The sequence below is a fragment of the Meriones unguiculatus genome, chromosome 11, assembly GCF_030254825.1.
Source record: "Meriones unguiculatus strain TT.TT164.6M chromosome 11, Bangor_MerUng_6.1, whole genome shotgun sequence".
Classification (NCBI taxonomy): domain Eukaryota; kingdom Metazoa; phylum Chordata; class Mammalia; order Rodentia; family Muridae; genus Meriones; species Meriones unguiculatus.
This window is the reverse complement of record NC_083359.1, coordinates 74,967,882-75,039,778: the sequence shown is the minus strand read 5'-3', so window position 1 is coordinate 75,039,778 and position 71,897 is coordinate 74,967,882. Positions and strand designations below refer to the sequence as shown.

Below are 71,897 nucleotides of genomic sequence, written 5' to 3'. Positions count from 1 at the left end.
CAGAGCACAAGCAAGAAATTAAAGCAAAAGCAGAGACTCAAATACACAATCTCATAAACAATCATCCTCCCTCCCCCACCCTTCGGAAAAGGTGACAGGAGAAAGTCTGGGTCGCATGGAGTTAACATCTGTCCAACAGTCACCACACACCGGTTCTTACTCAATTTCGCAGCAGGGTTATTACCACTGTCCTTTCAACGCTGACTTGTAGCTCCCAAGCACTCAGGCAGAAGTGCCGCCTTGTCAGTACCAGCATCCTTAATGTAGAAGCCAGTCCTTTTAACCACCAGTAAAATAATACAGCTCCTCAAGGTGAATGAATGCCAATATTTTTTTTCCACTCCTTAAAATGGTGTTTTCTATGCTGAAGTAGACAACCATTGATTAAACCCAGCAGCCCTCATTAATCAGTCCCTTGAGTGAAAAATAAAGCAGCAGGTTCCAGCCTTTTCCCTGGTAGATGCTTACTCGGAGGAAGGAAAAGAAAGCAGGAGAAGGGAAATGAGCCTACGACCCACGATGCAGGTTCAAGTCCAGCTTTCAGATTTCCTGGGCAGCTGCCCCTGAAACCACACCCACGTCGCCTGTCCTGGGAAGAAGCTGTGGAATGACAAGTACTTACTAGTTGAGTTTGGGTGGTCTTAGGCACCTGTAAAAACTGTAGGCTCTGCGGGGGCATGTGAATATGGTTTGGTTGCGTGAGAGCTCACCTGAGCACTAGACCACGCTGCCTGCTCTCCATATCTGGAAAAGATGGGGAAATTAAGCCATGCTTTCTAGAACACAAAGACAGTTGCTGTTTAGGAAGTTGTTCAAGGGCTAGAGGGATGGGTCAGTGGTTAAGAGAGGACCCTGCTCTCGCAAACGACCCAAGTCCAGTTCCCAGCACCCATGTGGGAAAGCTGACAACTTCCAGTAACTCCCAGCTCCAGGGGAACACCAGTTCCATGACATCCGATCCGTGCACCCCACTCCTGAGCCCAAGTAGGACTACCTTTCTCTGTAACTATTCATTCCTCCACGGGACGTGAAGGCTACAGAATTGTGCTACCTTTTTATTAGTGTGTTTTCCTCTACAGTCCCAGCTCCTGCTCTTACTTAGGAGAACGAATGGATCTCCAGTGCTAATCCTCATAACACCACACCCCAACCTTATACCCGGACACCCTTGCTGCTCCCCATGTCAGTGCTGAGATATGGTTCCTTTCACAGAACCATGGAAATACACGGGAATTCATTTACAACTGATACCCAAAACCTTACGACTGGCTGTTGCAGAGAAAAATCTGGAAGCCCTGAGAGTCATGACCTTTTCTCATTTTTCTTTTCTGGCTGGTACTGAGAAACAGTAGAAGAAGTAGCACACCATCTATCATCTTGTTGCTTTGGTAACACCTCGTGCCGATACAGCTGCAAGCTGACTTCAACCATAATCTACTGGTCTCCACTTTCAAGAGCATTGCTTTGATGCTACATGCTGCACCTTCTCCAAGTCAAGTCCTCAAAGGAGGGCTTTCTGAGTCTCACATAAACTTGGGAGGCAGGAGGGGGCATGTAGTGAATTCTCTTTTCATTGGCAAAGGTATCTCAAAAATACCTTTAAAAACCCATGGACCTTGAGAGAAGATCATTTCAGCCAAACTCTAAGAACATGAGAGTTGTTGCAAATGCAAACAAATTTTGAGCCAAGCAATTGTTCCATTCCATCTTGATGTATTACATTTGTGTTTTCTGATAATATTCGCCAACTATTTCCACACTTTCTGAGATGCCGCTTGGATTACCAATAAGGCTAGTTGTTTGGGGTTTTTTGTTTTGTTTTGTTTTTGTTTTTTTCATAATTAATGGTGATCTAAATTTTTGAGACTCCCTCAATTTTTTACTGTTTTCATTTCTGCAAGACTATAAGACTGCCGGCTTTAAAAGCCTCCCATGGTGATTTCTGCTTGTAATTACATGAGGGAATTGCTGAGCGGTGGTGAGCTGCTGTCCCCTGGGCCTGATCAGATGAAACCACCCCAACTATTTCATTTGTATTTGTTCAGTGCTTAGACCAGTGGCCTTCAAATAGTTTACACATACACTCAGTCAACAGAAATATGTTAAGCATGCTTCCTGTGAGCTACAGTGGAGACAAAGAGCCCCAGGTGTATATACGAGCAGAAATAGAGAAGACTTCACTTCTTGCTCATGAAGTAGCATGAAGTGGCTGCTCCTGGTCCACGGGCATCTTGCCCCACCCACCACCCCACAACCAATGAATGTTTCAAGAATGAAGGTTCCTTCAGTCTTCAGTCCTCCAGGGTTGTCTTGTTGTTGTTTTGTTTCATTTTTTGTTTTGTTTTTTATAAGTCAATAAAAGGGACATGAGAAAAGTTGCTCGTGGCTAGGCAGAGCGGCAGCCTAAAACTGAGTGTTCTAGAAAAGACAGCTTTTGACAAACAGCTGAATATTACACTTCTCGGTTTATTCATTCCTTCCTGCTAGGTTCACTGCTACAGACACTGGAAAGTTCTAAAAGTTAGGGAATTTTCTTCTTCTTCTTCTTCTTCTTCTTCTTCTTCTTCTTCTTCTTCTTCTTCTTCTTCTTCGTTCCCCTTTGGGAGGGGTATACGGATTGAGACATGGTTTCACATCTCCTAGACTGGCTTTGGTCTCACTATGTAGCAGAAATAAACAAAAACAACTTTTTATTCAAATTTGTTATTTATCTTTATTTTACATATGTAAGTGTTCTCTCTGCACGTATGTCTATGCACCACTTATGTGCAATGCCCCCAGAAGGCAGAAGAGGATGTTAGATCCTCTGGAACTGGAGGTACAGATGGTTTGTAAGCCACCATGTGGTTGCTGAAAACTTAACCCAGGTTCTCTGCCAGAGCAAATGCTCTTACTGTCTGGGCCATCTCTCCAGCCCCCAAACCAACTTTCTTATATGTGCACACCTACATATATGTATGTGCAAGGTATACATGTTTTTGTATGTACATGCATGTACATACATAATATATGCATGCGTTGCAGTGGGTGTGTATATGCACACGTGTTTTGGGGCATGAGGCTAGGGGAAAATGTCGGTATCTTCCTTCATCTCCCTCTGTTTTTTTTTTTTCCCCTTGAGACAGAGTTTCTCTTTCCCACTTTTACGTGGGTTTTGGAGATTGAATTTAGGTCATCAGACTTACATGGTCATATGACAAACACCTTTGACCACAAACTATCTTGCTGGCCCTCTATGTCATTGTTCATGATTAAGAACAAGGTACTTACATTTTTTTTAGAAGGTAGACAAGGAAGGGAAGAAAAAGATAATGGGAAGAGAGAACAAGAAAAAAGGATGGAGGGAGGCTTTGGGGAGGGAGCAGGGAAAAGAGATGAAGAATATCTGTTTTCAGGAATGCTGCTTTAGTGGCCAGGTGTGGTTACTGTCTTCTTCTCCTCATTCAGACAGACTCTTGTTTGCTCTCTTGCTTTGCAAGAGATTTGCAGAAGAAAAGAGAGAAAAAAAAAATGTGTGTGTGTGTGTGTGTGTGTCTTTCTTTTCCCCCCAAAGCAAAACCACTAATGAGAATAGGGTTTGTGAGAACAAGGTGTGTCTCAGAGAAGAGGAAAGTGAGGAGATTTCTGTCAGAGAACAGAAGAACCTACGCAGGGAGAAAGACATACAATGCCTTGAAGGGAAAGGCCTCTTGCAGCCTCAGGAAGCTGGATGCTAGCCCTGGGCTCTAAGAGTCAAAGAGACCCTTGGGGAATGAGAGTGAATCACTGTCCAGCACATCACACCGGCCCTGCGAAAGACCCCAACCTTGGCCCAAGTTAGTGGCACATTCAGGAGACTAGCCCAGAACATGCTGGGGCTCAATTCCCTGCCAGACCTAAAGTCTGGGTACCCAAAACCAACATTAAGTTGATGGAGAGGGGAAAAAAAATATTTCTTAGTGTTTAGAATGTGCAAAGGATTAACACATCCATAAGTTAGTGCTGATTCACTGTCATTTCTCTAACGTGACCCCTAATACGGCATGCTTTCCTGGAGCAGTATGCAAGTGAAAGCGGCAGGATGGTAAGGCTGGTATGGTCCCGGGGAGAACCTCTCTGCACAAGGCTGAGGGACGGTGCTCTATGCCTGCTTCAGGCTGACTCCACTGCTGTTTGCTTGGCACCCCTACCTATGCCTCCTAAGAACATAGGAGATACATGTGGGTAGATACAGCAGCCAGAGCATGCTTAAGTGAAGACCGCCCAGGATGGGACTCTGGCTCTGTGAGCTGGGACAGGATTCCTCTCATGTGTTCTCTCACCTGGGGATTCCATCATTCACATACCACAGGGTCATGGTAAGGATTCAGCTGCGATTACTCAAAGATGCTTAGCACAGTGCCTGTAAGATCTCTGTTAAATATGAACCCTGTTACCACCTTTGTTACAATGGGCACTTGAAAAATGCTGATGAGTGAACGAATAACCCTCTAGTTCCTCAAGCACAGAAAAGTATGCAAGAAATGTTGAATTACAACTACATTTAGGTGCTATTCTAGGCTGAACTCTGCCATAGTTCGATTTTGCTACTGCCTTTTTTTTTGCATGTATTTTCCGGTTTGTCACATACCCCAAGGCAGTATCAGAAAGAGACACCTTATGTGGTCATAAACACTATCCCATTCAGTGACCATATAGCAAGAGTGGCAAGAGCTTCAACCACGATCAGAAATACACAGTGTGGTTGTGCCAAATAATGGTCTATTGCAAATGGTACTTTCTATGGAAATTCATCCCAGAACTTTGACCTCAGACTACACTCACTCAAATGAATTCCAGGAATCCGGATTAATCAACGGCATCATTGTCTTTCTTCTGGGGAAGTGCCAACAATCCAGCAGGAAGACTGGTTGGACAGTAGCCATTTGGAACCACTACAGTTATAAGAATTTGAGTTGACTCATCACTTTCCAAATATTCTCTTGGGGGTTAAAAAAAAAAAAAAACAACAACTCTCTGTGGCGGAAGGTGAACCATGCTTATATGATCAATGCCTCTATGTTGTCCTCCCACGGAAACGCCAACATCACAAGCATGCATTTTCTCACATCTTGGGCTCTTTGCCTTCCTTGTTGCCCCGGCCTGCTCTCCACCCCCACCCCACACCCTCACATAGTCACTGCAGGTCAGATTTGAAAGGTGCCAAGGTTAGGGTAGTGGTTAGGGCTGATGCTCAGCTGCTTCCCAGGCTGAGTGATACAGGGCCGGTTGTTTAAATTCTCCATGGTGTGGGTACCTACAGTGAGGGCTACAGGGTCTGGAGGGATGGAGGGACGGAGGAACAGAGGGAGAGGGAGGGCCGGCTTAGGGAAGTGGTATAGTTAGTAGCCTGCTTGCTGTACAGTCATGAGGACCTGAGTTCAGAGCTCTAGCACCCGCATAAAAATCTGTGTGCAGTAACACGCACCTGTACTTCCAGCAGTGGGGAGACAGAAACAGGCAGAGACTCCCCGGAACTCACTGTCAGGCAGCACAGCTGCTGAGTTGGTGAGCTCCGACTGCGGTGAGGCACCTGTCCCAAAAAAATAAGGTGGAGAGTGGCCGAGGGGGAGACCCAGCATGAACCTCTGGCCCTCACATGTATGCATACACATCCATGAGAACACACATCCATAGGGAGAGAGGGGAGGGGAGAGACAGAGAGAGAGAGAGATTCTTTGTTGGCCCTGTTAATGGGACAAATAAGCATTGCTCCTATGACAACAGAGTGTCTTGGACTAACAGGTGTCACTTACAGTGACAAACCTTAAAGTTTCCTTGAGCAGATGTCAAACACTGCATCTCTCCATCCTGGCTGGGTCTGAGGATGTCCTCAGACCCAGGAGAGACCTGTGAAGAATCAATCAGACTGAGTTGATCTTCGAGGGGAAAGGGACCTCTGTGGAAATATGATCCAAGGAGACACGGGACTGGGCTGGTAGTACATGCCTGTAATCTTAGCTACTCAGGAGGCCGAGGATGGAGAATTTCAAATTAACCAGACTGTGTAGTGAGCCTTCATCTCAAAAAAATAAAAAAAGTACAAAGCGACACTAAAGACAGCAAGTTCAGGAAAAGCCAAGAAACTTGACCTTGTGAATGTGAGACAGGGCTGATGAAATAAGAGCCTTCCCGGCAGTGAGAGAAGACATCCTGCCTGAGTTCCTGTCATAAAAGGGAAGGCTCTGACTGCCGTGGGAAGTGGCAAGAGCTCACCAGAATCACACCCTCCTTTCTCCTCCTTAGAGCAGAAAATCCATTGGAAACTACAAAGCACATGCAGATAAATGCAAGAAATCACCTGACATAGTCAAGGAAGGCCCTGTCACAAATCCTCAGAAAGGGCTTCCGTCCTATCAGGGTCTGTGTGTTCTCATCACCATCACCGCAGGGCTGAAAGAGCTGTCTTTTCTTTCTTTCCATTTACGTCAGCAAGCTTTAAAGAATCTGAAGAGGATGAAAAGCTTGGAGGCTTGCCGTGAAACATTTTGTATTAAGAAAGGACTGGAGAGGTAGCTCAGCAGCTGAGCGCTCTTAGCTCCTAGACAGGACTCAGTTCCCAGCACCCACACGGCAGCTTAAAACTGTCCATAACCTGAGTCCCAAGAGAGCCAGCACCCTCCTCCATTCTCTTCAGGCACAAGACACCCACGCCGTGCACTTACCTGGATGCAGGCATGACATTCATACACACAAAAATAAAGAAAACCTTTTTAATTGTAGTAAGAGTCAGCCGTTGGAGGCCACCACAGTTTTGAAGCATCTGAAAGTAAATGGTGTGACTCCTGCCTTGTGAATCTTTCTCAAGGCAGATGTTTACCCCCATAGACGAGTGCTACCATCAGGGAAGCTCCTTTTTGCAGTGGGCAGAGGCAACTGCAGAGACTCTCCTCTCTAGTTAGAGTGGAGAGAGAGCACTGAGTCCTACAAGCTTTCTCTCACCACCAAAGCATGCACTGTGAATTGTGTGCACACACACAAATGCATGCAATAGATAAGAAAAGGAGAGGCAGAGCTAGAAGGGAAGAGGAAGAGATCAGCAGAAGGGGAACAGGAGGATAAATATGATCAAAACACATTATATGCCTGTGTTCCATCATGGAACCCATTATCATGCAAAATTGACATATCCTAATAAATTGCATTCAATAAAAAAGACTCAAATGGCACATCCACCACAGGCATTGCAGTACTGGAACCTACAGCGGGCACTGAAGTGACACGAAGTGTCTCTCCCTCACTCCAAGCTCAATGACACCGTTTTGGTGACTCAAAACTGACCATGGTGGGAGTCTTGACACCATGGTAATTGACAAATGCTATTAATCAGCACGTCTCATTTTCTCTCCCATAGGGCTTACCAGCATACGGATGACTGAGTTCCAGAGGTCTGAGAATCCCTCCTGCCGTCATGACCCAATCTAATGCTACTAAAAGGAAGCAGTGGCCACACAATAAATACTACGTGAGAAACAATGCACCAAGTGGAGAGCGTGTGGATAAAGGAAGAAAAGAAATAAAACCAAAGGCTCTACTACGTCAGCTGCACATGCCTGACACATACAGATCTGGCAGTGAAATGTCTTGAGGTTTAAAAATAAATAAATAACTGAGAAACCTTGTAATACGCCAGAGAATTTTCACTCAGCCTTATCTGGATCCTCAAGTGAATACATTCAGAAGTTCTATTGCAGCTGAAATCCAAGCCTCTCAAATGTGCAGTGAGCATAATGATAATGGAACCATCAGCTAATCCATGCAGCTGATACAGACAGAGCGCAAACGTGCTGTTGGCCGTCATTTACCCCAGTGAACTAATGCAGGTTATGTTTATCAGCATTCACCACGCTCTGGCCAGATGGATGCATCCCTTCCTTGCTGTATTGGTTCTCTTACAGTTTAAATGCATGGTTCCTTTTCCTCTGGAACTCCCAACATTATGCAAAGCTCCCAACGCTCGTGCTTGTGATGGGAGAAGAGAATAATGAATTGTAGTGCTTAAGGTGTTTCCCAGAGGCCTTTTGGTGAACAATTCTCTTTTAATTCATATATATGTGTGAATGAATTAAAAGAGAACTGTTAATATGAATTAAAAGAGAATGTTAATATGAATTAAAAGAGAATATATATATATATATATATGCCAGGTGCAATGGCAGATGTCTGTAATCCCAGCACTCTGGGAGGCAGAGGGAGGTGGCTCTCTGTGAGTTTAAGGCCAGGCTGGTCAACAAAGGAAGTTCAGAACAGCCAAGGTTATACAGAGAAACCCTGTCTCAAAAAAACAAATCAATTAATCAATTAATTAATTAACTAACAATAGAAATAAATAAAAATGTGGGGAAATGCTTATTACGCTAAAAAGAGCTGCTGAACTCTTGAGCCCATTGTCATTAGTGCCATTGGACCTTGGACACTGACCACTATAACCATCGATATTCCTAAAATGACTGTCAAGCTGCCCTGTTTCTTTACATCACCTCAGAGCCACGGGATCAGGACAAGAACATCTATTATGTGGCCTTAGGTCTCATGTCTATATGCTAGCTGTTAAGATTTTAAATGAACCTGTATCTAGTCTTTTTGTTTTGTTTTGTCTTCATCTGCTGTGGGACAAAGATCCTCTACCTAACACCGGGAGGGAGATAGTAGCACACACCTTTAATCCCAACATTCCAGAGGCAGAGGCAGTTGAATCTCTGAGTTTGAGGCCAGTCTAGTCTACAGAACAAGTTCCAGGGCAGCCAGGGCTACAAAGAAAAAAAAAAAAACTGACTCAAAAAATAATAATAATAATAAAATAAAATTTAAAAAAGATCCTCTGTCTAGCAAGATTTATAAAATGGTGGATTTTCCAAATATAGGAAGGTTCATATTCTGAATAGTAGATGTTGTGTTGGTGCCATTTCTTGTTGTTGTCATTGAAGGCATTTATCCCTATTCGTGGCAGCCTATCATCTTCTGACTCTCCTCTCTATATTTGGATAATTTCTAAATTATGAGTAATCACTAAATTAGGAGTCAGAATGCTGATTTCCAGGCTCTCTTGCAGCTAGCATTTGGACCCATGAATTAGTTGCTGCCAGTTAAGGACATCTGTTTATTACAAGATTTTAACTGAGGAAAAAAAAAGTCTCAGCACAGACTTTCCATCTCTGCTGATGACAGGGAGGCAGAAGCATCTGGTTTTGAATGGGGGGTATTTGTCAGGGGGTACAGTAGAGTATTCCTGCCATAGAAGCTGCAGATTAGGGCAGAATTCTTCCATTAGATCTATGGCTCATTTTGGTTTGGGGTCTTTTCTTCTCCAGGTTTACGCACAGGCCAAATTTCCAGTCTACTAAACAATTGTCTGATCCACTTTTTTTTTAGTCTGATCCACTCAATACTTTTTTTTTTTTAACAAACTGCCTTTCTACTTACTTAAGAATTAGCTTTCTTTGTTTTGTCCAAAACTCTGACCTATATAAATGTATTTTCTATTTTGCAAACATAGAAACTGATGCTTTAAGAGGTTAATTTGCTAAAGGTCACAAAGGTAGCCAGTCACAGAGCACAGATTTGAATTTGAACTGTTATAACCCAAAGCTCACATCTTAAACTGCAAAGACCACATCACAATTCATAAAAGCAATGAGTTGGGGTTGGGCTTTTTGTTTCTAAATCAGAGTAAACTCCGGAAGTATATAGTCTAATCATAAGGTCTGAGTGGCTAAGTGTCAAAACAGAGACCATAACCCAAACTTTCTGATTTGTAATTTGATGTGTCTCCTATAATGCTGTTTGCCCTCATAGTATTGTCACATTTTGCTTTATATATTCTGAGATAGTCTAAGCATATTTGGGTTCAAGGGTCTTAGACAAAGAGAGAGTACCATCGTTTGTGTGTCCCAGACCTCTCTTTTTGAAGATTTAGTTTATTTTTAACTGTAAGCATGTATCTATGTGTGGGTATGTGCACATGAGTGCGGATGCCAGAGATACCAACCAGAGGCGTTATGTCCTCAGGAGCTACAAGTGGTCGAGAGAAGCCTGGCATGGACCCTGGGAATCTCGGGTCCTCTGTAAAAGCAGCTAGTGTTCTGAAGCGCTGAGCCCTCCTTCCAGCCACCCTTCCCCAACTTTCTGTATTTAAGTCCAACACAGAGCAATCCCATCTCCAAAAACCAGTAAGAATAATAATTCAGTGTCTGCGTGTGTGTGTGTGTGTGTGTGTGTGTGTGTGTGTGTGTGTGTAGGTGTGAATGCCACATATCCAGGGTACCTAAAGAAGCCAGAAAGGTTACCAGCTTCCTGGAGTGACAGCTGCTTGTGTCTGCCACCCAATGTGGGTGCTGCGAACCAAACTCTGGTTCATTAGAGGAGGAGCAGTTCTTACCCATAATCCATCTCCCTAGCCTCAGGACCTGCTTTTATTATAATGTCTCAGATTAAGACTTGATATCTCCCAGGTACTTCTATCTACTCCCAAATCTATATCTACTCATGGTAAGGCCTAAGGGACACTTACATGTCCCCACTCGCAACCTCAGAACAGGCTCTGCTTCTTCTCACTCTCCCGGAATTGTCAGTGTATTCCCCAGTTCTCTCTTCATAGCTGAGGCACACCTAGTGGTCAGACAAAACACAGGACAAAGCCATGTGTGGAAGCCATGTGTGCCTTTAACACTGGCACTCAGGAGACTAAGGAGGCAGAGACACAGAGGTCTGTACAAGCTTGAGGCCAGCCTGCTCTACAGGGTGAGCTCCAAGCTAGACAGGGCTACGTTGTGAGACTCATAAGATACATATATATAAATATGCACACACATTAAAGGTTTGGGCCACCACACTTGGTGACATTGTATACATACGTATGTGTATGTATATATGTATGTGTGTATATGATGTATATGTGTACTTATGTATATGTATGTATATTCATACATGTATATAATGTCACCAGGTGGTGGCCCAAGCCTTTCATTCCAGCACTCATGGAACAGAGGCATGTAAATTTCTATGAGTCCCAGCCAGGCCAGCATGGTCTACATAGTGAGTTCCTGGACAGCCAGGAATAACCAAATAAAGAAACAAATAAAGAAACATAAAAGAAAATAGGGCTGGAGAGATGGCTCAGAGGTTAAGAGCACTGGCTGATCTTCCAAAGGTTCAGAGTTCAATTCCCAGCAACCACACTGTGGCTTATAACCATCTATAATGAGATCTGGTGCCCTCTTCTGGTGTGCAGGCATACATACAGGCAGAATAATGTAAAAATAATAATAAAGAAAATAAAATGTAATATATATAATAAGAGATATTTTATATTATATATTATAAAAATATAAAAAGAAAGAAAAGAAAAAATAAAAAATCAAACCAAAAATAAAAAATAGAATACCTAGGGCTGGAGAGATAGCTCAGCGGATAACTGTACTGTCTGCTCTTCCCAGCAACCACATGGTGGCTCAAAACCATCAGTACTGGGATCTGACGCCCTCTTCTGGCAAGCAGGCACACATGCAGATAGGGTACTCATATAAAATAAATAAATAAAATCTTTCTTAAAAAGAAACAGAATACCTAATTAAATTTAAATTTCAAATAAACACTACAGCATTTATTTACATTAAAAAGTGTGCTGTCGATCTGAAATCCAGATTTAACCGATGTATTAGTTGCTTATTTCAATGCTGTGACCAAATGCCTGACAAGAAGCAATTTAAGCGAGGAAAGGTGCATTCTGGCTTACAGTTCAGGGGTCATTGTGTCCTTGTGGGGAATGCACAGAAACGCCTGGGGGGGACGTGGCACTGGGAATAGGAAGCTGCAATGTAGTGTCACAATGTGTCAAATTCCAGATGCAGGGAATGAGCAGGAAGTAGGGCCAGGCACTAAAGCCTCAAGGCTGGTCCCTCAGTGACCCACTTCCTCCAGGGATGCTTTGCCTCCTGAAGGTTCCACAATCTTACAAAACAACATCTCCAACTGGGGACTGAGTATGTGTAAGAAGGATGATTCACATTCAAACCACAACTGTGGTTTTCCTTGCTGAAGCTGCCATCCCTAGACAGGGTAGCCTTCCTACCTCTAACCGGCCTGGCCCTGTGTGGCCTCCTGCCTCTAGGTCCAAGGACTTATCACCACATCCATCATCACCAGCCTCATTTGCACACCTCGGAGCTTCCTGCCTACCTCCAGGAGAAAGCTTCCCTTGCTTTTGTCAAGAGGGGTTATATAGGAATACTTTAAATTGCCGCCACATTCTGTCAAGATGTTCAGTGTGGCCATGGTGAAGGACCTCTCGAGTGCGCTAGCCTGCCGTGTTCTCAGAGGCGCCTTGATTATGTTATCTAAGCCCCTTGTTCTCCAGATGAGCACTGCACTATGTCACTCCATGAAAATGCTGGCGTGCGCAGGGGTTACAGCTCACAAATTCATCAGAGGGCAGAGGAAATATCCAGGAGGTCCAATGAGCATTCCTGCTGCCCATCTCAGCAAAGGAGTTTTCAATGGTAGTGATGACCTGGGCCCCCACACACATACCAAGCAAGCACTCAACTGCTGGACTCCAATTCCAACAGGCTGGCCAAATGATGCAGGAGGAGAAAGTACTTGGTGATGAGCCAAGTTCCATCCCCAGAACCTATGGTGAAAGGAGAAATCTTATTCCTGAAGTAATCCTCTAGGATCTTCACCTCCCTCTTTCCCTCCCTTCCTGCCTCCCTCCCTCTCTCTCACACACGCACACAATAAAAATTAAATAAAATAATTTTCAAAGCTTAACTAAGAGAAGCAAGGGCTGGAGATGGCTAGTGTACAGAAAAGAGGTCCTCAAGTCAACCCCCAGCACTGATGTATGATATTACATGCCTGTAGTTCCAGCACTTGGGACATGAAGACAGTAGGCTCAGAAGGTCATTGTCCTCCTCAACAACATAGCAAGTTAATGCCAGCCTGGGCCACAAGAAATCTTAATTTTTTTTTTTTTTAGAAGAGGTGAACATGCGCCAGTGTTGACCAAAGTTAAGTCTTGAAGATTCCCTCTGTGTTTTCAGAGCACAAAGCTTTCTACCTGCTGTGTTGTGTTTTCACTGAGCCCATGTAAAAAAATGAAAAGTGAGATGGGGAGGCTAAAATAGAAAGTTATCAACTAGAAACGGTTGAAACGTGGATATTTTAAGACAGCGCATTAGTCAAAATCTAGGAAATGGAAGACACCGAGTCATAGGATGAGAAAGTGATGTGGGTTAGTGCTGGAATGTTCCAGAGAAAGGCTCCTTTCAGGACATCGCTATATAAAGCTCTCAGAAGAGAAAACCGCTTTGTTCTCATTTTAGAAATGGAAAATCCCCTGTACCCAAAATTCCCAAGTCCTCTCTACATGTTTTCTAACCACCCCCACCCCTGTAACACCATCCTGTACACAATTCTAGGCAAAGCCTAACCAGGCCCAGGTTGGGGTGATCCCCATCTCATCCTCAGGCCTTGGACATGATCTTACAATGAAGAGTTTCTTCCTTTTTCTCTTTATTGTTCGATTGTGATTAGATCCTGCTCTCATTCCTGTGTCAGTCAGGGGCCCTGTAGGAGACTGGGTGCTACTTTCATAGCAGACTACTTGGTAAAGAGACTTTGGGGTGGACACTGGGAGACTAGAAGACAGCCTAGGGTTGTTCTCCAGGGAACATCTGCCTGACTTTTGTGGATTCTGGGAACCGAATTCAGGTGCTCAGACAAGCAAGGAAAGCATCTCACCAACTGTGCCATCTCCCTACCTCATAAATGTTCTTTTCTGGTTGTATATTCTGAGTTAACAATAACAATTTGTCCAGTATAATCATTTAAAAAAAAAAATGTTACAATCAAAGCCAGGAGCGGTGGGGCATGCCTGTGGTCCCAGCACTCTGGAAGGCAGAGGCAGGCAGATCTCTGAGTTCCAGGCCAGCCTGGTCTACAAAGCGAGTCCAGGACAACCAAGGCTATGCAGAAAAACCTTATCAGGGGAGGAGTTACAATCTTTGAAACTCTTTTTCAGCACATCTCTGTTTGTTTGTTGTTTGAGACAGGGTTTTTACTGTGTAGCCCTGGTTGTACTGGAACTCACTCTACACCAGACTGGCCTCAAATTCACAGAGATCCATCTCCTCTACCTCCCAAGGGCTGGGATTAAAAGCATGTGCCACCACTTTCCAGCTCTCAATTAAAAAAAAAAAAAAAAAACTAGAAATCTTAAAAACTGATCCAGGCCTGGACATACTCTGCTACTGAAAATCACGTTGTCTAAGCCTTTGAGGAAGCTTCCCTCCCAAACAGCTCCTACAGGGATGTGAACCCTAGGAAAGAAGGCAGGCGTTCTGCTAATAGGAAGTATTTATAATTCAAAGGAGAAGGGGACAGTGCCTCTCATGACAACCTTGGGCTCAGAATTTATTGAACCCATGAGGTCTGTGGCTCTCAGCCACCCAGCTCTTCACTCTGATACCTTGATCCAGGACAGCCCATTCTAACAGCACTCACTAAATGGCAAGTCAATTTTGTTTTTGTTTTGTTTTGTTTGTTTTCCAGACAGGGTTTCTCTGTGTAGCCTTGGCTGTCCTGAAACTCACTCTATAGATGAGGCTCACAGAGATCCATCTGCTTCTGTCTCCTGCATGCTGGGATTAAAGATATGTTTTACTACACCGGGTCCAAGGCAAATTGTGACACCACCACCCCCAACTTTGAAAATAAGTAAGTTATGGAAACTGGATTTAGAGGTCTGCTGTAGTACAAAGTAAATTATGAAGTGTTGGAAAGATGGTTCATCAGTTAAGAGCACTGGTTGCTCTTCCAGAGGACAAGAGTTTGATTCCCAGTATCTACATGGTAGCTCAACAATCATAACTCCAGTCCTGCAGAATCTGATGCTCTCCTGGCATCTGTGGGCCCTGCATGCGTGTGGTGCACAGACATAAATGCAAGCAGAACACCCATACCAAAAAAAATAAAATAATATAAAATAAATAAGGCAAAAAAAACAAACAAACAGAGCAAATGAGTCTTGGAAAACACTTGGAAATTCCACATAGTATAATCTTACTACCTAGATACGCTACTACACATAAAATATGTTCCTAATAAAAATGGAATCATGTTCTACAAGATTTAGAAGTCATCTTCACGTCACTTTTTTTTTTTTTTTTTTTAGTATGGTAAACAGTTATCTACCTCATTAGTTCATACTCGCTATGTAGCCTGAGGACAACCTTGAACTCAGGTTCTTCTGCCTCCACACACAGTTGACATCACAGGCATGAACCATCACGCCTGGTTGTACGTACTGCTGAGGATCAAACCCAGGGCCTCTTGCATGCTGGGCAAGTACTCTACCAACTGAACCATATCCGCAGACCCGGTTACTGATTATATACTGTATGCTATAAACATGTGTCAGCTTATTTCAACAGTGTGGTCTATTTGGGGGCATTTCTATTGTCTCCAATTTCTGCTGACTGTGATAATTATCATTCTAGGAGAGCAGTTCCTGCAGTCAGCCATAATTATCACGTCTTCAGCACGAGTTCCCAGAAGTTGAAACTGATAAGCTGATGGTCGCACCCCTTGTCATGACAAAGGTCTATCAGTGCCACCAGTTCCCTAGGACAGCTCCTGCCCAAAACCTACCTCAAGGAATAAAAAAGAACCATTTCACTATTTGCCTCGACGCACCATGCAGGATCATAAGTTAGTAAACAACGTTGGTGCAAAAACAGTTTTGATTTATTGAAAGGGCTTCCAACATGGCTGCCTTAAACAATGACATCTCTGGGCACATTTGAGACGTTATTCAATTTTGAAGTCTGGCCTGTTGGGACATGCTTTTAATCCTAGCACTTGGAGGCAGAGGCAGATGAATCTCTGTGAATGTGAAACCAGCCTAGTCTATATATTTAAAAATTAAAATGGGTGACCGAAGAGATGGCTCAGTGGTTAAGAGCCCTCAAAGTTCTTGCAGAGGACTTGGGTTTAGTTCTTAGCACCCATGTACCATCTGTAAACTCTAATTCCATAGGAATCACCTTTTTCTGATCTCCACGGGCACCAGGCACAGGCATGGTTCACATACATACATGTAGGCGAAGCACTCATACACACAAAGTAAAACCTCAATATTTTTTAAAGGTCTTAATAAAGTAAAGAAATTATTAAAATATTATTGGGGGGTAGGGAAATTGTTCTGTTAGCAAAGAACCTGCCATTCAAGCAAAAGGACCTAAATTTGGATTCCCAGCAGCCACATAAAAAGCCAAGTACCTGGCCCATGCTTGTAACCCCAGCCCTAGGAAGGCAATGACAAGAGGCTCCCTAGGGCTTTCTGGTCAGCCAATGTAGCTGAATCAGCAAGACCCTGTCTCAAAAACTGAGATGGAGGGGCCCTGAGAATTAGCTCAGCTGTTAAGAGCACTGGCTGCTCTTCCAGAGGACCTGGGTTCAATCCCCGTAACCTACATGGACGTTCACAGCCATCATGTCACTCCAGTTTTGGGAAATCTGACATCCTCTTCTGGCTAGCTTCCTTGGGTACCAGGCACCCACATGGAGCACAGACATACCAATAGACAAAACGCTCATACACATAAAAATGATGAATGAGCAAAGATAAGCTGGAGAATGACGGAGGAAAACATTCAGTTTTGACCTTTCGCATCAATGTTTACGAACGTATACACACGTGAACATATATATATATACATATGCTACATATACATATGCAAAATAATAAAAAAGGGAAACTGTGATTTTAAGTCTCTGTGGAAATTTTCTGTAGTGTAACTAATATATAGGCAGTGTAGAAAATAAGGTTTCTCTGTATTTGATTTTTTTTTCATAGAAAATGCCAGCTCTCAAAGGATTCTCTTTCTGCCCTCTCTCGAGAGCTATGCCAGCCGCAGCACCATCCTCCTGAACTTAATCCATCTTCTATTTCATATTCCATTTCCCATCATGCCCTGGGTAAACACAGCAGCACTGACATGATGAGAACCTTCCCTGAAGACTGCAGCCCACACTCACCCATCCCTTCACCGAACTCCTATTATACTTATTGTCTGTACCACACAATTAGCGCTTTATTATATACTGTCTTGTTCTCTAATTGTCTGTACCACACAATTTAGCACTTTTATTACATTCTGTCAGATTCTGTAACTGTGTCATGTATTTCTGTCCCATCTCTCTGCCTGGATTACAAGCACGGGGTGGCAGGGTCCCTGTCTGGTTCCACTTCACCAATTCCCACAGCACAGTTCCTGGGCCAAGCACAGACCCCCAACAAGCCCTGGCCGGTGAAAAATGAGGAGGTTGAAAGACTGCTTGATTGACTTTAAGCGGACTGAGTTAACTAAGCCTGGAGTAGGAAACAAACGAGGCCTCGGGTGACAGAGGGCCACCATGCCTTCCTCTCCCTCTTGTCCCCTCTGCCCTGAAGCTTACAAGTCATTTAGATTCTGGTTTTCTGTGTCTGTAGAACAGGAACACCAAAACATATGACAGCATATGTGTTCCCACCACCAGTTCTCCAATACAGTGTTCTCCAGCTGGGGAGGTACCTACCGGAAATAGGAAAGAGGTTATGCTTGGGAAATAGAGAGAAGTTCGAGCCCACTGCGTGGTCTTCAGCTGGCTGTTTATTCTTTCTCCTGTCCCTCTGAAGCTAGACACTGACTCCTCATCTCTGAGATGATTCTGACGCCTGTGATTATGTGCAATGTTGCTGAGTGTCTGCGGCGTGCTGGAATATTCTTACTTTTCTCTGTTTATACTACGGTAATGCCTCGAAGCAAATACAAAGCCTTATTATAAACGTAATAAATATAACTAATTCCTCTGTTTGCCTTGCACACCCCTTGCACAGTGTCTGCCTTGGCTGTGATTCACAAGTTTGTCCCTCAGTAGGCATAGAAAATAAAGTCAGACAGAGTTACACAATTAATTTCTCTTCCTGGCTGAGGCTGTTTCTATTTAATGGTCTGCCACACCCGTCCTCCAGAACTCACCAGTCCCTGCCTTGTCTGTGATGCTCAGCTCTGCTAGAAACACTTAGGTGAATTGATCCTTGAGTTTACCATGTTTCTCTGACTTTGGAATGATTAAAAAAAAAAAAAAAAAAGGTTCTGTCCCTGAGTGCCACCTGCCTTTCCCTTTCTGATCAATATGTTTTGCCAGGCCACATCCTTTCAAGCTTTTGTTCTTGTTTTTGTTCAGCCGGTAGGCACACAATAAAACCCATCAAGTAGGACAGTTGTGCAAGTGTGACAGACTCCCTCAGGACTGGAGAACGAAGCCTGTCCAGGAAGTGACTTCACAAAGGGGCTTTCCCATCCCCGAGGCTCTATGTTGTCTTGTAAGACTTCGCAGTAAGAACTCTTTCCTCTGCCTGGGCTGCACAGCTTCCTTTTCGTGGAACTACCTGTGGCCTTTGCTGTCTACACCAGCTGTCTAGATTTGTTTGTCTAGATTTGTTTCAGGAGTGTTTACGTAGGTCAGCCATGTCACAGGCAGGGGATTGCCTATTGGATATAGAAGAATAGACACCACCCAGCCTGAAACTCATATTCCAGGAAGGTAATGGAAGCTAGTGGAAGCAGAGCTGGCAATAGATAGCTTCTACCCAAGAGTTCACTCTGAGAGTCTGGCCAGGCGGTGGTGGCACATACCTTTAATCCCAGGATGGGAGAGGCAGAGACAACCTTGTCTCAAACAAAACAAAAACCAAGAGAGAGAGAGAGACAGAGACAGAGAATGAATTAGATTGAAGGTGCCCTTTGACCCAAAGAGAAGGAGATTGCTTGAAAGTAACTTACGGTGGTCTCAGGCGGAGAAGAAAGCACAAGAAAGGCATCCCTGTGGATGAGATGCTTGTCTCCGGCCTTGATTCCCCGCCCTAGCTCTGTATCCCACCCTAGCTCTGTACCCCACCCTAGCTCTGTACGTTTGCACCTGGACTCAGCAGGAAGCCTGACAAAGAGAGATGATCAATTCGTATCAGCTGCTTCGGAATGCAGGTGATAAATGCTGGAACCAAAGTGACGCTTCTCACCCCAGGTTTAGAGGGAGGTGACTTTGACGGTCCTGAGGGCACAGGAGAGACACCTGGCCTGAGAGTGGCTGAAGTGAGACACTGCCCCCTAGTGGGAGGGGACGTCAGCCAAGAGCCCAAAGTTGAAGAACTGGAAAAGGGACAGCAGGGACCGTCACTCTGCATGTAACCACCGGAAACCAGGAGGGAAAGGTACAAGAGAGAGAAGCTCTGCCCTAGGCAGGTCTAGGCACCGCCAAAACAGTGTGAGCAGGGTGGGTTCCACCCAGACCGCACGGAGAAAACCCAACACACAAAGGTTCTGTGTACAGAACACTCACGTTCTGGCCAGGAGCTTAGGCCTTATTCCCTCGTAGTAATGAAATTGAAGCCTGGTAGTGGGGAAAAAAAAAAAAAAAAAAAAAAACAACTACAGGTTCCATATAAACACCAAAAGAGACGATCATGGGCCATAAATGATGAGAGGGACTCAACTCAGGTAGGCTTTTTGTTCCTGGAGAAAGAGAGGAGCTCAAGCGCCCAGTAGAGGCTGGAGCCTGACCAGGCTGACATCAGCTAACACAGAAAAGACCAGAACTAAATTCTGAAAAGAAAATAATAATAATAATATATCCCCTAAGCTGAACAAAATAAAACTCTACCTACATACACAAGGAACATTTCACACAATATTAAAAGCATACATTCTGCCTCTGGCCTCTCTCCCGGCATGCTCCTCCAGAAGCCGCCACGGTGACAAACACAGCTTGCCCTGCAGCTGTTTCAGGCCCCTGGAACGCTGCCCCCAGAACCTCCATCCTTGTTAAAGGGTCAAAGCACAGGTATCAAGGACCTCCAGGATCTCCCCTGCTCTCAGCACCCTCTGTTTGCTAATATGGGATATTTTGAAAGTTGCTCTTCCCCCCCCCCCCCCCAGAGGTGTTCCCACACCTGGCGCTTTCCCTTCAGCACAGACGGAAGGGAGGCCTACCTAAATAAATACTGTTCTACATTTGTCTTTTTCCTGTCTTCCTAGTCCACCTTTAACTTCATCAGAACTTAACTTGAATCAGACTTTTCTTTCTGAGGAAACACAATTCAGGCTATAGCAAGATGTCTAGCCTGAGAAACGGAACACGGGAGTGAGGAGGAAGACTTGGGATATTCTGGGAGCTTGCCACAGGCCCAGATGAAGCTGGCAAAGGGAACAGTGCCAAGTTCTGAGAGCTGGGATCTGAGGAGGCCCAATGGTGGCAGGCTGACCTTGTCCTGAAGGCGAATGCAAGGAGATAGGGGTGGGAGGGCCAGGATCAACTAAATTCCTTGAAGGCCCCGCAGAGGCCTGCAATCTCATCCTTCAAAATTTTCACCCACTTTATCCAATTCTCAGAAAGATTTTTTTTTTAGTCAGATGTATATAAAGTGAAATTGTTATATAAAATGAAATTCTTTCTTTAAAAAAGAAAGAAAAAGAAAAGCTAAAATGTTTTTCTCCTAATTGTCTTTATTTTACCTCAGATGATGAGCATCTTTTTTGTGGTTCATTTCTCCCCTCCCCCTTCCTCCTCCAAGGCCTCACATATACCCCTCCCTACTTGCTTTCAGACTCATGGCCTCTGATGCACAACATCTTAACTCATAAAAGTAAAACACAGGATGGAAGAGATGGCTCAGAGGCTATGAGCACTGACTGCTTTTCCCCAGAGGTCCTGAGTTCAATTCCCAGCAACCACCACATGGGGCCCACAGCCATCTATAACGTGATCTGACGCCCTCTTCTGGGGTGCAGGTGTGCATGCAGATAAAGCACTCATGCACAATGAATAAAATATTTTTTAAAACAGAAAAACACAAAGTAAAACAAGATTTTTACTGCAAGTAAGTGGAGGAGGGGCGCGCACACGTGCCACTGAACTTGGAGGTTAGCAACAATGTGGTTTCTTCCACCCCGTGCGTCCTGGGAGTTGGACCTAGGTCATCAGGGTCTGTGGCAGGCTCCTTTTACCGTCCGAGTCATCCGAGACCCTCAGTTATGTTCTACACCGCAAGAAGTCAAGCAAGGGCAGGGTGGCGCACGCCTTTCATCCCAGCACCCGGGAAGCCGAGGCAGGAGGATCTCTGCACTGGAGAACGGCCTAGTTTACAAAGAGTGCCGGGACAGCCAGGGCTATAGAGAGAAACCCAGTCTCAGAGGTAAGAGACGGGGGTGGGGCGGAGGAAGAGTGTGCGCTCAGAAGAACTGACAAACAGCCAGGAAGAGACAGGATCTCATTGACTTCAGGCTTGCTTGGGCCTTGAGATCCGTGAACTCCCGATCCTCCCGCCTACCGCCCCACGAACACTGGGGCCACAGGTGTGCGTCACCGCACCAGGCACAGCTTCCGTCGGCTGCATTTTTATTCGGGACGCCCTGGATGTCATGGCTTGGCCCACACATTTCACCACTGAGCTGTACCCTCAGCCCCTGTGTTCTAATCAAAATTATCTGGCTCATCTTTGCGCTTAAAACCCAGAGAAGCAGTGCTTGCGGGAAAACGTGTTATGTTATACTTTATGTATGTGGGTGTTTTGCCTGCATGGATGCCTGCGCACCAGGTACACACGCCTGGTGCCCGCAGGGGACAGAAGAGGGTACAGGATCCCTTGGGACTGGAGTTACCAATCATTATAAGCTGCCATACGGGTGCTGGGCATTGAACTGGGGTCCCTGGAAGAACAGCCGGTGCTTTTAGACACTGAGCGCTCTCTCCAGCTAAAGTTCCAAGAAACTTGCAGTCTGTTCAAAGAAAAAAAAAGCAGTTTCTACTAATAGACTGCCATCTAGTGGTAAATTTCTGCCATACAGTGTTGGCAACGGCCTGCACGCCCTCAGATGCTTTTAGAAGTAGAATACAACTCACTTGCGTGTTTCCCAGCCGTCCAACGTTTGTGCTCGCCATAGCTAGAACAGCTGACCGTTCTTCAAAAGAAACGTTTGCCTTTGTGTTTTTGAATATTATCCAAAAAAAAAAAAAAATCCCTGCCAATCACAATTACTATTAACTGTCTTTTCTGGTAATAGCCATTGGTATTCTTATAATTTTTCATGCTGATGGTCTAATCAGGCCTGCATTTGCTCACCAAAGGTTTTCCCCACTACTAGATTATTGCAAAGCAATCTATGTGGCCAGCTGTCATATGTGTCAGAGGGTGTTATGCGTGAATCGGAAGTCATGGCAATGTTCTCCAGACTTAATCCACGCTAGGGATTCTCCTTTCTGTTCCGAAAGGGCATGAGAGTGCTCAAAGGCTGATGGTTTTCTCACTTTCCCACCTGCTGCTGTGCCAGCACCTTTCTCAGGGACCATCTCTCCCACCACGCTCACTGCTGTTCTGGGACCACAGGGCTACCGCATCATCTGGTAGCCCATCTACCCTGCAGACCACGCCCATGCAGGCATGTGTGGAAGGCAGGGACTCTCCTGTCCCACAGAAACAGGGAACACCAAACATACTCAGGTGCGGTCGGAAGAGAAGGGGCTGGTGGTTAGGAGAGAGAGGCGGCCCCCGGAGTACAAGGATCTGAAGAGCCCGCTTGCATCAGAAGGACTAGAAAGCAGTGGGACAGAAAGCATCCTGGGTGCACAGAAGCCCTCAATCCTGACGAGAATTTGGGATCTCTGGAGAATTAGAGAGGCCAGTAGTCTATAAGCTAATTCTACTGAATTAGGTGCCACAGCAAGGGGTTTGGAGAGATGGCTCGTCCATGAGGAGCACTTGCTGCTCTTACAGGGGACCCAGGTTTGGTGGTTCACAATCATCTGTCACTCTGGTTCCCAGAGCTCTGATGCCATCTTCTGACCTTTGCAGCAACCAGGCACACACGTGGTGCCCCTGCCCACACATAGGCAGAACCCTCCAATACATAAAAATTAAATGTATAGATATTTTTAAAATTTTAAGATGAAAACAAGATTACCTATAAGTCGAAGGCCATCCAGGGCAGCATAACAAAACTCTATCTCAAAAACAATCCACAGGGTCAGTGAGATGGCCCAGTGTGGTGATCTGAGTACTGGACCCGGAACTTCCCAAGTTGTCCTCTGACCTCCCTACTTGTGCACACACACACACACACACACACACACACACACACACACCTGAATTAAATCTCTGGATCCATGTAATCTCCTCACCTGAGAGACTGAGGCAGAGCTCCGGGGCTTACTGATCAGACAGTCTAGCTGAAGCAGTGAGCTCCAAGCTCAGCAAAAGACCCTGTCTCATAACTGAGGTCCAGAGTGATTGGAAAAGACACCCAGCATCGGCCTCTGGCTTCCACACACTCTGGCAAACAGGAATATAAACAAAGATGATTTTTACAGGTTTTTTTAAATTTTTGAGACAGGATTTCTCTGTGCAGCGTTGACTGTCCTGGAACCTGCTTTATAGACCGGGCTGGCCTCAGTCTTGGGGATTCACCTGCCTCTGCCTCACAAGTGCTGGAATTAAAGGCATGGACCACTGTGCTTAGCCTCTAGGCACATGTATCACACACATGCATCAAAGTATAGAGTCTGATTTGTATTTTTGCTGCTGTTGTTTTTAGCTAGTATACCGGTAAGGTTTCTGCCAAACTGACACAAACTGAGAAGAGGGACACTGGTTGAGAAAACACCTCCATCAGAATGCCGGTAGAGATCTTAATTACTAGCAAGGTGAGCGAGCTAGTAAGACAATCCTCCATGGCTTCTGCTTCAGCTCCTGTCTCCAGGTGCCTGTCTTGAGCTTCTGCGTTGGCTTCCCTCAGTGGGCTGGGACCGGGGATATGTAAGCCAAAGAAAGCTTTTCCTCCCCAAGTTACTTTTGGTCATGGTGTTTTATCACAGTAATAAAACTACTAACGATAGTATTAGTATTATTATTAATGCCAGTAATAATGATAATAATAACACTGACACAGCACACATGCTGGGGATGATGGCGTGCGCCTTTAGTCTCAGAACTAGGGAAGCAGCGGCAGGAAGATCTTTCCGTGCAAGGCCAGCCTGGTCTACCTAGGGAGTTCCAGGACAGGCAGGGCTACATAAAGAGACCCTGTGTCAAAAAAAAAAAAAAAAAAAAAAAACTAAACAAACAACAACAACAAAGACAGCACATAAGACAACGGGTTTCATCATGGCCTTTTCATGCTTATACATCATTGTACCTTGTTAATATTTACCCATACACGCACTGCTCTCACCCCCAACAGCCCGGGTCCCTTCTCCCCTCCAACAGTCCTGTTTATACTATTGAAGCCAGATTCCTGGTGTGAGAGATGGTTTTCTTTGTCCCCCTCTTTGCTTTCTCTCGTTCCCTCCCCCACTACCTTTGAACCTCTTTCTTCTTCACTATAGTCCCCCTTCTACTTTTAAGTTATATAGATGTGTGTGTGTGTGTGTATATATATATATATATATATATATATATATATATATGTAAGGAGATAGATAGATACATAGATAGATAGATAGATAGATTCTGCAAATTAAAAGAAATGTCTTTGTGAATCTGTTTTTGTTTTTTTTAACACGATTGCCATGATTTCATTCTACTCTATGGCTGAATAAAAGCATCAGATTTTTCTACCCATTCACCTGTTGGCATCTAACCCATTTTCGCAGCTCGGCTGTTATGAGTGGCTGAGCAGTAATTGCAGATAGTCATGTCTCTGTGGCACATGCCCAGGGGTGGTACAATTGGATCACGTGGTAGGTTTCGCCTTATTTATTTGTTTGCCATTCAGGAAGAGTGGAACTAGGTCTTACGGAACCTAGGCTGAGCTCATCCTCCTACCTCCGCCTCCCAAGCGCTGGGATTAAGGTAGGCAGCACCACACCTTCCGTGTTCTATCTTTAGTTTACTGAGGAAGTACCAAACTGCTTTCCACAGTGCCTGCACCTGGGTCCTTCTCTTAACACATCCTCAACAGCATTGTGTGTGTGTGTGTGTGTGTGTGTGTGAGAGAGAGAGAGAGAGAGAGAGAGAGAGAGAGAGAGAGAGAGAGAGAGAGTGCATGCGTGGGTGCATGTGTGTGTTGATTTAAAAAGTTTAGACTTTTTACTTTACTTCATTATTTTATTTATTGTATGGGTATGAGTATTTCTGTACACCACATGCATGCAGTACCAGTAGAGGCCAGAAGAGGGCACTAGATGCCCTGGTACTGGCGTTACAGACAGTTGTAAGCCACCGCATGAGTACTTGGGAATGGAACCTCGGTCCTCGGGAAGAGCAGTCAGTGCTCTAACCACAGAGCCATCTCTCCAGCACCTAATATTTTTTAAAACATTTATCGTGTGTGTGTGTGTGTGTGTGTGTGTGTGTGTGTGTGTGTGTGCGTGTGTGTGTGTGCCCATTCACGTCACACAGATCACTGTGAACATGCAGAGGCCAAAGAACAAATGGTGGGAGTCAGTTCTCTTCTTCCACCATGTAGGTCCTGGGGACTGAACTTGGCTTGTCAGGCTTAAAGTCAAGTGCCTGTGTCAGCTGAGCCATCAAGTAAAGTGCTTGCCTAGCAAGTACAAAGTCCTGAGTTCTACCACAGAACTACTTAAGACTGGTCACTGTGTCACACGTATGCCTGTGACAGAGGTGACCTAGGACATATATCACTCTCTCAAAAAAATAAAACAGGCAGTTGTGGCGCCCTTCATCCCAGTACTCAGGAGAGAGAGGCAATGGATCTGTACAAGTTCAACAAAATGTTCTACAAAGCAAGTCCTAGGCTAGCCAGAGCTATACCATGAGATCCTGTTTGTTTGTTTGTTTGGGTTTTTTCAAGGCTTTTAATATACAAGGATGAGCTCTCACCTTGTGTCAACTTGATACACAAACCAGAGTTATCTGAAAGGAGGGGACCTTAACTGAGGAAATGCCTCCATGAGATCCTATTGTGGGACATTTTCTTAGTTAGCGATAGATGTGGGCTGGCCCAGTGCCCTGTGGGTCCTGGGTTCTATAAGAAAGCAGGCCGAGCAGGCCATGGGGAGTAAGTCAGTAAGCGGTACCGCGCCTACCTCGAGGGTTCTGCCCTGCTTGAGTTGCTGTCCTGACTTCCTTCAGTCATGAGCAGTGTAGGAACCCTTTCTTCCAGCTGGCTTTTCCGTCAGGGTGTTTTGTCACAGCAATAGAAAGGCTGACTGAGACCAAGGCCTTGGGTTTGACACTCAGGACTTGGGGGGGGGGGAGAACAAGAGGCTGCAGACTTCCAGGCCACTGAAGTTACTTTATAACTCAAATCCTTGACACCTTCTGTAACATTTGGCGTTAATCAAGCTCTTTCGGCCTCAGTTTCTGAGCCATAAAATGGAAAGATTCTTCTTTGTCAATAGTATATAAATTATTTAAAAACACACAGAGAGCTTTAATTCCAGCCAGAGCTACATAAATGTGATATTGTCTCAAAAAAGAAAAATTAAGTATGCACAGAGCCTGGAGAAATGGCTCAGAGGTTAAAAGGACTGGTTGCTCTATCTGAGGACCTGGGTTCAAGTCCCAGCATCCACCTGATAGCTAACAATCATCTGTAACTCTAGTTCCAGAGCATCTGATACCCTGACCTCCTTGGGTACCAGGCTTCACAGACAGACAAACAGGCAAGCAGGCAGACAAAACAATCACACAAACAAAATAAATAAATCGGTTTTTTTAAAGTTTCTTTTTAAGTACACACCAAATTGGGTTTTTATATCATTTATTTATTTTTATTATATGTGTATTGATATCTTGCCTACATTTATGTCTGTGTAAAGGTGTCAGATCTTGGAGTTACAGACAGTTGTGACCTGTCACGTGGGTGCTGGGAATTGAACCCAAGTCCTCTGGAAGAGCACTCAGCACTCTTAACCGATGAGCCATCTCTCCAGCCCCAACATGGATTTGCTTTATAAATTAAATGTTAAATAGCTGGAATGGTGCAGGCAAAGAAAGCATTTAACAGACAACTTGATTATTGGTTATAATCTCTGGAGCCCCATGCATCCAAAGGACTACAATGGAGTCAAAAATCACTTTGCAGACTAGAAAGGTGTTTGGAAAACATATTTTCCCTAAATAAAACAAAAAGCATCAGCCATGGCCTTTCATGAAAAATTGAGGTCGATTCACACCCCCAAGAGAGAGCTGTGGACTTGTTTACAGTTGTGTTCTTGGTTTCTAAGCAAAGAGGCTGGTAGTAGAAAAACTTGAAGAGCCAGGCACGGGCGGGGCAATATAGCTCCCTCAGTCGTTGGTGCCTCAGCATTCATGAAGCCCTGGATTTGATCCCACGTGGGAATCCCAGGAGTAGCGCTGGTAGGCAGAGGGATCAAGAGTGTAAACCCATCCTAGACAGAGTTCCAGGGCAAATTCGGCTTCCCGAAACACTAAAAAAAAGTCCTGATGTTCCCGAAAGTAGAAATGTAGGTGTTTTGGTTAAAAACGCCTTTCAAAAAGCCTTTCCATTATTCTCCAGAACAGGGCAAAAAAGCGCCTGTCTGTGTTTACAGCATATATATATATATATATATATATATATATATATATATACATTTTTATATATACACATTTTTATATATACATACATATATATATATATATATATACACACACATATATATATAGTTTGTTTGTGTCTGAGTGTGTGCAAGGAGGCCTTGCATTTCCTAAAACTGAAGTTACAGCCAGGTGTGAGACACCACCATATGGGTGCTGAGGAACTAAACTGTGTGCCGGTGTCCCGTCCCGCCCCCCACCCCCCGGTCCTCTGCAAGACCAGAAAGCCCTTTTAATCACTGAACCAATCATGTCCCCAGCTCCTTTTTCTGTTTGTTTGTTTGTTTGTTTGTTTGGTGTTGTGTTTTGGTTTTCCAAGGCAGCTGCTCCAAACACTTGTAGACCAAACACTCTGGCCTTCAACTCAGAGATCCATCTGCCTCGGTCTCCCAGGGCTGGGATTAAAAGCGAGCACAACCACCAGCAGCCTCTCTCTCTCCAACCGCCTTTTGACACAAAGTCTCCAATCTCACATCCAGTGCAACTAAGACTCGCTCTTGCAGGAGCTGGACTGGAAGGACTCCAGGACTCCCAAGAGGCGCAGGAGCCCCAGCCTTTTCGAGAACAGGCTCAGGCCACACCCAGGGAGGAGCAACTAGTGCCCAGTCTCGGGGATTCCAGCCCATGGAACACCGCCCCGGGGCCAGACGTGGAACTACAACCCCCAGACTCCCCGCGCGACCGCACGTGATTCCTCAGCCCCTGAGATACAGACCGCGGCTCCGTGAAGACCGGGTCCCCGGAGCACAGGAACGACCCGGTGGCCAAGGCGAGAGGGGCGCTGACTGGAGGATCGAAGGCAGGTACGCTGGGCAGGGGAGCTCGGGGCCTTACTGTAAGGGCGACCCTACCGCCTGGGGCTAGGGACACTTTGCAGACCCTGGTCTGAATCGGTCCCTTAGCCTTTGAGCAGAAGGGAGGTGAGCCATTGACTCCAATACACCTATCTCTTACTTTAGGAGAGGTTGCTTGTATTTTGGCCTCTGGTTTTGTGTTTTTCAATATCCGCATTTCTAGTGTGGCCAAGTATTTCTCAAGTCATTCTCCTTGTGCAGAATCACATACCCAGCTCCCTTCTTAGACTCGGTGCTTTTGAAACCGGACTTTGGTGCGGGGTTTCCAGGGTACTACTCCCTCCCCAGCGGCTCAGCTAGAACTTTTCCAAATTCACTTTAAGGGCGTGAGAGCCTTGTGATCCATCTTGTGAACATTTGCTCTTAATTCAAACTATGAAGGATTCCAAAGTGTAACACTTCCCAAGTTGATCTTAAATTTTGTATCAAAAATTGATTATTCGCAGTTGAAACTTACTATTTTTCTTTTGTTGTGTTGGAGGGGGTCATTGAGACTGAGTCTCTCTCTATGTAGCCCTGGTTGTCCCAGAACTTTCTATGTAGACCAGGCTGCCCTGGAACACTCAGAGATCTGCTTGCATGTGCCTCCCACGTGCTGGATTAAAGGCACATGCCACGGCACCCTGCTTGTGTTTTGTGTTCCTGAGACACAGACTCGTTGGCCGCAGATTCTGCAGCTCCTGCCTCCAGGCGGCTTGCAGTCTTGGACAGACATTGACTTATATCCTGCTTATAATTCTGGGGTTTTTGATGAAAAACAGCGGTTCAGGAGAAAATCTGAAGTTGAATAATTTTCGGTTTGGACGATCAAGAAATCCTATGTTTTCTTTCTTTCTTTTCACTTCATTTCTTTTCTTTTTGGAGACTAGGTCTCTCTATTATATAGCCCTGGCTGTCCTGAAACTCTATAAGAACAGGCTAGCCTTGAATTCACAGATTTGCCTGACTCTGCCTCTCAAGTGTTGGGATCAAAGGTGTGTGTAATCATGCCCAGCTGAAACCTCTGATTTTGTTGTTTTGGTTTGGTTTGATATCCCTGAAACTGAGCCTTATGCAACCCAGGCTGGTTTCCACTCATTAAGTAGCCATAGATGGGTTTGAACTCCTGACCCTCCTTTTCGCCACTTCCCAGATGCTAGTCCTTAGATGCACAACAATTCCTTGACTCTTTTTTGTTTTGTTTTGTTTTGTTTTTTTCAAGGCAGGTTTCTCTGTGTAGCCTTGGCTGTCCTGGTCTCACTTTGTAAACCAGGCTGGCCTCAGACTCACAGCGATCTGCCTGCCTCTGCCTCCCTGAGTGCTGGGCTTAAAGGCCCCCGGCTAATTCCTTGACTCTTACAGTGAGTTTGAAAAATGGACTACACTGAAGGGATTGAAGTGGGAGACAGATGCTGTGGAGCAAAGACAAGGAAAAGGCAGGCGGCAGCCACAGGAATGGGTTTGAATGGTAGGGCTGGTTCACTGCAGGCGTGAAGAAACCTTCCAGGAAGGCCAGGAAGATGACATCGTCCGAATAGGACAGAGACAAGCTTAGAAATGTGGCTGTTCGGAGGTTTTCACTGTGATCCCAGCCCTCATTGTTTTTAACTACTCAGACTGCATGGAAGTAGTAATTCATTTAATAGCCTCCAGTAATATTGCCGATCAGAACTTAAAGAATGTCGTTATTCAATAAGAAATCAATGCCGCCGGAAGCACGAGAGCATGGAAGCCTGCAGAGCCAGATTAGACCGTTTGGTCCAGGAAGCTCAGTGCTAACTAGCTCAAGCCCTCAGCTTTCTTATCACTTTAACCTTCCTATATCATGAAGGTCCTCTTGGACCTGGGTCAGTGACCACTGATCCAGATAAAAGGCAGCACGGGGTAAGTCATGAGAGGGGAAGGAAGAAGTCCCAGGTAGGAAGATAGCAGAGTTTAGATGACTCAGGGTCTCAGTAAACAAAAGTGCTGAGTGTTGTGGTGGAGGCAGCAGCACAAAGGGCTAATTCCCACAGACAGGACTTCATGGAGAGCACTGAGCGGGTGCTGCCTGTGTACCTGCGCCTGGCGCAGCCGTCAAGCATGCTGTGCCAACTCATTTTACCCCAGGAAATGAGGTTGCTACTGTCCTCATTACAGAGAGATAAAGAAGCGTAGAGAGCTAAATGGTTGTGCAGTCTGGCTCCAGGGCCACCCTCTATCCTCTGTCATCTTTCTTGTAAAAAAAAAAAGAACTTGAGAGGGAGGCTAACATGTCAGTTCATGTTGGGTATCTTAAGATCGCTGTAGGAGTGACAGGTGGAGATATGCGCCAGGCATTTTGACCTGCCTGCTGAATCCAGGCTCTTCCCAGGACGCCCATTTCCTCTGTTGGGTCTTCTACCTTCATATGGGCAGGTTCATTCTGCCTGATGGAAAGGTCCATTGGTCCCAAACGAACGAATGAAACGGGATTGCCTGCTCCCACACTTGGGTATCTATCAGGGAAGTCGCCATCGGGACAGTCTGAATGAATGGAAAACCAGACGTTAGCTGGGGTTGGTTGGTTAAGAGCCTGTCATGCACAAAAACCTGGGTTCTATCCTGAACCACAGGGGGAAAAAATTTAAACTGTGTGGTAGCACATGCCTTTAATGTTCAGTTTACAAGGAGAGCTTGTAATCTCAGAGAGGCAGAAAGAGCAGGAGTTCAAGACTACCCTCCACTACACAGCGAAAGGAGGGCAGTGGGGCTTGCAAAGACCCAGCCTCACAAAAGCAAAAGGCTCAGGAGCTTGCTGCCAACCCTGACAACCTGATTCCCAGAATCCACATGGCGAAAGAAAAGAACTGATGTCCACAAGGTGACCTCTGACCTCTGCACATGTGTTGTAGAATGTGTGTGCTCATATACATAGACACATACACAATGAGTAAATGTTAAAAAGAAATGGGACAAAGAGAAAAGCCTAAAGAAGCTGCAAAACAAATAAATAAATGAAATGTAGACTATCAGAGGGTACTCGGTTAGTTGAATGATAGCACTTAAGTTCTGGGTTTTGGTTGGGACTCCAGCTTAAGATATGAACAGAGAAAAGAATGCTGGGGCTGGAGAGATGGCCCAGCGGTTGAGAGCATTCACTGGCTGCTCTTCTAGAAGACAGGGGTCCAATTCCCAGCACCCACATGGCAGCTCACAACTGTCTGTAACTCTGGTTACAGTGGCAGTTTCACTCAGACAGGCGAGCAGCAGCATGCCAATGCATATAAAAGGAAATAAAGAGTTAAAGAAAAGAAAGCCTTCTTTCTGTCTATCTTCCTTTTAAGTAACAGCAGCCTCATACATTTGAGGCCCCTGAGTGAAGTTACAGCTTGGGTCCTGGGTCTCCTGGTTTTCACTCCTATTCCTGAGGTCTGGGCTTTCCTCAGCTCTCTAAGTAGCTAAAATGGAAGGCCTTCCAGACAATATTTTCCCCAGGCCCACCCTTTCTTTTCTTACAGTTTCCCCACCAATGTAATGAATTTAGAATTTCATAATGAAATTCTAAATTCATTAGAATTCTAGCTGAAGCTCTAAATTTTTACATTCTTCTACTTGCTCTGGGTCCTTCTATGTTATAAGTATATTTTACAATTCTAAAGTATTTTACAATTCTAAACCGGGAATGAACTTTGGCCTGGGAGTTTGGTCATTAATTGACATTCCTTGAAGAAAGAGAGCAATTGCCACTGTGTATTTTCCAGACTTTCCAGCAGCTCGATGGCCTTCCCTAAGAAGAAACTCCGGGGTCTGGTTGCTGCCACCATCACTCCAATGACTGAGAATGGGTAATTATCACTGGGGGCCAGAGAGGGTCCTGTTCCCATTCACCGAGAAGGTCAGAAGCTCCAGGAGTCACTGCAGCTCCGTCTGGGGTGGCTTCTACATTGCGCCTGTCCCCCTAAGTCAGGAAAGGGCTGGTCATCATCCTGGTGAAAAAAGGACGAGGGAAGGAAATTCTCCCAGTGCCTTTAAGCCCAGAAAGGGCCAGTGGAATTAGAGGAGACTCCTATCTTAGCATGAGTATTGTCCTGGTCTCTCTAGGGAGTCCTGTCACTTTGGACATTTGCATCGCTGAGTAGCTGGCAGTGTGGCTCATTGTAGAGTCAGTGCTTTTGGGTTTGATCCATGGAACTCACCACAAAAAACTGGAGGGACAATGCTAAAGAGGTAGCTTAGCTGGGACCATGCTTGCTGCCAACATGAAGACCCGGGTGCAGGCTCACCAACATCTTCGTAAAAATCAGATAATCTCAGGATGGCAGAGGTAGAGACAGGAGGACCTCGGGGGCTTGCTGACAAGCCAGTCTGTCCAAATCTGCGAGCTTCAGGTTCAGTTCAGTCAGTGCCTCAAAAAACACCAGTAATAAGGAGAAGAGCAGTTGAGGAAGACACATGACGTTAGCTTCCAGCCTTCATATATTTGTATGCGCATGTAAACATGTACCCATACACATGTATACTCAGAAACACATCCAGATCACATTACAGACATCTCAACACACGCATGCACACACACACACACACAACCACAAAGAAAACAAAGCAGGCTGTTCATAGACTTGTCTTAGGATCTCTCTCTCCCTCTCTTTCTCTCTCTCTCTCTGTTTCTCTGTATCTTTCTCTCTCTGGTTTTGGTTTTTCAAGACAGGGTTTCTCTGTTTTAGCCCTGGCTGTCCTGGAACTCACTCTGTAGAGCAAGCTGGCCTTGAACTCACAGAGATCTGCCTGCCTCTGCCTCCCTGAGGGTTGGGATTAAAGGCATGCACCACCACTGCTGCCCAGCTTGCCTTAGGATTTCTATTGCTGTGAAGAAACCATGACCAAAAGCAAGCTGAGGAGGAAAGACTTTATTTGGCTTATACTTCACATCACAGTTTATTATCAAAGGCAGTCAGGGTAGAAACTCAAACAAGGAAGGAGCCGATGCAGAGGCCATGGAAGAGTGCTGTTTACTGCCTTCCTTCCCCCTGGCCTGCTCAGCCTGCTTTCATATAGCATCCCAGGACCACCTGCCCAAGGGACAGCCCCACTCACAATGGGCTGGGCCCTCCCGCATCAATCAGTAATTATGAAACTGCAGTACAGGTACAGCCTTACCTATAGGCAAATCTTTTGGATTTTGTTTGTTTTTTTATTTTGTTTTTTGAGACAGGGTCTCACTATGTAGCCCTGGCTTTCCTGGAACCCCCTATGTAGACCACGCTGGCCTTGAACTCATCGACTACCTCTGCCTCCCAAGTGCTAGGATTAAAGACCCAGCTTTGTTATAGGCAAATCTTATGGAGCTTTTGTTTTTGTTTTTTTTTTTAAGTCCTTCTTCCCAAACGACTCTAGTCTGTGTCAAGCTGCCTTAAAACTGTCGAAGACCAGTGTTTTGGAAGTACACCACTCCATGAGAAAGGGAAAGACACCAGCAAGGTGGACTCATCAGGCGTTTTTCTAGTCTCATTTAGAAATTGATTAAATGTTGGGAGGTGAGGCCAGAGGAAGGAGGGAAGGCAGCAGAGGTAACGGCTGATGAGTGCTGAGTGAGCCTTCCCTCACTCTTGACTTCCAGAGGCAGGCTGTGGCAGCCCCTTTGCTTGCATGATCAAATTATGGCCACGCGTCATACATGATTATGTACGGTATGTAACTTCTCCTTGGTCATCAGACACCAGGGGGCAGGTACTCCCCGAATCTGAGTGTTATGGACCCATTGGAGGTGAATTCTGCCTTCTTTAAGCTTCTTCCTCCTGTCAGAAAAAAAAAATAAATAAATAAATAAAATCTTTTCACTATACCTACATTGCAGAGAGATGAACATTAAATAAAATAATCCTTGCAACGGCACTTGGTCACTGCACTTAGGACAACAGGTTTGAATTGTTACTGTGGCAAGGAACAAGGATACGAGGAAGATGGGCCAATAATACTCATGTTTTGTTTTGTTTGTTTTTCAAGACAGTGTTTCTCTGTGCTGCCCTAGCTGTCCTGGAACTCACTCTGTAGAGCAGGCTGGCCTCAGACTCAGAGATCCCCCTGCCTCTGCCTGCTGATTGCTGAAACTAAAGGCATGCACCACCACTACCTAGCTAATATTTCTTAAAAGGCCTTTCTTTCCAAGCCTGGTGGCGCACTCCTGTAATCCCAGCACTCTGGGAGTCAGAGGCAAGTGGGTCTCTGTGAGTTCAAGGTCAACCTGGTTTACAAAGTGAGTCCAGGATAACCAAGGCTACACAAAGAAACCCTGTCTCCAAAATCAAAAAAACAAAAAGGCCTTTCTTTAGGCGCATTCAAAGGTGGCCACATCACAGCTCCCTTAGCTATCTGAAGCCCAAGACTTCTAAGATGTACGAAAAAAATATCTGTGTTTCCTGGATCTAACTTGCTGAAATATTATTTAGATCACTCTGCTGGCTCATAGTATTTTTTTTTTTCTGTTACTTCTCCCTTTCCAGAACTTCTGGGAAAGGCTAAAATCAGCTATTTCTCAATGCATCAGCTACTTGTTGGGTAAATAAGCCATGTGACTACATGAGCAGGCTGGCTTTACTTCCTGCTACAGAGTAAAATCCTGTCTGTAACACAGCTCAGCACATTCCATCTGCTTCTTGCTCCATTAACCTCTGGAGTGGCTCCTCCAAACAGCCTCGCTTTTCATCTGGGACACATTGAGTGTTCTTCCCTATTCTACTGTTATCTGGAAGCACAAACCCAAGGTACTGGAGATAATTAACAGGTCTCTGGAGCCAGGAGTGTTTGTGCACATCTGCAGACTCAGCACTTGGGAGGGAGAGGTGAAAGATTCAGTTGAAGGCCTCCCTTAACTACTCGGTGAGTGCAGGGACAGCCTGAGGTGTGTTAACTCCCTTTTTCTCTCAATGCTTGCTCCATCAAAATACTCTTATGGTGGCTGAGGCATGGCTGCTCTTCCAGAGGACCTGGGCTAAAGTCCTAGCATCCACATGGCTTCTTACAACTGTCCGTTAACTCCAGTCCCAGCATCTGATGCCCTCCTCTGGTCTTTCTGGGCACCAGGAATGCACATGGTGCCCAGACTTACATTTATGCAAAACACCCGTACATGTTAAATAAATAAATCTAAAAGAAATTAAAGCAAACAAGACCATTTGTTTATATACAAAAAGTTTAGAACACCCAAGAACTACTGGACATTAACCTATTTAGCCACAGTAAAATCTGCCCTTTTGGGGGCTGGAGAGATGGCTCAGTGGCTAAGAGCACTATCTGCCCTTCCAAAGGTCCTTAGCTCAATTCCCAGCAACCACAATAGCTCAGAACCATTTATAATGTGAACAGATTCTCTCTTCTGGCAGATGTGTAAATGCAGATAGAACACCCATATACATAAAATAAATAAATCTTTAAAAAAAAATCTACCCTTTTAACATGTTTCCAAAACATTAGATGGAAAGAAAGGGCACATGGATTCTAATATGTGGGAATTCATCTAGGTGATATGGAATTGGACAGTGATTCTCACCTGGCTTACAATAGAAAAGCTTCCATAATTTCAAGTGACTGCATACAGACGCTGTCTATAGATAGATAAATAGATAGCAAGATATAGAGAGACTTTATATATATAAAGTATATAAAGTATATATATATACATATATATGCATAGATAAGAGATGGTCTATTTATTCCTGGCTGGTCTGAAACTTTTCTCCAGCCTGAAGTTTAGTGAGCATCCTAGAAAATAAATTTGGCAGGTCACTCTCCTCCACTGGAGTCTGTTGACTCTCCTCTCCCAGCACCTTGCTTCTTGCTGTGTGGGCCTTAAACCAGTTATTCCAGTACCACAGCACTAGGCAGAACTTGGCCCTGAACAGTGGTCCATTAAATTCTGAGGTGAACTAATATGAAGATAAATAGCCAGCCTAGGAAGTCCTGCACAGTCTACCTTTTATTTCTGCTTCTTCAGTTTGTTTCCCCAAACAGCATCATGGCCTTTCTTTCCAGGCTCTATACCTTGGAGCATTTGCAGGGTTGAAGGGAATTTCTCCTCTCCCTCTGAAGAGTTCATCTTCCCATCTCCTGAAATACACCAGCAACAGATGGGAGAAGAGCATAGAACACTTATTTGCCAGGCCTGGGCTCAGCAGCCATACACAACATGACGCTTAAAGGGAAGACATGGCCTCTTCCCCACAATAATACAGGGTCAGGGCCCTGCCATAATCCAGTATTCAGATATTTCCATTTCACTTGGGCAGAATTATCTTTGGTGTTAGGATGTCATAATCGAACAGCCGTAGAACAGCCTTGTAGATCCACATTCAAAAAAATGCAAAATAAAGAGAGCATAATTAAGATAATTCTGTGGTGTGTGGGGATATAACTCCCCCTCTTTTATTTTTTGCAATTGGTTTTTAAGAGATACATGGGCACGCTCAACAATTCCTTGGCCTTGAGGATTATATGGAATACCTGTTTTATTACTTACATTCATTTGAGCGCAAAAACTCTGAAAAGCTTGACTTGTATCTCCCGAACCATTATCAAACTTTATAATGGAAGGAATACCAATTGTAGCAAAACATTTTAAGCAATGACTTATAACATGTTTGGTGGCTTCTCCTGTTAAGGGAGTTGCCATGATAAATCCTGTTACATGAACATATTTTAGTTTTCCAAATTCTAGGATATGAGTTATGTCCCAAGGTTTTAAGTTTAAGTTTATGTTACAGATTTTAAACTACAAAATGACGAATAATCTATAACCAAAACATATAGAACATGGTAAACTTATACATTCAAAACAGACAGACAAAACACCTTGCTATTTGTAGAATCCAATTTTTATGACCACAGAGGCTTTGTAGCAGAATTAACTATTAGCCCTGTAACTGCCTGTTTAAATCCTCCTTATGCTTTGTCGTTCAGAAATGTTAACATTTTTATGCAAGATTCAAACTTTAATGTTCCTTCCCATCAATGTAAACTAACAAACTGTATTTCTAAGCTTTCAAATGGATAACAGGTTCTGGTTTTATTACGGTTCCTGTGAATGTTTCTCAGGCTTGGTATTCTGATAAGAGATTACAAGTGCTAGAAGCAGACCTAAAAGAATGGTTGGGGTAATAATTGTAGGTGTTATGGCCCTCATGGTCATCTTTTCACTTCACTTTTGTAGAGTGTAATAGGACCTGGGTTATTACTCTTATTAGGAGCATGTCTCCTACCAGTGATATGTAAAACCTTCATCAAGGCCTTCTGGAATGTTAAAGCAGATCTGCATAAGATTAAACTCCAGTGTCTACCCTAGCAGAGTTTGGTAGTCAAAAATGGGTCAGAGCTCTCTGAGTAATTTTCAATCCAAGACAGGGCATGAATGATGGAATTCATGTACCAATGATGGGTACAAGAGAGGCAACCTAAGACAGGTGCAATCTTCTGCGCCATAGCTCTTACTCTATGGTCTTTTAAAATACAAAAAAAAAGGGAGGCCTGTGGAGAGCTGCATGTTTGTCAAGCTGCTCTGTTACTGAGTATTCCTAGAAAAACGTGTTTTCACCCTGGCCTTCATCGTGAGACAGAGATAAGAGGATGTTTCACCAAGTTCCTTAAAACTTGCTTGTGTGACCTGGGACCATATCTGCTACAGGGAAGTAGTTTTAGAAAACAAGTTTAGCAGTTCTAGGAACTTCTTGTATTGATGTGACTTGTTTATGCTTTGCCTATAAAAAGGAATTGTGGAATAAACTTACGCTGTAGTCTTTAAATAAATGAATAAATAAATAAAGGATGACATGGTAGTTTAGGTTTAAGTACCCTCTTAGCTCGTGGGGGAAGGCTGCAGACACTTCTAGAAGGAAGATAAGTGAGCCCAGAGCAGATAGTGGTTTGTAAGTGCTTCTCTAGAAAGATTATCTTGCTCTGGCAATCAGTCAACTTTCTAGGTAAGGTTTCAGGAGGATGCTGGACAGCAGTTGTCCCTCTGGAGGGGTGACTAGTAAGAGAACATCAGAGAGTGTTCCACCCTGTACCCACGAGAAGACACAGCAGGCCAGAAAGTCCCTGATACTGAGGATTTTTAACAAAAGCTCTCAGTGTGCTAAGTATCATAGGATGGGGTATCATTTCCAAATCCCTAACTTCATCCTTTGTCACTTTCCAAAAAAAAGAAAAAAAAAAAGAAAAGAAAAGAAAATTGCTAGACCAGATGTGCTGGGATATGCCTTTAATCCCAGCATTCAGGAGGGAGAGGCAGGCAGATGTTTGTGAGCAAGGCCTGCCTGGTCCAGGGCAACAAAGGCTATACAGAGAAACCCTGTCTCAAAAAAAAAACAAATCCTAGAGGCTCCCTCCTATGTGACCCCATGACCTCATGGTACTCTGTGTATACCTCTTTACTTTGTACCACAGTTACCTGTTTTGTAATTACTGTTCAATAACTTTTTTATTCATTTATTCGATGCCTGTGTAGGGACACAGTATACACATGAAGGTCAGAAGAGAACTGTGGGAGTCAGATCTCTCCATCATGTGGATCCCAGTGACTAAACTTAGGTTGTCAGGCTTGGCATCAAGTGCCTTTACCCACTGAGCCATCTTGCCAGTCTGCGGTAACATTTTGTTTCATGCCTGCATCTTCCAGCAGGCTTCCCGTTGATTTGCCCTGTATTTACTGACAGTAGGCAACACACAAGGACCAAACAGGTATCTTGTTTCTCTTTATATCTTCAGCATCTAACAGAGTTGACATGCCATTTTATCAGTGAATATACCACAGGGATGACTAATGGTGGCAGTCAAATAAAAGAGAGAAAGGAAGTTAGTTCGTGGTCGAGCAAACATCGGATGCCAGTCATCATGATGGGTGTCTTATCTACACAGTCCAATTTCATTTTGACAGCTCCTGTCAGGGACCTGCAGCTCTATTTCACAGCTGGATAAACTATAAGTCACTGTATTATGGCTACAGTTACAAGTACGTGTAGCTCCTCAGAAGACTGGGACAAGAAGATTTCAAAGTGGGTAACATAGTAGTAAACTAAAGAGTGGAGAGAAAAAGAATAGTGGGAGGGAGGAAGGGAGGGATAGAAGCAGGCAGGTCTCTGAATTTGAGGCCAGTCTGGTCTACAGAGCGAATCCAAGACAGCCAGAGCTACGCAGAGAAACCCTAAATAGCCTTGGCTATTTAGAAAGTCCCTGTCTAGGATAGCCAGGGCTATATAGTGAGGCCCTGTCTAAAAAAAAAATCCTAGCCTTGTTAGATATCTGGCTTTTCAGTCATTTGTGAGGATATATGATATTGTGTGTTTGTGTGTGCGTGTGTGTGTGTGTGTGACAGAAAACAACCTCAATATTGTTCCTCACATGCCATCCACCTTATTTTTTGAAACAGAGTTTCTTACTGGCCTGAAACTCAACAAGTAGGCTAGGCTGGCTGGCCAGTGAGCCCCAGGAGTCCACTGCCACCCAGCCCTGATATATTTTTGCATCAGTTTCATGCATCAGACTCAGGTCCTTATGTTTGCAAGGCAAATACTTCACCAACTAAGCTAAGTCCCCAGCCCAAAAGTCTTTCTCCATGTGAAAGAAACTTTAACACTGTGAAAGTCAAAGAGAAGTTGTTCTAAAGGGCTGCCCCCTTTTCTACCTGGGCTGAAGTTCCAAAGGGGCATAGGCTGAGAACCTTTTGTAAATGATCTTTCTGCTGTCCTAGAAATTCTAGCCTTGGTGCCATTCCTAAAGGCATTTAAAAGCATCTCCAGGCTGTGCTTTCCCTTTTCCTAAAAAGACAGATAACGCATCTTCTACAAACCCGAGTAGAATTGTCACCCAGCTCAGCTTAAAGGAGTGAAGCAAGGAAAGGGGTAAGGATAGGTGGAACCCCTTCCCACTGAGCCAAAAAAAAAAAAAAATTATGTTCACTGAGGAAGAAGAAACTTGAGCTTCATCTGCCTAAGGGCACTACCAGCTCCCTAGAAAGAAGTACATACCAGGACAGAACCAGACATGGTAGCAGCTTCCAGACAAGTGGGAGGAAACAGGAGGCAGGATTTTGCCCCAGTTCCCTCTCCAAGCCCGGCTCCATGACTTCTTCCCAGCCTCCCTTCTTGGGATTTACCCTTCCCTCGACTGAACCCCCATGTGCTTAATTCTTAAGTTAGTCATACCTGACATGTTTTAGTTAAATACACACATAACCTCCTCTACTCAGTTAGCATAATAGTGAAGGTACAAAAATATCATGTAGGAAGTATGAGGGTCTGAAGATGAAGTTGACAAAAGTGTCCACATCGACACTTCCCTGTGGTCTCTGTGAAGCACAGACTGGGGCAGAGAGAGGGCTGTGTTGTGATGTTGGGGCTTGAGCCACAGTAGAAAGATCCCTCCCCTCATGGCCTTACACTGCCTCTAAGCATGCCATTTCCTGACTGTAGTCCAATGTCTCCCCTCACCTTGTGGGCAGTCACTGCCCACTGTGCAGTCTTTGCTCTTAGTATCTTTTCCTTTCATCTCAAAATCTGCCCCTTTCTTCTTTCCTCTATTTGTTTCTATTCCCTTGGTTGAAATACCCTTTGATGTCTGTTTTCTAGATACATTAGATTATTTTTTTTATTGCTGTATAAGAGACAGAATAAGTAAAGATGAAAAGAATGATGATGATAATAAGGCTAAACCTAAAAGCGTAAAATGACAGCCACGTAGTTCTCTGCATTCTTGGCAACGTAACTGAGGTTCTGCAACAGTAAACCCAGACATGACACAGTTTTCCTTTGAATTTTTACTCTGCGTCATCCATCCTACCTTAATTTTTCTTTTCTTCTTTTTTGACTTTTTTCTTTGTTTTTGTTTTTTGAGACAGGGTCTCTCTGTGCAGCCCTGGATCTCCTGTAGCTCACCATGTAGACCAGACTGGCCTTGAACTCAGAAACATCCACCTGCCTCTGTCTTGCAGGTGCTGAGATTAAAGGCAGTTTTTGAGCCCACTTATCAATTTTTACATTAATATGATTTTACGGAAAGTGCCCTTATCACCTTAAGCATCAGATCTTCACAGTCCATTGTGCTTCAGACTGAAAAGTACAGGCAGGTCACATAAGGAGCCTGTTAAAAATGCAGATTCCCAGCCAATTACTGTAGACCATGCCTGCCATGCCAGCAGTTGAGAAGCTGAGGGAGGTAGGTCAGGAGTTCAAGGCCAGCTGCAGCTAATAGGCCAGCCTGAGCTACATGATTGTGATTGGACATAGTGGATTCACATCTTATTGAGAGAGCTCATCTAAGACAAACAATGAAGATGAGGAGGATATGGGAGTTATCTCCAAAACAGTGCTCTCTCCCAGCAAAGGAAGCATGGGGATTTGAGCTAGGAATTCTGGACATTTTGTCCTGGGCATGTCCAGTTACAAGGTCACTGATGAGTATTCCCAGTTTAAGGTCATACTTTTTTTTTTTAAGATTTGTTTATTTTTTAGTTTATACGTATGGGTGTTTTTTTTTTTAAGATTTATTTATTATGTATACAATGTGTGTTTTGCATGTACACCTGCACACCAGAAGAGGGCACCAGATTTCATTTTAGATGGTTGTGAGCCACCATGTGGTTGCTGGGAATTGAACTCAGGACCTCTGGAAGAGCAGCCAGTGCTCTTAACCTCTGAGCCATCTCTCCAGCCCCCACGTATGGGTGTTTTGCCTGTTATGTATGAATGCACTCGATGTGCATGGCTGTTGCCCGAGGAAGTCAAAACGGTGTCAGATCCTCTGGAGCTAGAGTTTCAGATGGTTTCCAGCCACCTCGTGGACGCTAAGAACTAATCCTGGGTCTTCTGCAAAAGCAACAAGTGTTCTTAACCGCTGAACCATCCCTGTGGTCCCGGGTTGTAATTTTAGAAGAAGAGATGGTGGAAACATTTGGAGGCGTGCTAGCCTCAAAGTCCTGGAGCACTGACCAAACATTTAAAGCGGCAGAAATGCCTCTGGGAATGCTCCGCTGCCTCCATAAAGTTTCTCCTGACAATAAAGGAAAGGACGCTAGGCCTGTGAGATGGCTCAGTGCGTAAGGGTGCTTGCTGCAGTCCTGAATTTGATGATTTGGTCCAATCCCTGGAACCCACATGATGGACAGAAGACAGACTCCCCAAAGGGGAGTTACTGCTGCACACCTGCTGTGACACACACACACACACACACTGCATCACTACAACCAGTTTATGTCTTATATGGATTTGGCAAGCCGTCTATCAACTGATCTCTGCAGTAGATTTTTAATAATTAATATGAGCAGTTCATGAGCTGGGAATCGGCTGAGTAAGCATCTGAAAAAGACTGACTGTGCATTATCCCCTCCTTTCCTCTGTCTTCTAGAGAAATCAACTTTCCTGTAATTGGTCAGTATGTGGATTACCTGGTGAAGGAACAGGGAGTAAAGAACATTTTTGGTAAGTCACCTTGAGAGTTCTCTGTATGTGTCTAGCGCAGGCCTTAGCAAGTAGTAGATCTCACGTGACCAGGAGGTCACAGGGCATGTGTCAGAGGTCAAGGGGTCATGGTGGATGGATTATACTAGGATAACTAAAAGTTCTGAGTGTATAGACCCACTGACATTGGGTCTACAAATTCCTTAAGAGTATCTCATTTGGCAGTATACCAAAAGACAAATACATTTTTTTTATCTCCACTTGGAGATAAAACCACTTATGCTGTAGAGACTCTTGAGGTCATACAACCAAGAGGATAGAAAAACAGCAAACCCAGCTTGAGTAACATTTTAGCCCAGCATGGTGACACACACCATTAATCCCAGAGGAGTGGATCTTTGAGTTTGAGACCAGCCTGGTCTACAGAGTGAGTTCCAGGACAGCCAGGAGAAAAATTGTCTCAGGGGAAAAAAAAAATTGCACCTGCTCTTTTCTGAAGGAAAATGGAGGAACAATGGATCTAGGGGAGAGGAGAGATGAGGGTGGAGCTAGGAAGAGTGGAAGATGGAGAAGCTTTCGTCGGGATGTATTATAGAAAGAAGAATAGAGAAAAAAATAAATTTACAATAACTTAAAAATTACAAAAAAGAAAAAAGAACAAATTAACAAAATTTAAAATAATAAAATGTTTAATAATAAAAAATAAAAGTTAAGCCAATGTGGTAGCATGTACCAATAGTCCCAGCATGTAAGAGGGTAAGGCAGGAGGATCATAAAGCCAGCCTAGGATACAATGCAAGTCTCTGCCTTTAAAAAAAAAAAAAAAAAAGAGGGTCTGGAGAGATGGCTCAGTGGTTAAGAGCACTGGCTGCTCTCCCAAAGTAGCAGGGTTCAAATCCCAGAACCCACATGGCAGTTTACAACTGTCTGTAATTCCAGATCCAGGAGATCTGACCCCTCACACAGGCATTTATAGAGACATATGCAAATAAAATAATTAAAAAATAAAACAAAAAATGGAGGCCAGACGGTGGTGCCACATGCATTTGACCTCAGCACTTAGGAGGCAGAGGCACACCATAAAACAAAACAAAACCAATGGGCTGGAAAGGTGGTTCAAGTGGTTAAAATTCTTGCTGTTCTTGCAGAGGACCTGGGTTTGATTCCCAGCACCCACATCAACCCAACCACCTGCAACCCCAGCTCCAGGAGATCCAGCACACTCCTCTGGCTTTCTTGGGCACATACATACCACAGAGACACACATACGTCAAAACAATAAATCTTTTTTTTTTAATTTCCATCTGTCCCTAATGGCAAGGAGAGACTTATAGCCGCAAGTCACAAATGACCTCCCCACTATTTTTGATGAGATGAAGGTAGAAAAAAAGACCAAGTCTGAAATAAAAATGGACAAGTGGCTCTTCCTCCCCCACCCCCTGGCTCCGTCTCTGTTGATTCATTGTGCAGTGCTCCCTTCCCCATAGCGCAGGGCTTGCAGACCCTACCCTTGCAGAAGGCCTGGGCTGGCTCCACTGACTGCCCCTTTGTTTGAAACAGTGAATGGCACCACAGGAGAAGGCCTGTCCCTCAGTGTCTCTGAGCGTCGCCGGGTCGCAGAGGAATGGGTGACACAAGGGAAGAACAAGTGAGTAACTGTACAGAGAAACAAATGCAGTTCTTGGGCCAGATCTAGACTGAGCAGGGCTCTTCCCACTGTCCCACCCCTGTCACCTCCTAGCCAGCTGGAGGAAGATGAGCAGGAGCTCTTGAGCCTCCACGCTCACGAGGAGCTTCCTTCCCTTCTCTGTGGAAGGGCAGCCAGACCACAAAACACACCTGTTCCCATTCAGAAACTGCCTCTCATCCACCTGTCGGCCAGTCTTCCCCGGGTCTCCCGTTCTTGGACTGAAAGAGGAAGAGAGCAGGAAGGTGACCTGCCATTGTGTGTGTTATCCCTCTGTCTTAAGGTTTCTATTGCCATGGTGAAACAGCATGACCATAAGCAGCTTGGAGGGAAGGGGTTTGTTTAGCTTATGCATCCACATCATACTACGTCACTGGGGGGAAGTCATGGCAATAGCTCAAACAGAGCAGGAACCTGGAGGCAGGAACTGATGCAGAGGCCATGGAGGAGTGCTGCTTGATCAGTTTGTTTTCTTTTCTTTTTTCTTTCTTTTCTTTTTTGGGTTTTCTAACCAATGTCTCTCTACATAATCCTGACTATCCTATAACTCACTACATAGACCAGGCTGGCCTCAAACTCACAAAGACCCACAAGTGAGTCACCATGCTTGCTTTCTAAGATTCAGTCATACTAACTAATGTCAAAGACATTTCTCCTTCCTCCCTCCATTATGTTGCTCTTCTGTTCTTTTAGTTTAATATTTTCTGTTTCTAGCCCCTGCAGGATTATAATTATACTATCTTTATGTGAGGTTTCTCTTTCAGTCAGCCCTTGGGGCCATTTCTGTGGCAGGGAAGGTGGATTCTAGCTGGGGAAGGGAAGCTGTGAGGTAAAAAAATACGGAAACTGGTAGCTGAGGTTTCCTCTGTTGGCTGGGGAGAGGAAGCCCCGCCCTGCTGTCTCAGCTTTGGGAAATTGAGGTCAGCCTTCCGCTTCCCACAGAAGATTATTCTGTTCCTCTGTAGTTTGCCTGTTTTTCTTCCTTTTTTTCTTCCCTTACCTCTCTTTAAAGATCTTTTTCTTCATTCATTTTATTTTATGAGTGTTTTACATATATGTATATATGTACACATAGCATGTTTTATATATACATACCTACATGTGTGTGTATATATATATACACAACATGTGTGCTTGGTGTCCACAAAAGCCAGAAGAAGGTATCAGATTCCCTAGACCTAGAATTATAGACAGTTGTGTGCTGCCATGTAAGTGCTGGGAATTGAACCCAGGTCCTCTGGGAGACCGAGCCAGTGCTCATAACCACTGAGCCATCTCTCCTGCCCCATGTTATGCTCTTGGTAGACCAGCTCAGAATCCTGCATGTCCTGGAAACTAAGCACAAGCTCCCTTTTATGCCAGCCAGGCAGGACCTAGTGACCTGACACAGCCCATGTACCCACATTTCTGGTATCTTCTACTTGATATGAAGTTCTTGAATAGAAGTGTCCAGATGTTTTGAAGAAAAACCTATGTAAATTTGGATCCTAAAAGAACTGACTTGTGCTCTTTTATAAAAATTTCCTTTCTACATGCACTTGAGTGTGTTGCTTTTTAAAATACTTTATTTATTTATTATTTATACAGTATTCTACCTGCATGTGGGCCTGTGTGCCAGAAGAAAGCACCAGCTCTCATTATAGATAGTTGTGAGCCACCATGTGGTTGCTGTGAATTGAACTCAGGACCTTTAGAAATACAGCTAATGCTCTTAAACCTCTGAGCCACCTCTCCAGTCCCCGAGTGTGTTACTTGTATGTAGAAAGTGTGTTGCCTCTATATGGAACTCTTACAATTTTCAAGTGCTTCTGATCAGGTAGTCAATATAAGTAGCAAATGAGATTTTTGTGAATTGGGAGAAAAAAAGGCAATTTGAAACAATTTTGGAGGGCTGGATATGCTGGTACACCTTTTAATCTGATATCTTGGGAGGCAGAGGCAGATGGATCTGGGAGTTTGAGGCCAGCCTGGGCTACATAATGACTTCCAGAGCTACACAATAGAGAGAAAGTGTCCCAGAAAAAATAAAATAAATAATAAATAAATAAAATAGCTTACAGGTAGAGGAAATGGCTCAGTAGGTAAAGGTGCTTATGGATCAAATCCTGAAGATGCTTCTTATGTTTCTTTGTAGCCTTGGCTTTCCTAGAACTTGCTTTGTAGACCAGGCTGGCCTCAGACTTGGAGATCCACTTGCCTTTGCCTCCTGAGTGCTGGGATTAAAGGCATACACCACCATACCCAGCTACTTTTTAATTTTTTAAATAATTTATTAATTTTTATTTCATGTGCATTAATGTTTTGCCTGTATGTGTATTTGTTTGAGGTTGTTAGATCCCCTGGAACTGGAGTTACAGACAGTTGTGAGTTGCCATATGGGTGCTAGGATTTGAACCTGGATCTTCCAGAAGAACAGCCAGTGCTCTTAACCACTGAGCCATCTCTCTACCCCCTACTTTTTCATTTTTTAAATAATAGTCTTAAAAATTCTTTGAGAGTTCTATATAATCCAGTTTTTTAACTTTTTGTTATGTTTTGAAAACAAATAATTTCAGTAAATTCCCCAGGTTGGCCTTGAATTTGAGAGCCTCCTCCCTCAGCTTTCTGAGTAGATGGGATTACAGACCTGTGCCACCAGACCCATTTTCATACATTCTTGACTAGCATTGGGGTTTGTGTTGTGGCATGTGTATGGAGGTCAAAGGACAACTTTTGGGAATGGAGTCATCTCTTGCTTCATGATGCAGCCCCCAGGGATAATGGCGAAGTTGATTCAACCATCTCATCAGTCTGGAAGCTATTAAGCCAGCGCAAACCAGGGTGGTGCAGCCCTTCTGTGTCCTTCTAAACTCCCTGTGATTCACGTTGCTTGTCTTCTGCAGGTTGGACCAAGTGGTGATTCACGTGGGAGCACTAAGCTTGAAAGAGTCACAAGAACTGGTATGGCTGTGAGTCCCCCTATGAGACTATTGCAGGGACCTCCATTTTTATGCTAGAATTAATACCAATCCTATATTTGGCTGGAAGAGCTCAAGTGTGGGACCGCTGGAACAGGCATGGGGCCATGGAAGGGCAGTAGCTCAAAGAGATGCCAACTGGGAGACAAGGGACAAAGGAACTTCTCCAGGAGCTCTGAGGTTGGATGTAAATGCAGCTGCGTCTGCAAGGTTTGAGCCCATGTGTCCGTATTCTCTGCAAAGTGAAGGTTGAGGCCATCTGCCGGACAGAAAGGGAATAGGAAATGGAGCTACTCTGGAGAATGAGGTTCTTCAGAAGTTCAAAACCTTTAAGAAATGAGCTCCCTGTTCATCAGAACTGTAGAAACTATCCAGATACGGTCTTCAGCCAGGATCAGGAATGCAGAGACGCGGCTTGCTCTAGGCTTAGCGATTAAGCTATGTCAGTGCAAAATGCCAGACAGGAGCCAGGCATGGCAGTGCACACCTGTAACCCTGGCTCTCCAGAGACTGAGGCAGGAGAATGGGAGCTAGAAGCCAACCTGCACCATGTTGTGTGACTTGATCTCAAGAGAAAACAAAGCAAAAGTAGGCGGTGGTAGTTCTGGGGTCAGGGTGAAATGATGAAGAGAAGAAAGTACAGCCAGATGTGGTGGCGCACACCTTTAATCCTGGTGCTTGGGAGGCAGAGGCAGGCACATCTGTGTGAATTCAAAGCCAGTCTGGTCTGCAGAGTGAGACCAGAATGGCCAAGGCTACAGAGAGAACTCCTGTCTCCGAAGGAGAAAAAAAACCTACGGTTGTTCTCTGACCCCACATAAATACTCATGTACATACACAAAATAAATCTTTAAAGACTGAAATGTTGCCATGTCAGGTAGGAAGGACACAGCTGAACACAACTGGTACAGAGAGGATCATGAATGGCATCCTTTGCTACAGGGACGAGCTCTTAGAATATCAATAATGGGGAAGTAGCAATATCAGTGTCTGCTTAGCTCCTACTGCACCTTAAACATTCGCCATCACCTGCTCCCTTTTGGCGTCTCCTTTTCTCACCTGTCAGCTAAGGTTGCCTTTCTTCTTAACACAGAGTACTAAATAAGTGGTTCACCTACAGCCATTCTGACCCTGCACTGATCCCAGTGTCTTCACTGGTCTCTGAACTATATCCCTAACTTCTCTTTTTAATTGTATGATTTACTTCAGGGGGAAGGTTTTCTTTGCTTGTTAATGCTGGAGAGTAAACCTAGACACGTGCTCTTCCATTGAGCGAAATCCCCCATCCTCGTGTAAAAAGTTAATTATGTCTGCTAGGTGCTGATGCTTTCAGGTTACTGTCTCCAGACAATCCCCTTTTCCTTTCTGGCTATGAGACATGGCCTGATACAGTCAGCAGGCATATGCTGAGTAGTGTTGTGTGCTATATTACTGGCTTGGACACTGGGGTGAACAGGAGCTGTCCCCTATCCCAGGGCACTAACCCTCCAGCTGGAGGGCAGTCACTCCAGCAGGAGGATCAGAGTTCAAAGCTGCCTTGATACTCTACCTAAGGTAGACTTGAAATGTTAGGGGGCTGGAGAGGTGGCTCAGTGGTTAAGAACACTGGCTGCTCTTCCAGAGGATCTAAATAAATAAAATAAAATTTTTAAAGTGTTATAAATTCCTGAGGAGAGGAAATGTCCTTTTTTTTTCTTTTTTCACTATAGGAATTGAAGAAGCTGTCAAAGTGTAGTGCTATGTGTCATCTGTGATATATATAATCTTTCTCTTCTTAACCTTTCTCAACCACATTCCCAGTCTGTAATGTCAACTTAAAATATGACTGTTATACCATCCCATGGGAAAGATAATATCACTGAGTGGGCAGAACAGTGGAAGAGAAATTGTACATGCAAGTTTCTCTGTTAACAGTTATAAAGGAAATGCTCGTGTCTTAGCAAAGCGGTTTTGGTGGTGTGGTAGGGTTTTGGAGTGTGTGTGTGTGTGTGTGTGTGTGTGTATACTGACTAAAATCCAAACAAGTAGCCAGGAATGGTGGCACAGGCCTGTAATCCCTGTTTTTCAGAAGGCAGAAACAGGCAGATCTTTAGTTCGAGAATAGCCTAGGGGAGCCTATGTGTGGAGAAAGTCAGGTGTGGCACACTTTTAATCCCACCACTGGAGAGGCTCAAACATGTGGATCTCTATAAGGTCAAGCCTGGTCTACACAGGAGCCCCATGCCAGCCAAGGCTATATAGTGAGACCCTGTGTCAAAAAGCAAAAGGGAGGAGTTGGAGAGATGGCTCAGAGGTTAAGAGCACTGGCTGCTCTTCCAGAGGTCCTGAGTTCAATTCCCAGCAATCATGGTGGCTCACAACCCTCTATAATGAAATATGGTGCCCTCTTCTGGTATGCAGGTGTACATGCAGACAGAACATTGTGTACATAATACATAAATCTTAAAAAAAAAAAAAGCAAAAGTAAGCAAAGAATATCCTGGGTGATCACAAAGATGGCTCAAAGGTTCGAGCGCTGGATTCAGAGAACTTGGGTTTGATTCCCAGCACCCACATGGAGATTTACCTCAGTCTCTAATGTCAGCTCCAGGGGATCTGACACCCTATTCTGGTCTCTGGATGGCTCTGTACAAACACAGAAACAAATATATATATATATAATTTTTTTTTTTTAATCAGTGAGAATAAACCAAGAGGAGCCAGTGAGATGACTCAGTGAGCAAAAGTACTTGCAAAAATAAAATGAAGCACTCGGCTTACCTGAACCAGGCAGCGCTGCTTTGCAACCTGGGGCGTTCCTCACAATGAGGTTTTAATACAGTGGTTCTAAACCTGTGGGCCACAACTCCCAAGAAGGTTCAACAAACCTTTCACAAGGACCAACTAAGACCCTCGGAAAACACAGATATTTGCATCATGATTCATAACTGTAACCAAACAACAGTTCCGAAGTAGCAATGAGAACAGTTTTATGGTTGGGGGTCACCACAACATGAGGAACTGTATTAAAGGGTGGCAGCATTAGGAAGGCTGAGAACCACTGTTTTCATTAAACTGGTTAATCTTCCCATTCTCTAGTGGGGGTTAGTTGGCAAATTTGAAGAGGTTATTGCTGACCTCTAGTGTCTGTCTGTGAGTGGTATCTATGATACACGAGCACTTACTCTGTTATGCTCTCTTTTTTCTTGTAAAGGCCCAACATGCAGCAGAAATTGGAGCTGATGGCATTGCTGTCATTGCGCCTTTCTTTTTCAAGTCACAGAACAAAGGTGAGGAAGGGAGTTGGTCCAACTCTTGCTTTCATTGAAAAATAAGTATACTTAATTCATAAAGGCAAAGTCCTATAGACTAGAGGCATAACATCGCAGTGGAATATTGTTCCTTCTCCAAGATGCATAGCAAAGACTGTATCAAAGCACTTGGATTATTTTGCCACCCCATCTGGCTGATCACCTACTAAGCCCCAGTTGGTCAGCGCTTCTGTATGGGTCACGTGTGAACTCCTGATGAAATAAGTTATGAGGTTTCAGAGTCAGATGACTTATCATAGCAGACCTGGCTGCCTGCTTCTCCCAGCATCCCTCAGTTCCTACCTGCTACAGGGCATTGCTGATATACCCAGGGCCCTGCCATGAACGCCATCCCAGGGACTGGGCTGCGCTTCCCCCAAAGGCTCTTCCATAAATAATCTAGACATTTTAGTCACCCATCCCTTTTATTCCTTTGGCCTTCTGGATGCTCTTCCTGGTGCTCCTCTCTACCCTTTCTTTTCCCCTCCCCTTCTAGACTCCTCCAGAGGTGTCTGCCTCTAACTGTGCTCTCCCACGTATCTACAATAAACCTTTTCCTCTACTATACCTAGGACCACCCGTGTCTTCCCTTTTCCTTTTTATCTCTTTTTTTTATTTATCCACCTAGGGTATATGATATCCTGATTTGGGGGACGGGGTAGAGGGAGAGGTTTATACAGAGGATGAAAATCATCACTGAAAGCGTAAATTGTCACGAAATGTCACTAATTGTTAGCAGATAGAAAACAGTCACTCATATATATAGGTAAATAACTTATTTACTGATTGATTGGGAATTTAGAATGAACATTTTTCTTTTCATGCTATTTTGCAAATTTTGAAATGAGCAGCTTTTCTGAAAACTGAGCAGAGAAATGAATTATGCATAATAATCTCATCTAAAGTATTTCCCCTGTGCTGAATATATTTTCACAGTATGCAGAGAAGGCGTGACACATAAAATCGTCTCTCCCATTTTTGGGGCTTCATCCACAGCATAAGCCAGCTCGCTGTCCTCTGCAGGAGCGCCTCAGTAGACTTGATAGCCAAAGGATTCCACTTCCTCAGTAAACTAGAGACAGGCTTCTGCTCTGTCCAGATCAGTCCAAAAGGGAAAAAGTGCCAATTCTGTTGAGCGTTTATGACATGAACCACGACTCTTATCCCTGAGACACACACACACACACACTTTTTTTTTTTTAAAGCTTTAAAACACTAGGGCTTGTACCAGGGCCTAAAGCATGGGTAGGTCTGTACTTGACAACTGAGCTATGTGCTGAGCTTTCTTTTTTAATTTTTTTTTAGAAAATGTCTAAGTTATCCAGCTGGCCCTGGATTTGTTTTGTGTGTGTGTGTGTGTGTGTGTGTGGTGTTTTCTGCATGTATTTCTGAACCATGTGCATGTTTGGTGCCCTCAGAAACCAGAAGAGTGAATCGGATCCACTGGGACTGAAGTAATAAATGGTTGAGTCACTCTGTGAGTGTAGACATCAGACCTTGGTCCCCTGAAAGAGCAGCCAGTGCTTGTAATTGCTGGATCATCTCTCCAGCCCCCTTATTTTGACCTCTCCACCGAAAGAAAAAGAAAACTTAGGTGAAGTGACATTACAGCCACACAGTCAGGCATCTTCAGCTTCCCCGTAGATGGCTGCATCTCACTGAAAGGTTCACTTTCTAATACAGGAAGGCCACTGGTTTGTTCATGGTCACGTGACTCTTTGTTCTTTCAGATGCCCTGATAAGTTTCCTGAGGGAGGTGGCTGCCACAGCTCCTGCCTTGCCATTTTATTACTATCACATTCCTTCATTGACCGGGGTAAAGAGTGAGTATGGTTTAACTTTTTTTTTTAACATTTATTTATTTATTAGTTTATCTCCATTGGTGTTTTATCTGCATGTATGTCTGTGTGAGGGTGATGGTGGTGGTACTATGTGTGTGAGTGTGTATGTTTTGCTTGTATGTATGTCTATACCACATGGGTATCTGGTGATCATGGAAGTCAGAAGAGGGCATCAGATTCCCTGGAACTAGAGTTAGAGATGTTTGTGAGCCACTGCATGAGTACAGGGAATTGAACTACTGCCCTCTGGAAGAACGGTCAGTGTTCCTTCACTGAGCCATTTGTCCAAAACCTGATTATTACGCCTCCCCACCCCTTCTTTTTACATTTTTTCCAGCTCTTATATCCTACGTCATCTATCAAGAAACTCTACTGTGCCTGGCAGTGTTGGCTCACGCCTCTAATCCCAGCAGCATTCAGGGAGATAGAGGCAGGAAGGCAGATCTCTGAGTTCCAGGCCAGCCTGGTCTACAGAGTGAGTTTCAGGACAGCCAGAAATCCTGTCTCAAAAAACAAAACAAAATAAAAGCTCCTCTTCATCCCACCCTACCCAAGTAGACAGGGTACTGAAGAGGCAGTTAAAATTGCTCCAAAGTGGGCCATTCTAATACCTCAGCACTTATCGGTCATTCACATCACTTTATATGGAGGTCAGTTTACTCTGTAGGTCTTCTTGTGATTTCCTTGATCCCTCAATCCTTCCCCACACTCTTCCACAAGACTCCCCAAGCTCCACCTAATGTTTGGCTGTGGGTCTCTGCATCTGTTTCTAACAACTTCTTGGGCAAAGCCCAAGATGATCCAGCAATTACAAGCACTGGCTGCTCTTTCAGGGGACCAAGGTCTGATGTCTACACTCACAGAGTGACTCAACCATTTATTACTCAGAGAAGTTATGCTAGGCTCCTGTCCACAAGCATAGCAGAGTGTCATTAATAGCGTAAGGGTTGGCTCTCTCCCATAGGATGGATCTCAAGTTGGGCCATTGGTTGGCTATTCCTCAGTTTCTGCTCCATGTTTACCACTGCACATCTTGTAGGCAACGACAGATGTAGGGTTGGAGGTTTTGTGGGTGGGTTGGTATCCCTACCCCTCCACTGGAAGTCCCGCCTGGCTACAGGAGGTGGCAGCTTCAGGCTCCATATCTCCCCCAATGCTAGGAGTCTCAGGTAGGGTCACCCCCATAGACTCCTAAGAGCCAGCCCTTCCCAGGTCTCTGGCTCATCCCAGAGATACACCCCCCCTCGCCACCTATTTCTGTCTCTCCCAACCCTCTCTCCCCTTGCTGTCCCCTCCCCTGACCCCCATCCCATTCCCTTCCTCACTCCCTCTCACACAGTTCCCTCCCTCCATCTACCTCCAATGTCTATTTTATTTCCCCTTCTGAGTGAGATTCAAGTATCCTCCCTTGGGCCCTCGTTACTTAGCTTCTTTGGGTCTGTGGATTGTAGTATATCCTGTATTTTATGGCTAATATCCACTCATCAGTGTATCTTTCTGGCCTTGAACTCACAGCAATCCACCTGCCTCTGAGTGCTGGGATAAAAGGCGTGTGCCACCACTCCCAGCTTTACCCCATTTTTTAATTGGGGTATTTAGTTTATTGATTTCTATTTTCTTGAGTTCCTTATATATTTTGAATATCAGCCCTCTGTTGGATGTAGGGTTAGTGAAGATATTTTCCCATTCTGTAGGCTGCTGTTTTGTCCTATTGATGGTATCCTTTGCCTTACAAATTTTTTCTGTTTCATGAGGTCCCATTTGTTAATTGTTGATCTTAGTGCCTAAGCTATTGGTGTTCTGTTCAGGAAGTTGTTTCCTGTACCAATGTGCTCAAGACTGTTTTCCACAGTCCCTTCTATTAGTTTCAGTATACATGGTTTTATGTTGAGTTCTTTGAGCCACTTGAACTTGAGTTTTGCGCAGACTGATACATATGGATTAACCTGCATGTTCTTGGAGCCAGCAGGCTTCCTTGGGAAGGCGGGCAGAGCTGTGGGCCAGACAGTGAAGCTCAAGGGACAGCATGTAGCTCACCTCTCTATATGGGGTTCTTTTTGGTTTTTTGAGACAGGGTTTTTCTGTGTAGCCTTGACTCTCCTGTCCTGTACTTAACTTTGTAAAGCAGGCCGGCCTCAAATTCATAGAGACTGCCTCTGCCTCCCTGAGTGCTGGGATTACAGGCGTGAGCCACTGTGCCCAGCTATATGGATGTTCTTTTTTTTTTAACATTTTTATTTATTTTTAAAGATTTATTTTATTATTTATACAGCATTCTGTCTGCATGTGTGCCTGTGAACCAGAAGAAGGCACCAGATCTCATTACAGATGGTTGTGAGCCACCAAGTGGTTGCTGGGAATTGAACTCAGGACCTTCAGAAGAGCTAGCGTTCCTAATCTCTGAGCCACCTCTCCAGCCCTATATGGAAGTTCTTAAGCTTAAAAGAATAGTTGATAAAACTAGGTCAGGCAAGCATAGTCAGATCAGGAATTCAAGGTTATCCTCTGCTATACAGTAAGTTCAAGGCCAGCCTAGGCTACATGAGACTTGGTCTTAAAGAAAAGGAATAAGAAAATTTGACACAGTAAAGCAGGAAGATTGCCACAAGCTTGAAGCTAGGGGCTGGAGAAGAGCTACACCGTGAGTTGCAGTCCAGCCTAGGTATATATAGTAACCCCTTAGAATCTCCATATTCATTTACTTGGTTAATTTTGCAATACTGGGGCTTGAACCCAAGGTGTCACTCATATGAGCTAAGCAAGTATTCTACCACTAAGCTATCCTAGTCAAAATCTTAATTTGGGGGAGAGAGGGGAGCTAGAGCTTCCCAGGGCTTTGGGCATGCTAGGCAAGTGGTCTACCACTAAGCTACATCCTAAACCCTCTGCATAGTATACTGGAAGATCAGAACCTATAAACTGCACTAGAGAGGAACTGTTTGTACCTTCATTCTACTGTGGTCCAGTGCCTAGCCTGCAGGGAGGGCTCTGCTCTCTGTTCGCACTGACTTTTCCTGTAGGTTTTGTTTTTTGTTGTTGTTGTTGTTTTCTTTTTGTGCCAACGGTAAAGCTTGGGGGTTTTGTGCATTCTGAACGAATGTTCTATTCCTGAGCTACACCTTTAAGTGTGTGTGTGTGTGTGTGTGTGTGTTGCCAGGGATCAAGCACAAGGCTCCATGCATGCTAGGCTGCTCCTTTACTCCTGAGATATCCCCAGCCCAAGGCTAACACATTCTGGAAAAGAAATGATTTTTTTTTTCGTACTTTCTCATTCTTATCACTTAACACATAAAGCACTTCGCCTCTCGTCACCAAATGAAATGTGTGAGGGGATTTTTCTCTGCCAGCAGCCAGTTCTACACTGGAGGTGAGGTGGTATTCAGTGATTCCACTTCCATTCTAGCAGTGACTACCTGGAGACAGCAGCAGGTTAGCAGCAGGACAGACCCAGGAGTCAGTCTACACTTCAAATGCCAGTGGCAAAATGGGGTTTCCATAACTCCATCTTGGCATTTGAATGATTTGCTAGGGCTGCTCTTGGAACTCAAAGGAATCCTCTTACCTGTTACTACAAAGATGAAAAAATACTTAAGGTATGTAGGAAGAGATGTTGGGGTCTTCTATGTCATCTCTAGGTTCAGAGGGGCCTCCATGTAGTCACCAACCCAGAAGCTCTGAGTCCTATTTTGAGGTTTTGTAAAGACCTCATCATATAGTTATAACTGATTATGGCCATTGGTGATGAAGTCAACCTTCAGCTCCTCCCGCAATTACCTGGTTCGTTCTCCTGTAATCGGCCCCATCCAGAAGCCCGGCTAGACTCACCTCATTAGAACACAAGATGGACTAGAGGTGGAGTTTAGTTTAAGTTGCTATGCTCAGATATGCAAAGCACTGCACGAACAAAGCGTGATGGCGCTCCCCTATAATCCCAGAGTTTATGAGGTGGGGGTAGGAAGATCATCAAGTTTCAAAGCCATCCTGAGCAGCTATTTGAGAGACCACCCTAGGTTACAGGTAACCATAAATAAATAAATAAATAAATAAATAAATAAATAAATAAGTACTGGCTGTCCTAAAACTCACAGACCAGCCTCAAACTCAGATCCACCTTCCTGTGATGCTGTTGTTGTTGTTTGTTTTGTTTTTGTTTTTGTTTGAGACAGTCCCACTATGTATTCCACCCTGGCTGGCCCAGAAATAAAGACCGGGCTAACCTCAACCTCACAGAGACTGTCTGCTTCTGCCTTCTGAGTGCCGGGATTGCAGGCATGCACCAGCCTGTTTGTTTTTAAAGACAGTGTAGCCCAGTTTGGCCCCAGAATCACCTTGCCTCAGCCTTCAGATTGTGTGGGAATGGGAATACAGTTGTGTGCCAAAAGGCCAACTCAGGATGGCGTTTAATAGTTTCTGTTGCTGTGTGGATTACTGAAGTATTTGTTGTTCTGAAGTTCGTGCCGAGGAGCTGCTAGATGGGATTCAGGATAAAATCCCCACCTTCCAAGGACTGAAGTTCAGTGACACTGACCTCTTAGACTTCGGGCAGTGTGTTGATCAGAATCACCAGCGACAGTTTGACCTGCTGTTTGGGGTGGATGAGGTAAGTTACCCACTGGGCATATCCCAGCTTGAAATCGATCCATTCAGCTGTTCATGACATCGCGGTTCTTCTCTCTCAAAAGCCTGAATCTCTTTGTCTCTCTTTCATCAGCAACTGTTGAGTGCTCTGGTCATGGGAGCAACTGGAGCAGTAGGCAGGTAAGTGTGACTTGGCTTTCCTTGTGACTACAATTTTAAAATCACTCATCACTGGACTAAACGGGCTTCTTGCATGCACATCCTTTCTAACAGAAGTCCCCTGTCATTGACATACCCATTCGTTGCGAAGAAACTGAGTTAAGCTGCCATCATTTGTTAAGAGTCCTTCATGGAAAGCTGGCCCTAACTGAAAACGAATGGCTTTCTCCCTTCTTCAACTCATCCTCCCCTCTGCTCGCTCTGTGGTTTCTCTCTCAAATGCTAATGGAATGATCCTCAAACTTGGGCAGGAAGGGAGGGAGGAAGGAGAGGCATGGAATTTTGCCACAAACCTGTAATCCATCCAGCACTCGAGAGGCACAGGCAGGATGATTAGAATTTCAAGGTCACCCTCAACTACATAGAAAGTTTGAAGCCGGCCTGAACTACATCAGATCTTGTCTCAAAACAATGACAGCAAAACAAATAAAAACACTCAGGGGTGGGCACTTATGGTTATCCCTACCTGTAAATAGCATTCAAGGACTGACGTGGAAGGATAGCCATGGCTTTGAGGTAGCTAGTAGAAAGATGCTATCTTAGAAGGAAAAAGCAATTCCTGGCTGCTATTGCAGAGTACCTGGAGTCAATTTCCAGCACCCACATGGCAACTCACAAGTGCCCATAACTATATTTTCAGGATCTGGCACTTCTTACCTCTGGCATGCATATGGTGTATACAAACTCATGAGGCACACACACACATGCCTATAAAAAGAACAAATAAGTATTTTTAAAATCTTAAAGAAGAAACTTGTGTTATGTGCTAGTATCCATTGCCATCAAGCAGGTAAGTACATGGGCTGAAGGGACCCAGCGGCTCCAGCTTAGCAGGGCCTGCTGTTAGCTCTGTGGACCCTGATGTTCAGTACCTCAAAGCTGAATTGTCAGAAACTTAGTTACAAATGAGAGAAACCCATTCAAGCCAACCTGCGTTTAAAAAAAAAAAAAGTAAGTAATTATAAGATGCTGACAGGGTCTGGAGAGATGGTTCACTCAGCAGTTAAGAGCATTGTCTGCTCTTGCAGAGGTCCTGAGTTCAATTCCCTAGCAACCACATGCTGGCTCACAACCATCTATACTAGGATCTGATGCCCTCTTCTGGCATGCATGGATATATGCAGATAGAGCATTCATACATAAAATAAATAAATAAATAAATATTTTTAAAAAATAAGGTAAAATGCTGACAAATCACATAACACTCAACAGAGATGAATGCTGCCAGGCCCTAAAGTCCACCATGGCCAGGAAACCAGGATCACGTGACCCGGTGCCTGCTCAGCACCAGACAGGCAGTTCAAACAGCATAGGCAGTTGGTAACTTCACAGGGTATGCTGCAGGCGCAGCGGACTGTTTGCGGCAGCTGGAAGTGTATTTCCTCGGGGGTAGCTAAGGTGCTTTTCACAGGGAGTCTTGGTGTCCATGCCTTTGATAAGCACTGTCCAGCTGATCCTTTTTTTTTTTTTAACATTGATGCTCAAACCCAGCGCCTCGTGAATCTTAAATGCATACTGCACCAACACGCTACCCGCCCCCCAGCCCAATTTAGATAGTCTTTTTGGTGGTGTTTCTGTATTTGAGACATGATCTCATGTAGCCCAGGCTGACCTGGAACTCACTATATAGCTGATTTTTTTTGTCCTGAGACAGAGTTTCTCTGTTTATCCTTGGCTAGCCTGGAACTCACAGAGATCCAACTGCCCCTGCCTCCTGAGTGCTGGGATTGAATGTGTGTACCACCACCACTGGGCTGACCTTGAATTCTTGATCCCCCTGCTCTGCAACCCAGGCTGGCCTCAAATTCAGAAGCGTGAACATGCACTGCAGCATATGGCTTTCTGGACTTACCTCAGGAGCTACATGTAAACCCCGTCTACTGCTGAGTCTGTGTGTGCCCTAGGCAGCTGTTAGCTCCTCATTTTTAATTAAACAAAAGGGGGTGAATGTTAGTCAACTGGCCTTCCCTTAGGGACCTTTAGGGTCCTGACAACGTCCTATGTCATACCTGCCTCCTGTGACATCATCTAGGTCAAGTACTTAGTGGCCAGTCTGCCCCTCTCTCTTTCTCTCTCTCTCTCTCTCTCTCTCTCTCTCTCTCTCTCGCTGTTTTTCCATCTCCATCCAATAAACCACTTTCATATAATATCTGTTGTGTGCATCATTTTTAAAAATAATAACACTGTTGGCCTGCCCTCTTCTGACTAAGACTTTTACTCTCTGATTTAAAACTTTCTTCCCTCTCTTTATCCTCTCAGTCATTCTCTGCCTCCTGTGTTGGCCCTGCTTTGTGTTACTAGAGAACTCAGAAGTGAAAACAGACTGATTTTTCTATCAATTGATCCTACAAATTGACCAGTGGGGGCTCTCGGTGTATTTTTTCCTTTATATTTGTTTGTGTTGATTTTTTTTTTTTCTTCAAGACAAGATCTCATGTAGCTCAGGTTAGACTCACACTCACTACATAGACTGGGATGGCCTTGAACTCCTGATCCTTCTGCTTCCACCTACCTAGTTTCTGTTTGAGGACTAAGTCAGTTGTTTGGTAGTTTTGTTGGTTTTTGGGTTTTTTTCTCAAGACAGGGCTTCTCTGTGTAGCTTTGGCTACAGCCATACTTTTTAATCTACTTTATTTGGATTCTTACGCCTCTACCTCCCTTCTCCACCCTTATCCCTTCCAACACCCCAAGACCAAGTAGGAGAGAAAGAAGGTTAAAGGGGAAAGAGGGCAGAGTTCTCCTTAGCTATTTCTTGCTGGGCAAGCCCAATCTTCCTTTCAGGATATCTCCAACTTCTCCTCAAACTGCATCAACAGCAACCAGGAGCAGCAGGGGGGAGCAGCAGCCTTCTTTCTCAGAGCCCCCAACTCTCTCTGGGTGCTGGCATTTATTCCCTCTCCAGAATCCTCAGAATTAAACTATCTGCAGCTGGCAGAGAGCCCCTCTCAGGGCCCACAGGAGACAAATAGTCTGCTTCTGTGGACAATATGAATCAGCTCCATATCCCACACCTGAGACTTAAACAAAAACATATTTACATAACAAAACTGAGTTTTTAAAGACACCCGCTACACTTGGCTGTCCTGGACTCTCTCTGTAGACCAAGCTGGCCTCCCAGCGATCCTCTGTCTTCTGCCTCACTGAGTGCTGAGATTAAAGGCCTAGGGGTTGTGACTGAGCCTAGGCCCTTGCCTATGCTAAATGAGCCCTATCTCTGCCCTTTTAAACATCACATGAGTATAAAGAGCTTGTTGTTAGGATTGTGCAGTAGAGTTATATGGCAGGTTCATAAATCACACCACATGACTGGTTCCACCTGGGAGGTTTTATTAAGGGAAGGGGGAGGGGCCACAGAGCTGATGGGGTAGGAGAGAGAGGAGGAGAGGGAAAGACATGTAGGGGGAGGGGCACCCCAACAGAGAGGGGAAGAGCAAGAGAGGGCAAGAACAAGAGCAAGAAGGCAAGAGAGCAACCAAGTGGCACGTTGGTCCTTTAATGGAGCAACTGAACCATGCCTGCCAGGTGGGTCTACCTACCTGGTGGTTGGGGGGGGGGCGGGAGAAGGGGAGACACATGATGACATCATAGGTTGCTAGGCAACCCAGAAGCAGGCTGCCTAAATACTAACACTTGGATCTTTCCCACTGAATTATTAAGCTTGGAATATTTTCTGTTGTCTCGTCAGTACCTATAACTACCTGGGGAAAAAGACAAACCAGATGTTGGAGGCTTTTGAACAGAAAGACTTCACTTCAGCCCTCAATTACCAGGTAAACCGTTCTGCCCTCACTTAAGTAGCTGCCTTCTTTGAGGCTCCCTTGTCCTCTCTCCTTGGCAGACTTGAAGGTCAACCTGCTGCCTCCTTATCTTTCTTGTTTAAAATGGGAACCATCCTCATCCTCCCTGTCCCCATATCTAAGGGGATACAAGGCCCATATGGGAAAGAGTCCTTCCTCTCTTCCTCCTACAAAGGATCTTATTTTTATTCTATCTTCAAAGTATTTTGGGATTGTAAAAAAATGGTCACAGATTTCTATGAAAGTGACTACATGCCATCCTTAGGTGTTTTGCCCATATATATATCTATGTGAGGGTGTTGGATCCCTTGGAACTGGAGTTACAGATAGATGTAAGATGCCTCGTGTATGCTGGGAATTGAACCCAGGTCCTCTGGAAGAGCAACCAGTGCTCTTAACCTCTCAGCCATCTTTCCAGTCCCATCTATACTTAATTTTTGTTGTTATTGTTTTGTTTGGGGAACAGGGCCTCATACTCTGGCCCAGGCTAGCTAGGAATTCATGGCAGTTCTCCTACCTGAGGCTCTCCAGTGCTGCTGTGTGTGAGGAAGTGCAGTAAAGAAACTGACAGGACAGCTGGCCCCATGGAGAGAGGGGTATTGTGGGTAGGAGAAAGAGAATAGCCAGAGGATGTGGAAGAGTTAGAGCAGAGTGTTAATTCCACCTGCTGAGAGGACGACCATCAGCTCAACTTTGAGCCAAATTTGAAGCAAGCTTTACATTTTTTTGTTGATACAGAGGGAAGCACTGGCTTTGAGGAGTTGTGTCTGTGTGCGCTTGTTTTAGAGAACAACTTTATGGAGTCCATCTCCACCTTTTATGTGGGTTCTAGGGATCTAACTCAGTTAGTCAGTTTTGCACAGCCATTTTTTTTTTTTTTTTTTTTTTTTTTTTCTGTTGGATGAGCAACTTCCCCTGCCCTGGTTTTGTTTTGAGTTGGAATCTTGCTACCCAACCCTGGCTATCCTTGAACTGAAAGCAGTTCAAGCCACCTCCTCCCCCACTGCAAGTGCTTCTGCAAGCCCCACACCCTGCTGGGACTCCTACAATAGAAAAAGAGGCTGGCCTGATGTGTTATAAAGATACAAGTTCCATGCTACTGTGCATATACACTCTCTGGAGGACAGCCTCACTGTACCAAGATGTCCTGGCAGAGGAGAGCCAGTCTCAGTAGTTGCAGAGCGTTTGCAGTTTTTAAAGCAAAGGAAGAACATAGAATTACGGGAATGTATACCATCACAGAAGGTTTGGAGGGTTTCTGTTTGTTTTTGGTTTAGGATCTTTTTTTTTTTGTTTGGTGAGTTTTATTTTGGTTTTGGCGCTTTGAGATAAGGTCTTGTTCTGTAACTCAGGCTGGTCTTGAACTTATGAGTCCTCCCACCTCTGGGATAACAGCCACCATGCCAGGCTCACACCTGGTCTTATGAAGTGCTCCAGGTTGAACCCAGGGATTCTTGCATGCCAGGAGAGTGCCCCCACCAATTAAGCTACATCCGCCCTGAGAACATTCTTGACTTTGCCACAGAAAAGATTTTTATGAGGAGCCAGTATGAAGCAGGGTTAGAGCTTGCTAGGAAAAGAAAGAGAGTTTAATATAGATTACAGCATGGAGGTTAACAGAAAAGTGAGGGGCTTGGGAACAGAGAACATGGGCCTAAGAGCAGTGTGCAGCCTTCTCAAGAGAGGCTTGTACTGCAGGTAAAGACAGTGGCTGTAGATGGGATTTCGGGGTGCTTTGAAATTACAGTCTTCAATGGGTTGCAAAGAAGCTTAAATGAGGTCACAGGGTGGTTGTTGAGAAGCAGCTGTGAAAGGGGAAACTCTAGATATAGAAAGTTAGGGTACCTTTCCTATTAACAAAACTCAATGGTTTTTTTTTTTTTTTTTGCATCATTCTGTTGGCTTATTGTATGCATATGTACAGGTACGTGGAGATCAGAGGACAGCTCAGGGAAGCTGGTTTTCTCCCATCATAGCCTTAGCAGATTTTGCCAACCTCACTGACTGGTTTCTTTCACTCCGATAGATCTACAGAAAACTAAGGTGGCTGGACTTTGTTAGAGGTTCTCTAACTTGACTTCTGAACTGTATAAATGGTTTTCACAACGTGATGACACTGATTTCCTTGTTTGTTCTAGTTTTCTATCCAGAGATTTATCAACTATGTGATCAAGCTAGGTGAGTTGTCCTGGTTTTCTCTGCCTTGCTGCTGACTGAAAGCGCCAGTGTTTACTTACTGAGCTAGGGTTCCCTGATTAGGGTCAGAGGGAATGTCATCTATGAGGCATGAGACAGAGGGGCCACAGCAAGACTGAGGCTGTCAAAAGCTTATTGTAAGCAATCAAATTTTGGGGTGGAGGTGCTGTTTTGTTTTTGTTTTGTTTTGTTTTTTTCCAAGACAGGGTTTCTCTGTGTAACATCCCTGGCTGTCCTAGAACTCGCTTTATATACCAGGCTGGCCTTGAACTCAGAAATATTCACCTGCCTCTGCATCATGGGACTAAAGGCATTACGGACCAGCACAATTGGACTTTTGATACTCCTATCAGATACAGAACATAACTAGGTGGAGGTGCACAACTTCAATCCCTGCCTGCAGAGGCAGGTGAATTTCTGAGTACAGGCTTGTCTACAGATTAAGTTCAAGGACAGCCAGGACAACACTGATAAACCCTGTCTCAAAGAACCAAAACAACAGCAACAACAAAAAAAAAAAAAACAAAAAAACCTGGGTATACTGGCACACACCTGTAATCCCAGCACTCTGGGAGGCAGAGACAGGCTACACAGAGAAACCCTGTCTTGAAAAACCAAAAAAAGAAAAAAAAAAAATATATATATATATATATATACACACACACACATCCATAGTGGCCATTGCCAGGAGGAATACAGTTATAGTTACCAGGTTTGCAATAAGATTAATGTCTAAAACTGATTGTTCTGTCAAGCTTCTATGTGCTTCACTGGCTTCTAGAGAATACTGAGGTGCACAGGCAGCCTGAATGTTCCACTGCCTGAGAGAATGCCTGGGTTTCTAAAGAACTGGAAGGCACACAGTGCCCCAAGAGCCACAGACTCTGTCCTGTAAAACCCATGACACATCCCTCTCAAGACAGCTAGACCAGGCCAACTCCATGATCCCTGGTCCCCAAAACTGACCAGGTATAAAGGATGGGTTTGTATCATTTCTTAGGAGGGTTCAGCCAGCATGCTGGTGGTACTCAGTTGGGAGCAGAGTCCTGGCTGGCCCTGACCTTCACTGGCAACCGAATACATGATAAAGTTAACAAATCTTTCTCCTCCGCCCCAGCACTGTGCTCACCAACACACAAACACACCATTTTCTAGTCCTTATTCCTTATAGTGTCGGCTCTCCAATTATTTGCCTCAGCTCATTAAAATTCTACTGCTGCACTGTGGCTGATTTCATCCTAAGTACTTGGAGGAAAGCAATCTGAAAACAGATCTTACTAAATTGTGAGTGACTGACAGTTCCCCCCAAGAGTGTTTCAAGAGCATTTGAAATTTAAAATGAGTTTATTAACACCAGTAAATTAAAACGGATGGAGGTTTGGTTGACAAAGGAAAGTTAGGGGAAAACACTGAGTCTGAGCAGAGGAACCTCTGCAGAGTGTCTTAACTTACTGCGCAGCCAACGACAGGTGCTGCCAATCACTCCAGTGCTGCAAGAGACAGGCCCTGGGGACAACTAGACATGGGTCAAATCCAGAGGTTCTCAGTGTGCTCTTGGCAGACCTCCCATCTCCCTTTCAGGGCCTCTCTGCCTCATTGTCGCAGCTCTCTGCTCTGCCCAAGCACCTATTGTCTACTTGGTCTCATTCCCACAGTTTCAGCTAGCTTTCCCAATCCCTCCAAGAGAGTATTTCCATTTGCTTTCCTACTTTTGTCATAGTGAGATGCCACTGCTTCTGCTAATTATCATCATTGTTCCTTTGTCCTAACCAATATGTTTAACTAACAAAGATTGTGATTTTAATATAGTAATTATGTGTCTCCAAAATGCGTTAAGGTAGAAAATTAACTGGGAAATGAAGCATGGTAGTACTTGTTTGTCATCCCAGCCCTGGGATAGCGGAAGCAGGGAGAGCAGAATTTCAAGGTCATTCTTGCCTGCAAAGGACTTTGAGGCCAGGCTAGAATATAGAGCCTGTCAAAATAAATAATGAAATGAAATATAAATAAAATACCTATAGCTGGGTATAGTAACGCATGCCTGTAATCCTAGCCCCATGAAAATGGACAAAAGGATTTTTACAAGCTCTAGGCCAACTACAAGGTTCAGGACAGCCAGGGATATGTAGCAAGACCTTATCTCTGAAAGGATTTTAGAGGCTGGAGAGATGGCTCAGTGGTTAAGAGCACTGGCTGCTCTTTCAAAATACCCAGATTCAACTTGTAGCATCCACAAGGTGGCTTACAACCATCTTAGCTCCAGTTTCAGGGGCTCTAACACTCTCTTCTGGCCTCCATGGATACAAACTCACATGGTATAAAACATATATGCAGACAAAACACTCATACACATAGAATAAAATATACATTTTGAAAAAAGGGGAGTTTTAAAAGGCTGGAGTGAGCCGGGTGTGGTGGTGCATACCTGTAATCCCAGCACTCAGGGAGGCAGAGACGGCAGGAGGATCTTTGTGAGTTCAAGGCTAGCCTGGTCTACAAAGTAAATCCAGGACAGCTAAGGCTACCCAGAGAAACCTTGTCTCGAAAAAAACTAAAAAACAAAACAACAACAACCAAAAAAAAAAAAAAAAAAAAGGCTGGAGTGATAGCTCACTGGTTAAGAATGGTCCATGCTCTTCCAGAGAACCAAAGTTCAAATTCCAGCACCACTTAGAGCTACCTTCTATTGGGCTATGAGAGCTTGCTCACACACATGGCATACGCTCACACGTAAATAAATTTTAAAAAAATAAAGGAAAAAACTCAACATCAAGGGGGAAATGGAAGCGTTCCCGTCAGTTCTGTTGTGTCTGGAAACCACTGTTTCCTTGGAGTCATCTGTTCCCTCTGTCCCTTCCAATCTTTCCACCTCCTCTTCCCCACAGTTCCCTGAGTGGGAGAGGGAAGTTCCTGAAGATGTCTTGTTTAGCACTGACTGTCCGCCATTTTTAATTATTGAGACAAGGTCTTTGCACTAAGGTCTTGATTTGGCTTGGCTTCCTGGCCAGTGAGCATCAGGCATCCACCCTGAACTCTTGAACGTTTTGTTTGTAAGTCAGCTCTGTTACTTATTTTAAATTTGTTTTTACTCTTATTTATTTATTGTTTTGGTTTTGGTTTTTCAAGACAGGGTTTCTCTGTGTAGCCTTGGCCTCAAATTCATGGAGATTTCTGCCTCCATGAGTGCTGGAATTACAAGCATGAGCCACCACACCCAGCTGTTTTTATTTTTATTTTATGTGTGAGAGTGTTTTGCTGGGCTGGGGAGATGGCTCAGCTTTTAAGAGCACTGTCTGCTCTTCCCGAGGTCCTAAGTTCAATTCCCATCAATCACATGGTGGCTCATAGCCATCTACAATGGGATCTGATGCCCTCTTCTGACTTGTAGGTGTACATGCAGATAGAGCACTCACACGTACATAAAATAAAGAAAATCTTAAAAAGGGTGGGGGGGCTGAAGAGATGGCTCAGAGGTTAGGTGCATTGGCTGCTGCTTTTCCAAAGGTCCTGAGTTCAATTCCCAGCAACCACATGGTGGCTCACAACCACCTATAATGAGATCTGATGCGCTCTTCTGGAGTGCAGGTGTACATGCAGGCAGAACACTGTATATATAATAAATAAATAAATCTTAAAAAAAAAAGAGTGTTTTGCTACATGTATGCCTGTGGTCCACAAGTGTGTCTGGCAAGCAGGCTAGAAGTAGGTATTGGATCTCCTCCAATTACAATCACATATAGTTGTGAACTGACATGTGGGTGCTGGGAATTGAGCCCAGGTCCTCTGGAAGAACAGCCAGTGCTCTTAACTACTGAGCCGTCTCTTTACCCACACACACACCTTGAACTCTTGATCCTCATGCCCCACTTCCTAAATGCTGGAATTACTGATTGTTCCACCATGCTTGGCTCCTTACTTTTAAGGCCTTTGGTTCTAAGGGGGTTTTCTCATTTGTTTGTTTGTTTCCATTTCTCTTATTTATTTTGAGTTCGTATGTGAACTTACAGTGTGCCATAGCCCAAATGTGGATGGCAGAGGTCAACTTGAGCGAATCGGTTCTTCCACCATGTGGGTCCTGGGGATTGAACTAAGTGGCGTAGCAGCACCTGCCTTTACCTGCTGAACCCCATTGCAGACACCAACTTTTGCTTTTGTGTTGTTTCATTTTGTTTGTTTATTTACTGCGATGCAGAGATTTGAACTCAGGGACTTATGCACTAAGCGAGCACTCCACTGCAGAGCTACACTCGCAGCCTCGTGTTGTCTTATAGTCTGTTAATTGTTAACATAAGCAAGAGGGATTTACCTTAACATGTGTCTACTTATTTATGCATGCTCATGTCAGAGTATGGAAGTCGGGGGAAATGTGCAGAAATTCCGGGGATTGAGCTTATTAGGGTGTCAGGTTTGGCTGCAAGCGCCTTTGCCAGCTGAGCCCTCTCATAGGCCCAAAAGGATGATTTCTTTTAGAAAAAGAAATTCATTTCTTTTTTTAGTATGTGTTTGGGAGGCGCTGGGACAGGTGTGAGTATTTGCACACGGGTGTAGTGCCCTCAGAGGCCAGAAGAGAATATTGGATCCCCTAAATCTGGAATTACAAGGGGGTTTGAGCCACTCTACGTTGGTGATGGGAACCAAACTGGGACCTTCTGAAAGAATAGGGAGTGCATCTGCGGTGCTGAGCCATCTCTCCAGCCCTGAGAGGAGATTCCTACTCTGCTCTGTGTGTGTGAGAGTCTCATGTCGCCTTGAACTCTTGATTCTCGAACCTCTAACTCTCAAGTGCTGGGATTACAGGTGTGTGCACCGCGCCCGGCTCAGTCAAACTGACCGCAAGCATTCTTATCTTTGAGGTTTAGCACGTTGTAGTAGTTACCATGCATAGAATGTCTCCTTTGTGTTGTTTGTGGGGAAGTGGGCAGTACCGGATATGCTTCTCCCCACCCCCACCCCACATCCCCACCCGTCTAGGTTTTGGAGTGTCGCAGACCAAAGCCATCATGACGCTGGTCTCTGGGATTCCAATGGGCCCACCCCGGCTGCCTCTGCAGAAGGCCACCAAGGAGTTTACTGCTAATGCTGAGGCCAAGCTGAAGAGCCTGAATTTCCTTTCCTTCTCTGATTTAAAGGATGAGCCCGTGGGAGCCTCTAGCTAATGCCTGTTAAGTCGGGGCACCTTCAGTTTACCCACAATGTTTTCTCAGGGACTTTTTAGATAAATTTGAACTAAGCTTTCTTTCAGCAAATGGAATCCCATACCAATCAAGAAATATTTACATATCAATTATGAACCTAAAAGTTTTTGTGTTGTAAAGGAGACCTAAGTCATTTATTTCACAAATTGTAGAGAAATCTTTGCTTATACAGATACAATGGAACCAAGTGAAAATTGTAATAATAATTACAATTCTTAATTAATTACATTAATTAGTATAATTATTATTGTTGTATTAAATACTGTATTAATTATATTATTGGTTAATAAATTTCACTTACCTAGGACAGCACTCACTGTCCTAATCTTTTTTTTTAAGATTTATTTTTTATGGGCTGGAGATGGCTCAAAGGTTGAGAGTACTGACTGCTCTTCCAGAGGTCCTGAGTTCAATTCCCAGCACCCACATGGTGGCTCACAACCATCTATAATGAGATCTGGCTCCTTCTTCTGGCCTGTAGGCAGAACACTATATGTATAATAAATAAATAAATCTAAAATTTAAAAAAAAAAAGATTTATTTTTTATTATTTATACGGCATTCTGCTTGCATGTATGCCTGCACACCAGAAGAGGGCACCAGATCTCACTATAGATGGTTATGAGCCACCATGTGGTCGTTCGCATTGAACTCAGGACCTCTGGAAGAGCAGCCATCTTTCCAGCCCCACTGTCCCAATCTTATTTCAAAGTTTTGTTATCTGAGTATTGTCTTGATTAGGGTTTTATCACTGTGGAGTGACGCCAGGACCACGGCCGTCCTTATAAAAGCAAACATTTAATTGGGGCAGTTTCAGAGGTTTGGTCCATTGTCATCATGGCCGGAAGCATGGAGGCACGCAGGCAGATATGGTGCTGGAGAGGTGGCTGAGAGGTCTACACCCAGATCCGCAGGCAGCAAGAAGGAGACTGTGTACCACCCTGGGTGTAGCCTGAGCATACAAGACCTCAAAGCCTGACTCCGCAGTGACACACTTCTTCCAACAAGGCCACACCTCCTACTAGTGTCACTCCCTATGGGCCAAGCATGCCAACACATGAGTCTGTGGGGACCATTCCTGCTTGCTCGCTTTGCTCCTTACACATCCCAACTCGCGCAGGTCTGACACCACCCACAGTGGGCTGGGCTCTTTTCAGATTAGGCATCAGTCAAGAAAAGGCCCCAGAGGGTTACCAATCTAATTTTCTCAGCTGAGGTTTCCCCTTCTCAGATGACTCTAGCTTCTGTTAAAGTCAACAAAAAACTGTATGTGAGGTGAGGCAGTAAAACCATTGATGAGCCCGGTGTAGTGGTGCATACCTGGGATCCCAGCACTCTGAGAGGCAAAGGCAGGCAGATCTCTGTGAGTTCAAGGCCAGCCTAGTCTACAAAGTCCAGGACAGCCAAGGCTACATAAAGAAACCTTGTCTCAAAATGAAAAAAAGAAAAGAAAAAAACTATTGGGGCTGAAGAAATGGCTCAGTGGTTAAGAGTACTGCCTGCTCTTCCAAAGGACTGAGGTTCAATTCCCAGCACCCGCATGGCAGCTCACAGCTGTCCATTTCCAAGAGATCGGACACATTCATACTAATGCACAATAAATAAAATTAAAAACTGTCGACATGACAGTTCCGTTATTGTGTTTTAGAGGGAGAAAATATCCAGAACCATCTAGAAAACTCCAGAGCAGAGAAAAAAAGAGAAGCAGACTAGACATGGCCAGCACTAGGGAAGCAGGAGAGCAGAAAAGAATAGTGGAGATGGTGACATAGAAAGTGATGGAGAATAGGGCATAGTGAGGACAAGAAAGTAGCAAGAAAGAGAAAGTGAGAAAAGCTGGTTATAAGAAGGGTGAGTAGCTGGAGGAGAGCAGAGACTAGGGTAGACGTTTTGAAATGTCTGACAAGTACTTGTTAATAGGTTCCAAGGGAGCCTGGAGGTCAGCCCCCTATATCGGACATATGACTGATCAATAGCAGCTTGATTACAATACATTTTTGTCATCTGCACTGACCGATTGTTTGAGTTACGTTGGGTATAGGTGAACCCCACAACAGTATATGCCCCTTCTGCTTGAGGTGAGGGCAATGAATGACTCCTTGTGGCAGATGGGAACTTGTCTAACAAGTTCCTGCAGAATTCTGGCTTTTATCTAAGTTCCAGAAATCCTACAGTCCAGGATTAGACATACTGAGTCCTACACAAACAAACAACAACAACAAAACACAACTTTTTTAGATACCTTCTCTATTCTCCTCTTCTCTCTCCCTCCTTCCCTTCCTTTCCCCTTCTTTTCTTCTTTCCTTCCTTCCTTCTATGTAGCTCTGGCTGGCAATGATCTTGCAATGGTCCTCTTGCCCCTGCCTCCTGAGTGCTGGAATTGCAGGTATGTGCCAAATTACCACATGAATTAATTTTCCCATGAAAATAAATATTGCATAGTCACTAAGTAAATATTTCTGTTGTTGTTTTTTCAAAAATGTTACTTGGTTTCCTTTTCTAGACAGGGGTTCTCTATGTAACACTCCTGGCTGTCCTGAAACTCACTTTGTAGACCACGCTGGCCTGGAACTCATAGAGTTCTGCCCAGAGGGCTGGGACTAAAGGCGTGCTACACCACACAGCCAATACTTGCTTTTTAAATGACAGTTGGTGATATTTCCTTAAAATAAAAGAAATGTGATAATTAAAAATGAACAGAGCCAGGTTTATCTTCTTAGACATCCAAATGCTTAGAAATTAACTTTGTATACTGAGTATTGTAACCCCTGTTTCAAGATGAAAATCTGAAGTCAGCTCATTGGGAAAGCTGGCAGTACAGAGCAGTCTCAAAGACTGATTGTACTTGGGACTTCTTGTGGGTTTATTTAAAGATGTAGGAAAGTACCGTGGGCAGATCACGAAATTAGGAGTGGGGAGTAATGTGTGCACTTGCCTAGAAAAACTCTGCACTTGAGAGAGAAAAAAATCCCCTTTATTATTATCCGAAAAGCATAGGGGGAGTTCCCTGCTCTTAGGGGACTTTCTGGAATGACCACAACCCAAAGCCACACATCTGCCTGCCTCGTCATCCTTTCACATGGGGGAGAGGAGCTGTGGAGGCCACAGCTCATCATATGGGAGCAAACAGCACATCACACTACCATCAGCACACCATCTCCTTGCCATATGCTTATCTAACCCCAAGGTTTCCTCAATGAAACCAAGAAGGATGCTTCAAACCAAGATTCGGCAAATGGCAGCTCCTAGGGCTAGCTAAAGGTCGAACAGTACTTCTCATCAC

General features: G+C 44.5%; 1 protein-coding gene across 3 annotated transcripts; it reads left to right on the top strand.

Annotated features, from left to right (window-relative positions):
• The first annotated feature begins 28,228 nt into the window (after positions 1-28,228).
• Positions 28,229-68,926, top strand: Npl (N-acetylneuraminate pyruvate lyase). Of its 3 annotated transcripts, none has more exons than XM_021632884.2 (12): positions 28,240-28,422; positions 32,175-32,258; positions 42,802-42,875; positions 44,415-44,502; positions 47,424-47,481; positions 50,692-50,767; positions 52,519-52,611; positions 57,081-57,229; positions 57,341-57,387; positions 61,112-61,196; positions 63,362-63,401; positions 68,391-68,926. In XM_021632884.2, exons 1-12 carry the CDS (start codon positions 28,244-28,246, stop codon positions 68,573-68,575), a joined length of 1,158 nt encoding a protein of 385 aa, XP_021488559.2. In that variant the 5' UTR covers positions 28,240-28,243; the 3' UTR covers positions 68,576-68,926. The 3 variants fall into 3 exon arrangements, with proteins under 3 accessions (XP_060220444.1, XP_021488559.2, XP_021488558.1); XM_021632883.2 differs by having other exon boundaries at positions 28,283-28,418; XM_060364461.1 differs by lacking the exon at positions 32,175-32,258 and having other exon boundaries at positions 28,229-28,422.
• The last annotated feature ends 2,971 nt before the right edge of the window (positions 68,927-71,897 follow it).

Coding starts and splice junctions, on each gene's coding strand:
- Npl (XM_021632884.2), top strand. CDS start 28,244: ATGGAACACCGCCCCGGGGCCAGACGTGGAACTACAACCCCCAGACTC. Junction 28,423..32,174: donor GACTGGAGGATCGAAGGCAG/GTACGCTGGGCA, acceptor TGTATTTTCCAG/ACTTTCCAGCAGCTCGATGG. Junction 42,876..44,414: donor GGGAGTAAAGAACATTTTTG/GTAAGTCACCTT, acceptor TGTTTGAAACAG/TGAATGGCACCACAGGAGAA.